The sequence below is a fragment of the Pinus tabuliformis genome, chromosome 8 (genome assembly GCF_031772625.1).
Source record: "Pinus tabuliformis cultivar Carrire ecotype Pingquan chromosome 8, CPIR1, whole genome shotgun sequence".
NCBI classification, from domain to species: Eukaryota; Viridiplantae; Streptophyta; class Pinopsida; order Pinales; family Pinaceae; genus Pinus; species Pinus tabuliformis.
Window position 1 is genome coordinate 106,582,739 of NC_142294.1, and position 72,089 is coordinate 106,654,827.

Here is a 72,089-nt window from a genome sequence, read left to right on the forward strand (position 1 = left end):
TCTCTTCATTTTGTTGGATAATATAAAAGGAAGGATTGACTGTTTCTCTGTGGACGTAGCCCAAATTGAGTGAACCACATATATATGTGTCTCTCTTGTTTTATGCATTTATGTATATCTGTTTCTGCAATATTTTATGTATTTCATTACTCCGTTAATTAATTTCTAACACCATCCGTATGTATATTAAGTATGATGACTAATGGATAATTAAAGAATGACTTCATAATAAATACAATAATTAATGATTAAAGATCCAATTCTTTGCCCTATAACTTTATTTGCTCTCAACGGAGGTATTATTGCCTCTTAAAATGTGGAATCAATGTAACATTTCAAAATGCCTTTTAAATTTGTGAACTTGCTATAAGATCAAATTCAAGCGATTATATCTCAAATCAATGGTTTTAATTATATATTGTAGGATAACATTACAATTCCCAAGGATAATGAGATGGGAATTGCCATTCTTTTGTGCATAGACGGGTTCTAAGAAGAGCTTGGGCTTTAGCATAATCGTTCTTATGTCCAATGCTCTAACTAAAATTGTATTCTAGAATTCTTCCATTTGTCAAATAAGGTCTCACTGCTTTATGTATAAATGGATATATCATACTATTAAAAAAAATCAAAATTTTTTTTATTGACACTTTTAGTCATTGAGTTTCTACAGCCCAATGTGATGTGTTCTCATTCTACAGCCGAGTGTGATGTGTAACCTTGTCCGCCCGTCATCAAAGTTGAAATTTTGCTCATGCCGTCCTAAATATAAATTTTAAAAAATAAAAAATAAAAAAATTAAATAACTATACAAAATATTTAAATAATGTCGATTCATAAAAAAAAATTGCACATGAAGAAATTGGATCCCTCTGGACTCATCCATATTTACGATGGATCCATGCTAGTTAAAAAAAATGACAAACCCTTGATATGATAATTGTTAATAATATTAATTCATATTTGTTTTAGATGTAATCATATACTTGTGATTATTATTATATTTTTGGTCATTGTGAGGTAAGGTTGTTCCGCTTATTTTATTTTTAAGGAAATTGTTGAATATAACAGATTTTTTTAATTAAATGACTCCTAATTTAGTGTGTAGTTGAGATTTTTTCTCGCTAAATTGTTAATTGGTTAAAATTATATTTAAATATAAAATTATTTATATAACCATTTAATAATTTTTTTGGTTTAAAGAAATAATGTGTATTCTCCTCAGCGGAACTAAATTGTTCTCCAGAATGGAGAGGCCCCATAAATGAAAGAGAATCGACAATGGCTAAATTGTCTTCAGAGTTATTGTACATCATTTAGTTATTGTGTCTCATTTGTTGAGAAAAGCTTCAAAGATCATAGTTTAAAGTGTGACACAGTGAAGGCAATGATGACAGTGAGTTATCGGACGATAGAGACCGGCGCGATCATGGGGGATTAGGGTAAAACTTTGGTGACATTGAGTTCTGGGAAGATAGAGACAGACGCGATCATAGGGACGAGGTTAAGTCTTTTATGCTGTTTGCTGACGCTGTAATTTAGTTTGGAATCGCTGGATCAGCGCTGTTGAAGATCCTGAGAGATTAGCTTCTGATCTGCAAGTAATTTTTAGAAATCCTTTAATTTCGACTCCTCTACTTACTCTCATACTCTTTCCAGCGCATTGCAGAATCATAGAGGGACGCATAAAGACCTATTAATGGTTGATCACATCACATTTTGGGGTGGAAACCGGTTGAACCTACAAATTCAACAAATCACTGGCTAAATAAAGTATTTCAAGAACGAGTGGCCAGAACATCAGCTTGCTTAACTTTCTCTGTTGTCTTTAAAAACCTCAAAGTCAGAAACCCCGATAAAGTCTAAGTCAGAGATCCCGATCAGAACACAATGATCCGGATCCTGGTCAAACTATCAGAGAACTAGTGTTTGGGTCCGATAATACCTCTGCGGATCTCCCTCCCATGAATGTATTCCTGCAACAGGCAGCGAACTATGACTTCCAGCATGTCAGAGTTGTTAATGAAGGGATTCGTACTGGAGTCAGTTCCCGTTTACATCGCTCTTTTTGCCACGTTGTCAGGCCGCACGCATCCGAACGGGATCTTCGTTTATTCTGTAACATCACATTGAGGCAGGGATCGGGGCAAATAATAGCTGGAGTTGGGATATTCTTGCAGGACTCGTTGCTGGATTGACGGTGGACCCGAAGCCGAGGATTCACCAGTGATTTTCCGTGGCGGTTTACAGGTAACGGTTAGGTTATTTTCCGTTTTTCTGAGATTGACAATGATGGTGTGAGTGCCACAGAATGGCAGTGTGCATGATTTTGGTTAGGGTTTTGTGAAGAATTGAGGGCTGTATTGGGACTGCGATGGGGACCAGGTAATGAGATGCTGGTGCTTCTTTGTTTCGTCTCCCAGGGCTGTTTTGTCTCTATCATCTTGCAGGGCTGAAGTAGAATGAATGGTTTTGTTGTGATTGCGAAAGGATTGGGAGAACCAAAAACCGGAGCATGCAAACAAGGAAGAGGACTCTGCCAGCTGTATCACCTCACCTGTACCGTGTGGGTCAAGAAACAAATATTATACGATTTTCAGAATATGGTTGACTAAAAGAATTTCTCACTTTTATAAATTTTATAATAATAAATATGCAATTTTTAAAATCTAAATGACGCGGTTAAAGAAAATTTGATATTTTTATTATAAATAACTCCAAAAATTAAAATATCATATTTTTATAAGACGATTCTTCTTAACTTTTTAAATAATGAAAATTATAACATAATGAATTTAAAATTATGGTGGCTAAAAGAATGGCTCACTTTTATAATTTTTATAATGAATATATTATTATTAAAATGTAAATGACGTGGGTAAAGAAAATTTGCTATTATTTTTATAATAATATTTTATATATAATTAAAAAATTAAAATCAAAATATTTTAAGTAAAGTTCGCTGAACAATACTTGTTGATTGAAAACGCGTTGACTAAAAATTCTCTTATGTGACTGAAAGATTTTGCTTAATCAAGATATCTATTATAATATGATTTTTTTAACTTGTTAATTAATCATGTATTATTATTAAATTTTATTTTTTATAATAGTTAATCATCTCCACCATTATCATTATAATAACATAAACTAATAATTTAATTTATAAAATAATAATAATCATCTAATAAAATATTTATTATATAAAGATGGATTGTATATGGCTCATCCTGTTCTTCTCTCAGTCCTTTTCTGATATAACTATGTGTTTCTTGTTCTAGGTGCTTTTATGCACATCTGTTCCTTCATGTTTCCCTCAAGTAATGCTTTTGACTCGTGACTTCACAAGCTGCTCTTTTTTTGTATCTGTATCCTATAATGGTTTTTATATTGACTTAATATAATTTATGAAGCTTTTTTCTCTGAAAAAAAAGTATTAAGATGGATTGTAAAAAATAATTTATCCAAATAAATTTTTATTATGCAATATAAGTTTTTAAAATATAAAAATAATTTTAAAATTAATAAATAATTCTAAATAAAATTTATAAATTTTTAATTTTTAAAAATATTAGTATTGAGGTAGATTAGTTAGTGATAAAGTACATGGTTAAAGTATTTTTTTTTTGTGAAGTCACTGATTCAAATTCTAGACTAACTTTCTGTACCATGTTGATACCTATAAGTAGTGCTTGGAACCAACTTGGTGTTTTAGAAATATGTTTATATATATAATCTTTTTTATAATCTTGAAATACAACTTAAAATTACTTTTGATGGGTTAAAAAACTCACCTTATAAGGAAATAAACAACCCAAAACTAAGAGTCATGTGGCTAAAAACTATCCTCTTACAAACCACAAATAAGCTAATACAAGGGACACAATTTAATAATAATGACAAACCAATAAACATTAACAAATAACAACCACTAATAATTATCTAACCATAAATTTAATAATTAAATTATAATAAATTTTCTTACTATTTAAAAAAATATAAATATTTTAAAATTTACTATATTTATAAAAATTGAAAGCAAAATCTTCACAAATTTAATTAATTCACATTATAAGAAATATTGAGGTACTTATGAGTTATATTATTCACAAAACAATCTTACAATTTAAGAGCCCCATATACACATGTTAATATGATTTAGAAATGCATGGAGAGAATTACCTTGTTGGATCATATATTAAACAATATAGGGAGAAATAATTACCTTGTTGAATCATATATTAAGCATGTTTATCATGTATATTATTCACAAACAATTTTATAATTTAAGATACCCTATACATATGCATACTCAATCACATGTAGAAATATAAGAGGAAAGAATTACCTCTTTGAATTATATTAGACTACATTTTGGTTATCAATATTATTTTCAAGTATTAAAAAAAATAAATTCATTTTCATATTTTTTTAATATATAATACATTTTTTTTTTCATTAATTAAAAAATATTATTATATAATTTATTTTATATATATATATATATATATATATTTATTTAAATTCATAAAATTTAATTAAATTTATATTATTATAAAAATTATAAAAGCAAATTAATATTTTTTTAAACTCTATTTTATTAAAATTAATAATTTTAATTTTTAATTTTTAATTAATATATTAATAATATTAAAATATAATTAAATTTGATCATGTAAATTTTTTTTTTTTTTTTTAAATAATAAGTCCCACACCAATCAACTAATTTCCATAATCTTTACTTCCTCACACACTCAAACCCCATCAGTGGAACCCAAAAATAAATAAATCAATACACACTTTAATACCGGACTAAACCAAAAATCAATATATGCCCTTTAATAAACATCTAATGTCAAGATGTACACAGTCTACTTTAGAGTCGTAGGTGTTAAGTAGGTAGAAACACATGAGTTGAGGCAGTGATTGCGGTGGTTACCACTGATCCAGCTTCACCAGTTACATGATGATGATGCAGCTTCACCAGATACATGATGATGATAAAAACATAATGCCAAACAATGAAATGTAATGTAATTAAAATCATCGTGAAGAGAAGCAATCACGCCTTTCTTTCATAGCTAACATTTTCCAATGAATTAATTGACTTTGTTGACAAGGGGCCGATTAATTAAAAAATGCACGCACGCCAATGAAATTATAAAGCTGGCTAACCTGGCTTTCATGATATGAAATGTGTGAACCAACCATGGAATGAGTGGCGCGTCACGGGACTTTTGTTGGCATTGATATTATTTTCTCACAAAAAAAAGTCCGGGTTATGTCAAGAAGATCTGCTGTTTATTCCTACCATGCAGATCCCCTGAGTCAACTATCTAGAATTGTCATTTGGGTATTTATTGAGGCATGCTACTCTTTAGATTTTTGAAGTTTTTGGGCTAATACAGAGCGATAGTGAACATGGAGAGCCAAGGAAAGAACATTCTGGTCACCGGAGGAGCTGGTTATGTTGGCAGTCACACTACTTTGCAGCTGCTGCTGGGTGGTTACAGGGTTGTTGTAATTGATAATCTGGATAACTCTTCGGAAGAAGCTATTAGAAGAGTTGCTAAGCTCGCTGGCGAATATGGGGGCAATCTCACCTTCCATAAGGTTTTTCTTTTTAATAATTTTCATTAGCTTATCTGATGGTAAAATTTGAATCTTTCAGATCGATTTGCTGCTATATGTTTGATTCCATAGCTATCTAATCCATTGTGAGTCTGCATGTATCCTCTCCCGACATCACTGTTGATTATTGGGCTAACCCCAACCTGGCCTTTCTATTTAGGGGCGAATTAGTGAGGTTTATAATTTGCTCTTCTCCCCACCTCTAGAGAGTGCCATGGGTCATGAGATAGCTGTGAACACAAAATCATGAACCTGTAAACTGTTCGTAACATGGGAAGAACATGGCCGCCTAACACGTTCTGAGCCCTAAACTTTACTAACTCAAAATCAAAACAAAAAATCGTGGCCTAACTCGTTTCCATAATTGGTGAAATGGATTTTTAGTATCTGCTGGTTTATTTGTAATTGAAATTTCATATCATAGTAATTATCATCAGTTGTGATCTCTGTTTTAGAAACAGGTTTCAATTTTGTGGCAAGAGTGCCATGGGTCATGAGATAGCTGTGAACACAAAATCATGAACTTGTAAACTGTTCGTAACATGGGAAGAACATGACCTCCTAACACGTTCTGAGCCCTAAACTTTAGTAACTCAAAATCAAAACAAAAAATCGTGGCCTAACTCGTTTCCATAATTGGTGAAATGTATTTTTAGTATCTGCTAGTTTATTTGTAATTGAAATTTCACATCATAGTATTTATCATCAGTTGTGATCTCTGTTTTAGAAACAGGTTTCAATTTTGTGGCAAGAGTGCCATGGGTCATGAGATAGTTGTGGACACAAAATCATGAACTTGTAAACTGTTCGTAACATGGGAAGAACATGGCCGCCTAACACGTTCTGAGCCCTAAACTTTACTAACTCAAAATCAAAACAAAAAATCGTGGCCTAACTCGTTTCCATAATTGGTGAAATGGATTTTTAGTATCTGCTAGTTTATTTCTAATTGAAATTTCATATCATAGTATTTATCATCAGTTGTGATCTCTGTTTTAGAAACAGGTTTCAATTTTGTGGCTTTGTTGGTAATAGGATGGAGATGTAGTCACAGTTACTATGATGTTGTTTCCTAATGGCGGAAAAACTATTGTCTGACCAATATCCATTAGTCAGACATGCTCATGAAGATGTAAAGTGTGGTAACAAGTTCTGGTTTAATTGTTATGATCATCAATGGATACAGTGGTCATGGCAAAACCTTTTTTAAGCCCAGAAACTTGCAGAAAGCATCACTTTAGACAAACTGAATTCAGAAGCTTATTCTTCAATGGACTTTATTTTCCTGCATGGTCTGTGCCTGTGTATGACTACCTGCATAAATATCAGGTTACTGTATTTTAATCTTTGGTTGATGTCCATCCTCTGCCTCCGGAACGTCAATAATGTGTGTTCTACTTATGGTGCTGTAGGGTGTTGTTCTCTGCAGTCTGCTTGATCTGTATTGGTGTATGGTTTTGAACCTTTTACCTGATCTTTGTCCTATGCTTCAGAGCCTCTGATGATTTACTTTACACTGATGTCTGTGTAGATCCTTGCCCTCTTTCATCTGCTTGTCCTTGAAGGTTATTGTTTCTGAGCCTTTAACTGAGATCCATCCTTTTGCTTCAGGGACAATGATGATGTACATTCATATGTAGATTGTTGCCCTCTGCAATCTTCTTATCCTTATCAGGTTATAGCTTCTGAGCCTTTTTTGATATCCTTATCCTTTTGATGTACAGTCCAATCACAAGTTTGTAACTTTGTGGAACGTTGCCCTCTGCAAGATGCTTATCCTTGGCTGAAGAACTGCCGAGATTTAGAGTGGGAGCACAGTTCTATCCTTTTTCCTTGGCCTGTTATCAAGCTCAGGGGGCCACATTTGTTTCCTCTTTATAGGCCCTTTTTGCAACTTTCTGACATGAGGATATCAATGATCATTCATATAGATAGTTCATTACCTCCTTTTATGTTTAAGATTAAATCAGAATGCAAAATTCACAGTGACTGTAAAGTGTGCCTTGTTAGTGAAAGGGATTCAGACACAAACTATTTTCTAGTTTTCTAGAGCAGGAAGAAACTTAATATGCAAAATAGCACTTGGAAACTTGCATGTGATAGACCATAAAAGCTAAATAAAGAACCTCAGTACAGCCAAAGCTACATACAAATTGGATGGATATGTAGAGATTCATTGCCAAGCATTTTACTCCAGGCAACATTATTAGCTGATATATTGTTTGGCCTCCCTAGTTAACGGATGGGACTTCATTCTGTTTCTGCTGTCAGGTCTATGTTGCTAGTAATAGTCCAGACTCCATTCTAGTTGTCTAGTAATAGTCAATTCTAGTTGTCTAGTAATAGTCCATTCTAGTAATTTATTATCTGTCATTCAGTTGGTAGTAATAGTCCATGACAGGTAATAAATTGTTTCTTTGGGTCCAATTGTGCTTTCCAGACTCTAGAGTCTCTCGGTTCTTCTTTCTCTAAGGAAACTGGAGCTAAAGTACTTCAATTTCTACTTGAACTCTGTTAAGTGTTACTATCTATAGGAGCTTGCTTGCATTCTTGCAATTTTGAATATTATTGATTTTTATTGATTGTTTTTGACAAATTCTAGTTCAAATCTCCATCACCATGGGAGCAGTTGTCTTCCAGTTAATTTATCTCATCATTGGACAGTTCTTGCATGGTGACAATATCCTTACAAGATTATATTTATCTTCAAGTTGTTCTCCAAACAACCATCTTCAAGTGATTAACTGTCTTCATGTCATGAAAATAATTTGGTCTTTTGTTGGCTAGACTGAGATGACTACAGTTAGGGGATATCACCTAGGCTTGGACACATCTTCGGATCCAAGGAGTCTCCTGTATATGGTATGTTATATTGACCCAACCGTCTAAGGCCAATCTTCAAAGAAGTTAGGAAGCCTTTTGTAGTTTTTCCAGCTTCTTTACATTTAAAGGTTCCCATATATAGCATGACTTGTTGACCGAACGCGCTTAGGCTCATCTCCAAAGAAGCTAGGAGTCCTTTGTGATTATCCCAGCGTCATTACATTTGAAGATTGTTTCCCTCATACCTTCATTGCTTCAAAAGTGAGAAAGAGGCTTTATATTAAAACAGATCTTCAACATAGTTTTACTGCAAATTGGTTCTATGTTGATGTTATGCATGTGTCAAATACATTTTACTAACAGAGCTAGAGTCTCCCTTTGAATAATAATAATAATAATAATAATCTAATTTTAATGTCACAGCCAAGCCATATACCAAATTGGTGTATGAGATCCCCTTGTTTGTGGGACAAGGGACCCACTTCTGTGCAGCGATTTGACTGCCAAAGTCTATGGAGGTGTACATACTCTACCCCCCTTTGGATTTGAGCTTGTGACCTCTTATAAGGAAACACATATTATTAACCATTATGCCCACTCAAGCTATACTAATAATCTAATTTTTAGGTCATGGCCAAGCCTGACATCAAATTGGTTTATGAGACCCCTTGTTTCTGGGACAAGGGATCTGCCTCCTTGCAGTGATTTGACTACTAAAGTCTGTGGAGGTTTACATTCTCTACTCCCCTCTAGATTTGAATCTATGACCTCTTACAAGGAAAGACATGTTCTTAACCATTAGACCCACCAAGACCATTATAAGCTTTATCTTTGTACAATTTTTAATCTTAACATTGCATGCTTTCTGTAGATGGATGATTATAGAAATAAGCAGATGAGGTTGTTAAGCTTCTTGGAACCTATAAATGGAGACACCAGATTTCCAATATATTGAGGATGTCACAACGAAGACCTAATTATAGAAATTTAGTCTATGGTTGTAATGCTCATGACTTCCGTTGACTAGCATGTGTCATTTAAATACCCTATACTTTAAACATAGGGATATAGTATAGAGTGGTTTGAGTTACTACGAAGCCCAAAACATGCCAAGAGTTTTCCCTAAGTGATCTAGTACTATCCTTACCATTTGATAGTTTTTTAAAGGCATGGTTAATTGGTTAAGGTGTTCTTAATTGAATTGAGCTTCTCCAAAGATCGATTTTCGCTAGAATGCATCAATCTAGCATGGTGAGATTCAATGTAAGGGTTGCTTCTAATCCATACATATTAAGCCTAGTCTTGTCACTAAGTATGCTTTGTCATGTTGTTTGTTTGTTTGTTTATTAAGTAAGTAATGAAGAAATCTAGAAAGTAATGAAGAAATTAGTTAAAAATGAAGAGGTACAGGCACCAAGGCAAAATGCCAAGACAGAAGAAGAAACAACCCTCAAAAGAAGTGCAAACACGTCACCTAATGCTGAGGAAAAGAGGATGCCAACCAAATTATTGCATGAAGCGTTTCAGATAGAGACATAACAAAAACAGCCTAGGGGGTGGATGATTAGAGTGGTCGTAGGAACTTGAATGTGAGAGCCATTTTGTGTTAGGTTTGACCCAACATAGCTCTGCAGTAGGTACTTGACATGGCTCTAGTTGACACCTGAAGTCTGATGACTGATCCCTATAGCAGTGGCTTGGTGAGCACTAGACAATTGGCCTTCTCAGAGTTAGACGTTTGAGCAGGGAGACGAATCAACAGTCACTACCACTCAACCTGCAAGGGACACCTGCCAGTAATGGACTGGAACTATTTGTAATTGCCTTGCCCTGTATAAATTATTATCTTTTGAAATATTCTGTACAGTTTTGACTGGCCGGAACTTTCACTAGTTTACTTATCTGTTTACTGGGTATTCAGGTTGGAGCTGCCTTCTTAAGTTGAATTAAGATAATTTGACATTGTATGCACATACAAACTGCATATTCTCAAACTGGAATCTGGTCTACAGAGTATCTTTACTTTTGATGTTAGCCCTAGTTTTGTTGCTAAGTGTGCTTTGTTGTGTAGTCTATTTTTTTACTTTTTTTGTGAAGACAAAGGAACCTAGAAAATAATCAAGGAATTTTTGAAAAAATGAATAGGTACAGGTAACAAGGAAAAACAATAAAACCAGCAAGCAAACAATCCACAGAAAAATGGGCTGACATGATGTAACCTAAGGTGGAGGAAAAGAGGATGCCAACAATTATTCCATGGTGCATTACGGATGGAGGCCTGACAAAGATGGTCTATTGGGGTAGATGATGAGACCAATAATTTAAACCTGGATTTCAGAGCCATTGGGAGTCAGATTTGAGTCTTGACCCAACTGAGCTCTGCACTAGATACTTGACACAGCACTAATTGACAACTAACCTTTGATGACTGACCCTGAGGGCAGTGCCTTTGTGAACACCAGACAATTGACCTGCCTCATAGTTCAACGCTTGAGCAGGGACACAAATCAACAGTTGTTACCACTTGACCTGCATGTGACACATCCCGGGAATGGACTGTAAGCTGTCTGTAATTTTCTTGATCTTTATAAATAAATGCTTCTTGTAACATTGTGTTCAGTCTTAACCAGCTTGGAATTTCACTAGTTTACTTAGTTGTTCACTGGGTATTCAGCTCATAGATGCCTTCCGAAGTTGAATTAAGATAACATGACATTCTATGGACGTACAGACTGCATAGTTCGCGGCTGGACTTTGGTCTACAGAGTATCTTTATTCCTATGCTGTATAGCTTACTGCAGTTGATATTGTACTCATTCTTTAATTTAATGCTATCCCTCTATAAATGCAAAAGAAAAAACTCAACAACAGTGTTCGCAATTAGTTTGTCTATATTTTATAATGTTTTGCAATTAAATTGTTTGTATTTTATAATTCAACAGGTTAATTATTGTGTGAGATATGCACATGTGGCTATGTCACCTACATTTCTTAAGGCATTCCAATTTCTTTTATCTATTTAGTTCAAAGTCAATTGATCACCACAAAAAGTAGACGAAAATATTTCTGAATACTTGAAAGTGAAAACCCTTTATATTTAATTTACTTTCAAAACTACCTGCATGGGATATTTACTTGATTGATGACATTGTGATATTTACTTCCTCCCTTGTATGCTTAGATGAAATAGCAATGCAATTTTGGTTGCTTTGTCTCAACCAGTTATTATGCCCATGCAGCTACATCAGCTTCAACAACTTCAACCCCAATCTTAAACACTCGAGCTTCAACAATACAATGTAGTTTATGAGAGGAAAAGACAATGGGTTATGGGTATATAAAGAGTTTGCTCGTGGAGTTTAGACCAAGTCTGGGTTTAGGGTTTTGGTCTTGATTAACATCTATCTATCTATCTATACATGTGTAGAAACATAGTGAGCATTAAATCAGATCCATTCCAATGGGTTATGGGTTTGTAAAGAATTTGCTTGTGGACCAAATCTAGTTTTAGGGTTTTGTGTCAATTATATATATATAGAAAAACTTGCTGAGATATACAAGTTTTGTTGAAAAACTTGGTAATGGAAACAGTCTCTCTAAGGAATACTCAGGCTTCACTGAAAATGGAAGAGGTTTCTTGAGAAACGTGTTACTTACCAAGAAATGAGAAACATGTGCCAAAAATGGGCTTTTTGACAAGTTTTTTGGTATGTAATGGGTGTTTGTGAGTAATACCTCTTAAAGCCTAAAGGTGATGTTACTGGTAAGTTAAGTAGGTGGGACAAGTTTCTCCTCGTACCATTCTAGTGTGTATGTTTGTCATTTTATTGTCTCCTTTAATCACTAGTATCTTCCTTTCATAAACCTAAAATTTCCTTGGTAGTCCTAGGTTGTCAATCTGCCAAACATCATGGGCATTACCATGGATCATTTGTCCTCTTTGTTATTTTAATGGAAAGTTCAGTAAAGTGGAACAGTTTGAGTTGCATCCATTCATGGAGGCATGCCTTGCTCTTTAGTGTTAATAGATTTTTAATATGAGTGTAGGGATGAAAATGTTCAAGAGTTTGGTCTGACAGCCACATGCGCAGGAGTAACTTTTTATGTACTGTTAATTCATTAACTAGATTGAGTAAAGTTAATTAATTGGCCTATTAAATCGTGTGTATACAAACTTCTAAAAACATTCCTTTTGTTTCCAGTTTTTTTTTTTCTAATGAAAATAAACATGTAGCCACAGACTAATGTGAAATGAATTTGTAGGATCTTAGCAAGTTAAATACACGCAAACATGCATTAAACCTGTTTGAGTTCAAATCAGAAAGAGATAAACAATATGCTTTTATGCCAGGTTCTTGCATAGTAATCGAGTTCAAAATAATTGTCTTATTATGTTTGTGATGTTACAAAGGGTAAGCTGATTTATCTGCTTTTCTATGTAGCCACATACTAATGTGAAAAGAATTTGTAGGATTTAGCAAGGTAAATATATTCGAACTTTCATTAGACTTTTTTGAATTCAAAAGACAAGGAAATAAACAATATGGTTATATGATAGGTACTCTTTCAGTAGTAATTGAATTTGAAATAATTGTCTCATTATGTTTGTGATGTTACAAAGAAGATGCCATATCTGCTTTTCTTGGTACACTTTCTTGAGCTAAATTGCTGGCTAGATGAGGAGTGCGTTATAATATTTATATAAAAGTCAATCTTTCATAAGTTTGAAAATCAAGGACATTCATTGAGTATCATTAACTATATACTATGCTGAGGGTTTTGCTAAACTTTTAGTCATTTCAGGAGCTGATTGTATACTTTTTCGGTCTTTCATTTTTAGATTGATCTTCTGGATAAAGAAGCTATGGAGAAATTGTTCTTATCAACAGAGTGAGTTTTCTCTTATTTTACACTTTTTACTTATGCTTAATTTTGTGATTATCTTTCAATGTGTGGCAGTCTCTTGTTGTTACTTTGGCACTTATTTCCATTGAAACATGCCCTTGAATGTAGAAGGACCAAAGATCTCTGAAATTTTACCGTCTCTGCTATAGATTGAAAGAATTGTATATTGGCTGTTCATAATGTAGAATTCTTCTATTTCACCCAACATTTGCTCTTTTCAGCTTGTAATTTTTTTCATTCATGATCAGGAAATAAAAAATCATTACTGCTTCCGTGAATTATTCAAAAGTTTCAAAGCAACAACAGATGTAGAAAGGAACAAACACCATAAATATTTCAAAGCTGAAATTTAAGTCTTTGTGATATTTACTATCAGATAGATCACATGCACCCGCATGCATACACACACACATAGATATAAAATTTTGACAAAATTAAAGACTGAAGATAAAGATAACAGACTAGCTTATTGAAAATAACTTTTCTCATATGAAGAACACTAAAAATAACTTCACCCCTAAAACGTCTGCTAAAGTACAGAACAGTATCTGTACTGCTCATCATAAACTTACTTATTCTTAGCTAATCCTATCTAGAAGGGAATGGTCCCTTGTATGTTTCCCAGCTGCACAACCTTGACAAACTCCTTCATGGTTCATATGAAACTCGGGCATTTCCTTGGGCATTTTGATCTCAAGTGGGGTGAAAAGTCACGTCTCTTCATTACTGGGCCGACTTGAAGAGGGGCAGACCTGAGCCGACTTGAAATAAGGCATTTGCAGGTGAGCAAAAATTCTAATTTTTGAGGTGAAGAAAAGTGCCATCAAGGGTGATCCAATGGAGGGATGAGCCATCAAAGGAGGGGCTTCTAGGATGGGGAATTAGCCCTAGTTGCACTCTTTAACCCTTCAGCACTTAGATTCCCTCCTATATTTATAGTTCTTTTGCTTTTATCTAAGAAACTTCTTTTTCACTTCCACATTGTTCTTTTCTTTGTTGGATGTACTTTTCAGTTTGATTGACATACTCTTGAGGTCATTTGTCGAATAATTCTAACTTATATTATCTCATTGATATTACTGTTACAATTTATTACTCCACACTTGCTAATTATATAAATATCATAAAACCACATAGGTCACAATAGATCAATTCCAATTTCATACATGCTTGAAGGCATCTCTTTTGTCAAATTTATCTCTATTTTGCTTGCCTAAAATGCAAACTTCATAGACACATCTCTGTTACTGAATTGGACACAAACCATAAACCATTTTAAATTTCTTGAAACATGCAAGACTTTGGTAACTTAAGATGTCTATGCCTATGGTGGCTAAGATGTCTATAAGTTGTGACGATTCAAAGTTGTCGGATGCAACTTTATTAAGTCATTTGGCAAGAAAGTTGATCTACCTCAGGTCTATGTGGTCATATTTGAGTTACATAGTTGGGATTGCGCTAATATATATGGCAAGTCGAAACAATGTTCAGTGAAAAGTAACAAGGGGTCTCCTTAGGTATGTGAAAAGCCTTACGAGCTTGAGTATGTGCAGAGTGATGATTTCAAACTGGGTAGATAGACTAGGAGTGAGCAACTTGTATTGGAAAGAGATAAGACACCACAGGTTACTCGTTTAACATCGGATCAGGAGTAATTTTGTGGATTGGTGAGGAGTAATCAACCTTTGCAATGTCTTTAAAGAGGCAAAGTACAAGGCAGCAGTTGGTGCAACATGTGAAATGATATGGTGAAAGAGGGCTCTCCATGATATGAACCTTTTACAAACTCAACCCATGCTTCTCTATTGTGACAAGCAGAGCATGATTAAGCTCATGAAAAATCCATCTTTTCATGTGAGGACTAAGCACACTGAGATCTGCCACCACTTCATTAGGGATTATGTGCAAAACAAAGAAGTTGAAGTTGTGTGTTGTAGTACTAAAGATCAACTTGTGGATGTCTTGATCTCCATGGAATCTAGCAAGGAGAAGTTACATAATTTTTGGGAGATGATTGGTCATTAAGGGAGGAGAGGGTGAGTGATGTTAATGATACAATGGCCATTTTAGTTGGGCTTCCTACTTTTGTTAAATTTAAAAGTATGATTAACTTTAGAAGTGAGCAGCAATTTTAAAGGTGGCAAACCAATTTTTGATTAGAGGATAATCATTGTCATATTTTGTAACAAATATTCTACTGCAAATATGTGTTCCTATTGAAGAAATAGGATACATCCAATTGAGGACATTGATTGGATTCGTGTCCTAAAGGCTAAAATAGGATATGTGTTAAGCACGTTTGATTCAAAAAAATGTTTTTCTATTGGCATTTTCTCTCTTCTAGCTATAGGGAAAGAGCTTTCATAGTTTTTCATCCTGCAGGTGAAGGGTAAAATCAAGATTTGAATGGATTCCAAGTGTTTTGTTGATGTTCTAATTTTTAAAACATTTGGATATTTATGTCTATATTTCACGTTTGTATGTCATTTGTAATTTCTTTAGGATGGGTATCCAATATGGGACACCTTGACCCTGGAAACAGGACAGGGGGGCATGCTCTCTGTCTATCTGTCTACACGCGCACACACTCATATATACGGAGAGAGTGTTCAGATACTTATATTTCTGTGCCCTCTGTCCTCATGTCATGTGACTTAGGCTCCTATGCAACAGAAATCGACATAGTTAAGATGTGAAAACTCTTATTCTCATGCATTTGTGCTCTGAAAGACTAAAACTTATGATCTCTTTAATGGTCATGTAATCTTTGTGAATGAGTCAAATTCTGCATCTATTTCATGTTCTTTTGATTTTAGTTATACTATGATGTATGACCTTGTAATTAATTAACATATTCTTGGAGAAGGCCTTTGGTTATTGTCTCATCAACATGCAAAAAAGAGTACTGAATGTTAAAGGATCTACTTCCTCGTAACCACACACTTCATCCTATTCCTTCTATCTAATAGAACTGTTCAAGGGGTGCTCATTTTCTTGTTGGTAGGGAAATAGCTGTGTTCTGACATTATATATGCTTCTTTGTTGAAGGTGGATTGAACTGAAACCTGTTTGTTTTGTAGTTTCTACCATAAGGTATTCGGTTTAGAGGGAAAACAGAGTGCACATCTGATCTGATATTCTCCCAGAGCTCATTTATAAAGTTCTTCCTGGATTCTTCATCGTTGCAATCCTATTTATTGACTAACATCTTTTCTTTCTTTATCACTATTTTCCTTTTGAGCATCTAGTGCACATCTTTATTATTCTTTAGTGAGTTTGTTCTTTTCTTCCATGAATGCTTCTGTAGATCTAGTTGGTGTTTTCTTGTGTGGATAGAGCCAAAGGTTGCATACTTCATTTGATGATCAAGTATTTTTCTGGCTATGCTTGAAATTGTTGACTATGGCTAAGGTAAACTTTGGGAAGAACAAGGGTTTTCTTGCTCTTAATTTCTTTTGGACACATCACAACTCTGCTTTTAATGTCTTCATGGAGGACGGCTTTATGTATCTATTGAGGTCTTTCAAAATTCCTGTAACATGCAATGATTGTTGTGGAGTCACTGAGATCATAGTATCCAAATTTAAGGCAATTGTTTGCCAGAGCTGATTTTCATGTCTTCATGAAGGATGACTTTATGTGTCTGTTGAGGTCTTTCAAAATTCTTGCAACATGCGATGATTGTTGTGGAGTCACTGAGATGATAATATCCAAATTTAAGGCAATTGTTTGCCAGAGCTGATTTTCTTTTAAGAAATAATAGATAGGTAATTTGGGACTACCCTTGAAGTTGAGAAGTCTGTTTTGGACTTAAAATTCATTCCTAATGTCTTCAGAGGATTGTACCTATACAAATCTAAACCTGCCAAAAATATATCAAATTTCATGATTCTGGTTAAACAGATTTGGTGGTTCTTCTCAAGGAATTACCTCTTTTATTTAATAATACTTGTACAATCCAGTAAACAGCGTTGTAGAAATAAATTTAACTACACTAGCATCTGTGACATTGATTAATTAAAGGAGGCAAATCCTTTGAAGAGGATCTCCATAATTCAAGGGATTTGGATTAACTGCTTATTATATTAACTTTTAAAAGTTGCATTCCTACACAAAACTTGTAAAAGTATCTACAATTGATTGGAAATTGCAAATTGTGGTCATGATTGACATATATATTATAAACACATTCTCAAGAACATTGGATTTTAAAGTACACTTTGACACCACATCTTTTTCAATGCTTTTTTTTTTTAAATCTTCTTTATAATTAAAGTGTTGATTGTACTTTTTTTTTACAATGGATAAGTAGTGGTTTCATTTTGCTTAGATATAAAATGAATTTCTCCCTTTTATATTGTAGATTTGATGCTGTCATTCATTTTGCTGGGTTGAAAGCTGTCGGAGAGAGTGTAGCAAAGCCACTGCTTTACTACAAAAACAACATAGTTGGCACCTTAAACTTATTGGAAATGATGATTTCCCAAGGTTGCAAGAAGGTAAGACGGAAATGATCGTTTTTTTAGAGATGGATATATATACTCAATTGTTTATAATAACTATTTTACTTTCATAGACTGTTAATGAAATGTTGTTGAATTCCTCTATATTGCTTTCTCAAAAGAATATTCATTAATGCTAACATCATTTTCATGTAATTCATTGCATCAAGTCATGAGCTACCATGTATAAGTTTTTCCTTGAATGACTAGTGGATTACAAGAATTTATAATTCTTCAACAATGCAATACATAAAGAAATGATAAGAAACCTTTGTATGTATAATGTCCTTGGTGATCCTCAAATACCTGCTCAAATTAGTTTGTAGTACCAACGTGGCAGAAATTACACAAGTCATGGAGTTCAAGGGTTAAGGATTGTTAGTGCAAAATTTAGTAACTTAGCGCAAAGCCTCGCTAATTACCATTGTTAGCGCAAAATTTAGTAATTACCATTGTCACCTTAACAACTGCTCCTCTGCTGCTTTGTGGTCGGATACTATCCTCACAAGGGAGGCTTCCCCCATAGATCTTGTAGATTAGATAATCCAAGCACTCCTAGGATAAATACCCTCCAATGGTTGGGCTAAATAAAACACCTAGGGATAATGTTCAATAAAGGAGGGCTCCGGGCGAGATGAGATGTAATTCCAAGGTAATGAGTTCAAATGATCCTATGGTTAAATGATAAATCTAGGGGGCCTAATTAGCTCTAGAGAGGCTTAACTAGGTTCCCATACATATGCTACCTTTAAATTACCAATTTCTGATATAAATTAGGGTTTTTAAGCAGCGCTATTTACAACATGCAAAATTTATGACAATAATAACAAAATAACTTAAATTGATGATAAGAAAGAAAGAAACAAAGGCTTTATAATGTGTAAACTTGTAAATAGGTTGCAAAAAATTTTCAATGGCTGAAAAAACATAAAACAACTCTAAAACCCTAGATGTCAACCCCAAAAATGATTTTTTTTGTTTTTCCAATTTAGTATATGCAAATCCTAACCCCAGGACTATGAGATTCAAGGAATTTTATGCTATTAAATGCATATTTTGCTGTAATCTAACCCTAATTTACCCTAGTAAACATAAAAAAATAAAACTTTAGCGTTTTAATTATTATTATTATTATTTTTTTCTTTTAATAGGATTGACACACTAATAGACTAGTGTTCTCAATCTTGGTCTAATGGAGTCAAAGGCGAGGTCCATGGTTGAGGACTTGTTAATATATTATCAAAAAATCTAGCAGGCCTAGTTCAAAACCTCACTAGGTTGGTGGCAATCAAGTGCAGATGAGGCCAAAGTCATGGGAATTCATTGTTGTTGAGAATAGCCACTGACACAACCACAAACAACAGGGGTTTGCAGTTGATAGAGTCAGGGCCAATGTTGCACGAAGCGGGGACATTTTTTGGAAGTGAAGCATAAGAAGTGCCATTTTCCAAAAATCTAGGAAGCGAAGCGTCTACTATATACATATTTTTTTATATATATTTTTTGCATTTATATTAAAAAAACATCAAAAATACCAAATTAGTTGTAGAAGATATGAAAACATGCATATTTGTAAATAATTCAAGGTAGGTACAACATCCATTGTACATCAATGATTAATCATTCAAGCATCAACCATACAGATGCATCAACCATCTCGAATCTAGATTCTTCTTGTCTTGTCTAGCCTCTGCCTCTACCTCGGTTGTCTAGGGATATTTGGCAGCGTTGCCCAATTTTCATCAAACTACCTAATCCAAGCCTTAAAACATGGTAGAGAAAGCTTAACATGCTTTATCAATGATTTTGACTTGATTGAAAAGTATTTTTTTGCGAAGGCAATGACAAAGGAGTTCAATAATTAACACCACCAACACTAGTGTACATATAGATTTTGTTGCTCTTGATTAAATGCCAATCACATACCTGTTGAGAAATCTAGGGCATTCAATAAATAACGATTTCTCTTCTTGATAATTGCTTGTGATGCTATTTTTATTCTTAATCTTATATTCAATTCTTTGTTAGCTTATTAATGTGTTCTTTCATCAAGACAATTACCAATATGCAATAATAAAACAGACAAGTGACATAGTATATAGGCTTCTCTAGCCAGGGCCAAAACCTCTCACCTCTTGAGAGGAAAACCCGATCAAAATTCTTCTTCTTAGTTCTTCAATTGATAAGTACCAAGACCATGACACAGACCTTTGACTCTAGTATCCTTCCAAGAATCTTGTCACTAACCTTGATACTCTGCCTCTTTGTTCTGCATTTCTCACACTGCTTTCCTTGGCTTCCCTAGAGAATCTTGGTCTCTAGGTCTTTACTTCGACCTCCCAGAAAGGTCTTTTTCTAGCTGCCCAGACTTCGCACTTCCCAAAAGATTTTGCTACCTAGACTTTGCACTGCCCCAGAAGAATTTTTGCTGTCCTAGAAGATTTTGCTGCCTAGAAGAAATCATGTTGTCCTAGAAGAAAGTCTTTTCGCTGGCCCATAAGACACCCTAATTTCGTATTACCCAAAAGAATCCTCTTTCTTTCTTCGCCCTTCTCCTTCTCTTCCTTCTTCGTACTGCTACTTCTCTTCCTTCTTTCACACTTATTCTTGTCTCAAGTGAGTCGAGTTCTTGTCTTCAAATGGAGGACTAGTTAGGCTATATATACCCCTCCTTCGTTGCCCTTTAGGCCGACTTGACAGCTAGAGTTAGGCCGACTTGATCTAATAGCTTTCTCATCGTTTGTAGGCCGACTCAAAGAGGTTTGGTGACAATTTCTTGGAGGATATTTTACATAGATAATATTGACCTTTTACAAAGTGTAACATGACTTCATTTACATGATAATGACTCTTACATTTTATGACTAGATGACAAATAAATCCTAAAGACTCTCAATTGGAGTCTTGACTCAAAAACAAAATCCTTGCTCATGAAACCCATGAAGCAAGTCAATAAAATAATTTCATTTTTCCTTTATTTACATCTTATTACATAAAATCATATTTACATGTCATTATGAAGACCGAACCTAGTTACACTTTTCAACACTCCCTCTTAACTAGGGAGGTATTCATAATGGTACCTTGGACTTTCTCAATTTGAAGAATTTCTTAAGAAGAATTCGGATTTGTAACTCATTTGTTATAGCATCATACCAACCAACATTGTCATATAGCAAGGCCTTGACTAACAACTCTATCTCTCCACAAGATCAAAGCACAATGTTGGCGAGACCAATGATTTATAGACATACTCATCATTGTCTCTCCCAGAACATACCCCACCCAGGTTCTCTCAGGGTATGCTCCATGAGGACTATTCTTATCTTGGACTCCCCAGTCCTCAAAGAATATCAGTCCTCCACGACTACTCTTACTGTTGGATGCCCTATCTCATCCTCAAAGAGTATCGGATGCCAAATGATTACACAATCCTCCATTCTGCCTTCCCAGGTGAAGAACAGAACAACATGTCTATTTCTCTCCTTTTCAAACCAGGAGGATATATTCCATTAAAGGAATGTACTCATTCCATCACAAAGGAATGTACCTAAGCTTCTTGCTTAGGAATTTCCAAGTTTCTTCCAAGTAAGAAACTTCTTTATCATGCTCCCTCTTAACTAGGGACTTTCCGCAGCTTCTCTTGTGGAGATCTTGGAACAACCAGCTGCTTGAAGAGCTCCTTCCTTTAATGTCATGAATTTCTTCTTCGTTAAGGAGTCTTCAACTTTGGGGACTTCTACATAGGGCACAGTTCATTCATCACTTTTATTCATGAGTTAGTCATGTCTTCAACTCATCAGAAAGTGATCCATCATATCTTTCATCTGTCTTTGCTTCATGTTATTTTGTTTTCATGCCATATTTTTTGGAAGGACATTACATCCTTCTATATGGTCCACCTACATAAGCTCATCCAGATATTAGTTCAAAAATAATCAACGAACATATCAAATCAAGGTTACCTTTACCATGACATCTTCCTTTAAGTATCAGCATCCTGCATGCAGATTGACACATCTCCCATTGATATTCATTGTCAAGGGTCTCTATCTTTTTCCGACTTTCATCAGAATCTTCACATCTTTCTGGGAGATCTTCTAGTCAAATCTTCTTGGACTTCGGATGTTGAATGCCTTCTATCTTCGTTGCATATCATCACGATCTCTTCCTATCTCTTCACACTTTATTCCTAGGAGCTTCCAATCTTAGTTCCTGATTGTAGTCAGTTTCCTCATGATTCATATGAGAACATATTATGTTGATTTCATCTGGTGTGACTTATGCTTTGTTGCAAACTTTCGGAGGAGGAGATCCTTTTCTTTTATTTGACCATAGTGATCTATATTATGTGCAACCATATGACTTCTACCATAATCTGTGTAAGCATACATACCTCATCTTCCTTTCGGTCATTCAGACTTCCTATAGCAACTTCATTTGAATGAGGGAACTTCATCTTGCTATTCTTGTGATGTCATCATACCTTCATTCCTTGAATCCCACGAGATGGAATTCCTGTTGAAAACCTTTTGCTTCCTTTCTTGATTAGTGAATCCTCTAATGAGAATTCCATTAGAGAGACCCGAGGATGTTTCATATCCTCACCCGACAAATGTTTTTCTTTATAGATTCTGTACGATGACTCTAGTCTATGATGACCTTCATTTCTTTTTATACATATCACTGAGGTTTCCTAAGAGCTTCCTATTCTATTGTAAATTATAAGATTTATCCCAGACATACTTTCTTCCTCCCATGTCACGAGCTCTTACTTCCAATGCTTCCATCATGATGCTATGTTGATGTATTCTATCCTATCTATAATTTACAAGTGAAAAGTACCTTCTTGTGAGGAAGATCATCTCAGTCATAATAGAGATCTTTTACTTCTTCATTCTTCGGCTTCTTAGACTCAGGTTCTTTCACTTCTTCGGTGATGTGGGCTTCTTCCCTATTTCTCTTATCCTTACCACGTTTAGGACAATCTCTTTTATAGTGCCCTAGTTCTTGACATCCATAGCATCTTACTTTATCCATGTTCCTCCTTTCTTTTGAGGACCAAACCTTCCAAATTTTCCTTTCCTTCTTGTTGTAGCAGCATATGCTTGATTTTGCTCACTTGGTCCAACATCAAGCTTTGCCTTCAGTCTCGTTTCTTCGATCTTACAGAGTGACCATAGATCTTGAAATGGAGTAGTGTCTTTCTTCCCATATAAACTTGAAGTGAAGTTACCCCATTCTTTCGGTAGTGCATTCAACACCACTGTGGTCATCTCACTATCAGACATTACTTCTCCTAATTCTTGTAGTTGATCCCGAATTTCTGATATCCTCATAAAGTATGAGGCTATTCCATCTTCCTTTGATATCTTTAGTTTGTAGAGTTCTTGCCTTAGAGAAATTACTTCTCTCGCAGTACTTACTGAAAACAACTCTACCAATTTGTCATATATAGCTTTTGTTGTTTCCAACTTTGATACATATGGGATTAGAGAGTCTTTTATAGATTCTATAAGAATCCTCTGGGCTCTCACTTCTCCCTTCATGTATTTAGCATGTGCTTGAGTATCTTCCTTCGCAGGTTTTGTTACCGATCCTTTGATGTGATTCATGACCTCATTTTCAATAAGATTCAGGTCTGTCCTTTTCTTCCATGCAAGGTAATTTGCATCCCCAACCAATTTATTTCTTTCCTTGCAAACAAACATTTTAATATTATCGGATGTAGTCATAGACTTACCCGAGAGGTTGTTGTTTGCTTCCTCCTTGATGTTAAGAAAGGATCTGCTTCTTGTTGATGAGAGAGAGCTTGATTCACGATCTTTCTTAAGTTTTCTATTCTTCCTTTAATTTGAAGAGCTTCGACTTCTTCGAGTGATGATCTCAGAAGGGATTCTAGGGTTTTTTCTTTCTTCTTGTTTTCCTTCTTGAAGACGACTTCAACATAGTAGATGTAGATCTAGGGTTTCAAATTAATGAAGATCTAGATTTCTTGCTTGGAGTACTTTGACTTGCTTCGATCTTTCTTTGAAGTTTGTCTCTTATGTGTTCACTTACCTTCACTGCCCTTTCTTGTCTTCAAAACCTAAGCTCTGATACCATGTTGAGAAATCTAGGGCATTCAATAAATAACAATTTCTCTTCTTGATAATTGCTTGTGATGCTCTTTTTCCTCTTAATCTTATATTCAATTCTTTGTTAGCTTATTAATGTGTTCTTTCATCAAGACAATTACCAATATGCAATAATAAAAGAGACAAGTGACACAGTATATAGGCTTCTCCAGCCAGGGCCAAAACCTGTCACCTCTTGAGAGGAAAACCCGTTCAAAATTCTTCTTCTTAGATCTTCAATTGATAAGTACCAAGACCATGAGACAGACCCTTGACTCTAGTATCCTTCCAAGAATCTTGTCACCAACCTTGATACTCTGCCTCTTCGTTATGCTTTTCTCACATTGTTTTCCTCAGCTTTTCTAGAGAATCTCGCTCTCTAGGTCTTTACTTCGACCTCTTAGAATAGGTCTTTTTATAGCTGCCCTAACTTCTTACTTCCCAGAAGATTCTGCTGCCCAGACTTTGCATTGCCCCAGAAGATTCTGTTGCCCATAAGAATTTTCGCTGTCCCAGAAGAAATTTTGCTGTCCTAGAAGAAAGTCTTTTCGTTGGCCCAAAAGACACCCTAATTTTGTATTACCCAGAAGAATCCTCTTTCTTTCTTCGCGCTTCTCCTTCTCTTCCTTCTTCGTACTGTTGCTTCTCTTCCTTCTTTCACACTTATTCTTGTATCAAGTGAGTCGAGTTCTTGTCTTCAAATGGAGGACAAGTTAGGCTATATATACCCCTCCTTTGTTGCCCTTTAGGCCGACTTGACAACTAGAGTTAGGCCGACTTGATCTAGCAACTTTCTCATTGTTTGTAGGCTCGACTTGAAGAGGTTTAGTGACAAGTTCTTGGAGGATATTTTACATAGATAATATTGACCTTTTACAAAGTGTAACATGACTTCATTTACATGATAATGACTCTTACATTTTATGACTAGATGACAAATAAATCCTAAAGACTCTTAATTGGAGCCTTGACTCAAAAACAAAATCCTTGCTCGTGAAACCCATGAAGCAAGTCAATAAAATAATTTCATTTTTCCTTTATTTACATCTTTTTACATAAAATCATATTTACATGTCATTATGAAGACTAAACCTAGTTACACTTTTCAACAATACCCTCATACATGATATAATCTAATGGAATGCCACAATCCCATTGATCTTGAATTCATGAAAACTCTCAAGTCTTCTGAATTTTGAATAGGATATGAAATTCTATTTTCTCCATATGAAGTTTGATGAGGCTGGAAACACTCTCAAACATCCAAGTCATTTCATGGTAATGTTAAAAATTTAAGTTAAAGGATGAAAATGAAAGATAAAGGAGAATGTCACTTTTACTTAAAGAATTTAACACTACCATGAGGGAGCATCTAGGAAGCATCGTGGGAGCAACTTGGGAGCGTCCAACAAGCCCCAACCCAACTTAAGTCGTAGAAAAAATTTAAAAAGAAAAATTTAGAAATTGGGCCCTTATGGAACCGCCCCTCTTCCTCTGGACCCGCTCGTGATATGCATGCATCTGTGCCCGAACCTTCATGGGTCCGCAACGGATCCTTTTTTGGATTCGCAGGTCGGGAATCCGGAACTGCAGATTGGGTCGACGTGGTTTTGGATTTCTAGGAATCGCCTCAAAATGGTGGAACTGTAGATCCGATTTTCGAATCTGCGGTTTCGTTGGAGGATTGCCCAAGGATCTGTATGGGACACGATTTCGACCTTGGATCGTTGGGCGTTGGAGGAAGGATTGTGCAACACTGGTGAGGGTTGTGTGAGGTAATGGTCAATGGTGTTGATAAAGTCAGCATCAACAAAAAATCGGTGAGAGCCCTGAAAGCATCATTTCGGAAAAATAAAAAACATCTTCCTCTACCTTGCCTCCAAATTTCTCAAAGATTCAAAGAGGCTCAAGAAGAGAAAGAAAAACAAACACAAAAAAAATAATGTTATGTTACCTAGGGCCTCAATAAACAAAAACCCTGGTCTTTCTAGGATAGAAACTTAAACACCATTATCATTTGGTTGATGGATTCTGCACTTGTCTGTTTTGATTCTTAATGAAGGTGAACATTGAAGCTATTGTGCATGAGAAAATAATCCAATTTCCTCTAGTTTCTCCAACAAACTGTAGCTCAAGGGATATGTTTGAGTGCAAGGTCTTCTTGGTAGAGTTTAGAAAAGTATAGGACTTAGGGTGCTTCCAAACCTCACTCTCTTGGAAAATTCATTGAATTCCAATTTTATCACAAGGGGGCTGCTCTTGCTATTTCGAAACCGTATTAGAAAATAATTGTTTTTATCAAAGTAGGATTTGTTACACGCCAAAAGTGGGTGACCCAATATGAGGATATTTCTCCTAGATTTGTCTTCAGCCAACAACGATCAACCCTTGACAACCACCAATGTAGATGATATATTGTGCCATTTGATTTCTACTCCCTAAGCTAGTCATATGTTCCCTCACCCATCTGTCGAGTGCGTATGTTTGAAGGTGGGCCATCCAATCCTAAAGGTATGTTTTTCATTGTGTAATCACGTGCTTATGCTTGTTTTTCCTTGGGCACTTTGTGCATGGATTATTGGGTGACTTGGAAGGAGGAGGGGTTTTGGCCATACTTTTGTTCCGTCAGCTTAAATGGGCGTGTTAATCCTCAATCCTAGTCCTGTTGGATCTCCCCTATTGGCTTATAGCTTCAGGAAGGGCACTACTTGGGAAACCTCGATTTTACTAGAGTGGTTTCGTTTTCCCATTTCACATTTTTCACTCCCCTGTGCACATTACAAACCCTATTTCATCATCTTCCCTCTCTAGGTCCACATGTCCACTGGGTCCACAAGGCAAAGGTACGCCCCCTCCCCTGGTCCACATGTTTGGGTCGGGCTTGGAAATGTTGCCCCGAAGGTTAATGCAACTAAAAAAAAGGTTAAAAGCATATCATGGCCACAAGCAAGAAACAAGAAGAAAATATTATAAAATGCAAAAGATGGCTGGGACATTATATTAGCACGTGGGAAAAAGCCAGTCATGAGCTCCATCACCTTGGTTCCTAGGGCCCCATGAGTGCCCCGACATCATTAAGGAACCCATGCACGTCCCAACTCCTAGTGGGAAATGAATTGCCCCACCTTAAGGGGGTAATAATTGCTTCTATCATACATAGCATGCTCTCATCTCTTGGAACCCCGAGCAGTAATACAAAGAAAAGTCAAGCAAAGGCAAAAAGAAAATGAAGAAGGGTGGAAAAACAAAGGCTAGGGTAATTCATGTATCCACAGTTTCTCCCTCCTACGTCTGTACACCTAAATATGTGGACATCCCTCACCATCACCATCCTTGAACCCATGGCATTTGGCTTTGAGACCCTTTGTCCCTATCCATTCCATCATTATTCACATGGCCCCTATCAATTGAAGGATGTACCTTGGACCTGTCTTACCCCTTAGGGGCTGGGAACACCTAATAGGGTTGTTTATTAGCTACACCTACTTAGGGAGGTAACACTATTATAAGCTTAAAGCCCCAAATTTGGAATGAAAGCCTATTGTGAAATCTCATTTGTGCTCTTGACCAACAATCTTGGTTCACTTAGATGCACTAATGAATTATTGTCCTTGATGGTGAGGAAGTGCACCGGCTCTTATATGTAATTGGTAGGTGGTTCTGTCATGGGTTGGGCAAGTTAACTGGCGCCCAAGCCCACTAGAGGATCATATTTACGCTTATTGGGGATGTGTTGAGAGCCATGGGATTCCATCATGTGTTTGAGCATCATTTCATGCCATGGGCACCCTCAACACTTTCAATAATTTGTTCATTGGCCCATATTATTCATGAGATGATGCACTTGAACCAGTGTGACCCAACCGACTTAGCATGATCATGGAAGCTAATCCAAGGCCCAAAAGAGGTTTGTCTCAACCTTGAGACATGGGAGGGCAAGCACCATCATCAGAGCCCTCATTTGGAGCATGGTACACACTTTTCTTTCATTTGGAGACCCATGGGACCAACAAATGTGCCCCAAACCCACTTTGGGGCCCCACATGATGACTTGCATGGAAAATTAGGGGCCATCTCCTAATTCATCTTTATTTGAGCCCTCTCTCTTGTCATGGCACTTAGAGGAATCAATGTGGCCCTCCAACAACCCTACATCATCATGACATCATCAACTCGGCGTGCATATGGATGGCTAAATCAAAATTTATGAAAACTACCTGGTTAGCTTGTGACCAAGGCTTGTTTCTTGCACATTATTTTATAATTTTGGGTGCTCATTAGGCTAATTTGATTTAGAGAGACCCACTTAAATAGAAGAGCCTCATTTGTGAGAACTCATCATCATCACTTGGGATTTTCGGCCCTCTTAGGCAATTCACACTTTTTCTCTTGGAATCTTTGGAGTATCTTGGATGCACTATGATATTTGGAGCTGATTTTTGATCTTGTCTTGGAGCTACTTCTTGAATATGGATGGATATATTGCATGACTATTTTGTAAGTTCTCTTGTTGATGAAATCTTTCTTTGCAAATTGTCTAATGTATGTAATTGCTGCAACTAGAGTAAATGTTATTGTACCCTAATTTTGTTGAAGATCATTTTGAAAGTTATTTGGTTGGCTCTTGCATATGTTATTCATGGTATAGCATGCAATTGATGCTCCTAGTGATGAAATGTTATTTTTCTTCATGAAACTCGATATTCTAATAGTAGGTAATCATTGAAAGGTGGTAGCTAGGGCATCATATTTTAGCCTCATTGAAGACAAATTTGGCTTATCTAATGCATCTAGGACTCCATAAACCTAAGGGAGAAGGCACTGACCTAAGTCGTTTGGTGATCAACTTCTCTTTCTTCATCTTTTCTCTTCTTTAAATTTTCGGCCCTGTTGCTACTGTGCTTACACACCTAAGTTAATGTGGGAAAAATCCTCAACCCCACTAGGTGTGGCCTTGGTGGCAAAGCTCAGAGAAGGGGCTGTCACCTAATCCCAACTTTCTCTGTCTAGGCTCTATCCTAGCTAAAGCCAAGGGGGGTGGACCCTAAGAAAGATTTCTAAAGAAAAGCTTGTTAAACTAACAAGTTCTAGGAGATAGTTAATAGATGAGTTAAAACATCAACCATTCAACACATTAGGATGCAACTTGAAACAAATAAATGAAGGATTTACAAGTACAAGTAAACATGAGCATTAACATCAAAATATGATTAAACCAATATAGATATCCTGCATGGAAATGTGAGCAGACCAATGCCAAATAAAATCTTTCAAGGAAACAAATATATGCTAAATGAAGTACTTGCAATTAATGGAGGATAACATCAAGCTACAACAAGACCAGTGAAATGGACGCTGCAAAACAAACGTAAGTGAATCAAACCAAAACCATAAAATGATGATACAATTTTGAAAGGGAAAGCACTAAAACGAAATTGAGAACTTGCAAATTAAAATTACTTGTTCTTTAATAATGGAATATTGCTCAGAGACAACAATGATGTAAAGCTTTAAACTTGATCAAATGAGCATGAGTAAAGTACAAGAGTGTGTCTAAAGTGCTTGCAAGTAAAAATGATGTAAATGCTTTCTAAATCTATTGCATGTACTTGAGAAAGATTTCTAATAATTCAATAAGATGCTAACTTTCAAATGCATGCAAATAAGAAACTTCCAAAATGTGTTGTGGTGCTTGTGTGCCAAATGTGTTCTTGGTTGATTTTAGTTAATGCCTATTCTAGGGTGATTTCTTCCCCTCAACTCCTTTAACTTGCTAAGTACTAGAGGTGAGTTGCAATAAGGCTAAGACGAGGAGGCACTAGTCCATCGTTAACGATACCCGCCTAGTTCTTCATGCAATCTGCATGCCTTCGTTCCTACAAGGGGACTAAGCCACAAAAGAGAACTGCGAGGTCATGCGTTTTAATCCTTCATCCAAACTCAAATCAAGGAAGTTGAATGAAAGTTAGCGGAAGATTGTCCTAAAGTTCTATAAACCAAGCTTATGCTGGGAAGATAATTTTAGAAGTGCAAATAGTGATGCAAAGATGTGACTTGCAAGTAAAATGATGTCTAAAGTGTGAAATGCTTCCAAATTGTTTCAAGTAAATATTTTCATTCACAATTAAAGCAATGAGATACTTGGATAAAAAATGGAAGTAGAACTTAAAAGATGCCAAGAAATAGCTGCAAATTAGGTGTTAAAATCAGCAAATTAACATGAGATATGGAACAACATTAGCATGTGAACATGATCATGAATAAAAACTATGAAATAAGGAATGAGAGGAGACATATATCAACAAGAAAATAAGTTATATCAGCTGCAAAATCAGATCTAAAATTGCTCCAAAAGGACAATGTAAAGGAAGGAATTGAGTTACCAAAGTAGCACAATTAAGATGGTGAAATTGTTAGATCTATGGCATGAAAAAAAATGAGAATAAAATGCAGAAAATTGAACCAACTTAAACAAAATTCAGATTGCACACATGCAAAGGATCGTCTCCTAAAGAGAGAGGGGTGGGATGCCAAGAGGATAATCCTCAAGCTCCCTCAAAGAAACTTTTTATTTTATTAAAATGAAGAAGCCCTCTAATGGAATGAGGACTTTGATCTTTGAGGGAGTTTACAAAGAGCTCAAAGAGCACTACTCCTACTCAAATAAACTAAATGAAAATGGAAGAACAATTACAAATGCTTGTAGCAAGATACAAAAGAAGCCCCAAATGGGATACTTCGCTTTCTTCAAAGCGTATAATTTCTCAACTCATGGATCTTCAAGAGGAAACTCCTTGCAATGGAAGATGAGAGACGAGGAAAGGCTTATAAGAAAAGGAATTGGTGGACAAGAAGGCTCCAACAATGTGTTTTTGATCTTCAAGCAATATTCTCCTTCATATGAAACCCTACAATTCTCCTAGAAGTTTGCACAAGGCGAGAGAGAATGACAAGTCAGATTAATGGTTATTCACAAATGGTAGTATACAAGTATGTAACAAATGCATGCAACAAGAGAAGGAAGAAACTTCTTCTATTGCACAAGCTAGGGAAGGCTAGACCTTTCCACAAGTTCTCAAAAGCTAGATAAATTCAACTAAAGCGCACATGTTAGATCAAAAGAGAGATTTGAATTTCAATTTATGATCTTAGCAAGCTAAAGTAAAGAAAACCCCCTTCTTTGATTTCGTTTGATAAGGTCTTTGAGATAAATTGATATGGGTCCTTCTACTCTTGTCTTTGAAAGTGGGTTCTTATATATGAAGAGTTACCCACACACTCAAACTCCTTCAGTGAATCGTTAGATTTCTACACACTTTGAAAAGATGTTAGGACTAACAAGGGATTAGATTGTACAATGGAGGAGAAGGCTAGAGATTCAACTGAGAATCTTCTAGTGTCCTTCTTCTTAGAGTATTTCTCTAATCCAAAAATTATGCAAGGTAACTTACATACATTAATCCAAAAAAAGGGCAATGTGGATTCTAACACAATCTAGAATCCATGTAGAAAATAAAGTATAGAGTTTGAAGTAATATCACCTTCCAATCATAGAAGGAGAACACCAACACAAGATTGAACCCCAAAGTATTTTATTATAGCATGAAAGAAGTGAATACAAATTGCAGTAGAGTCTCCCCAAGCACAATAGCTCGTTCCAAGATGATACAATAGGAGCCCATGGCTCATTTAAATAAGAGAATGGGACAAAATCCCAATGTAAAATGCAAGTGACAAGTGGATAAGTTGACAATCCCAAAAGCCAAAACGAATTTGCAAGTAGCACCAAAAATGTCCAAGTGTAAACACTGCTGGCCATGTGTGAAATTGACTTGCTGTAGGTGGCACCCAAAAGACCAGCGTTGTTCCTCCTCTAGTTGGTGCATATTCCCTTTGAGACAAGTGTGTAATTTTGTTGAGATAAGTGGGAGCAATATCCCACTAAATTAGCAACCAACCAAATGCAATGAAACTCTGCAAAACGTGTATCAAAACAGACCTGTGTGTAGTTGTAGGAGACTCTTGTACTATTGGAGTAGACTATGCGTGGAAGAGCTATGCGTATTTGCCAAGAATCACGTGTAGCCAAATGGGGATTTGGTAGAGACAAACCCATGGAATTTTCTGCTTAATTTGAACTTTGGACCATTCCCAAATCTGTATGTATAAAGGCAATTTTTTTTTATGCTGCATGGAGCCTCATAACTGCGACTGCATGTTCTTCAAATTTGGCGTGTGCATTTTATCCTTTGTTGGCTATATGTAGAGCATGGCGGGGTGAGGTGCGTTGATTCAGGAGGATCTCGTCAGATCAGTTACACAGGTTCAGTGTCGTCGTTAGCAATTCAGTCTAGTGTTGTTCAGTTTCGACAGTGTTGTTTATGGTTCAACTTGTTCAGGTGATGTTAATGGTTTTCATGGTGATATGGTTTTGTACTTGGCTGTCGACATGTGGTTGTCGTCAATCTCGCCAGGATTTGGTCGTCGACATGTGTTTGTTGTCTGCCTTGCAGGATTTGGGTTTCGACATGTGGTTGTCTTCCGCCTTCGCAGGATTTGGGTGTCGACAAAGGTTTGTCATCGCAAATGTAGCTTGTGTCGATGATTTGTATGTGGGTGAATGTCACTTTGTGACAAATGGTTGTAAACAGGTTTTGATGAACAAACTATGTATTAAAACCTTAAAACTACGTCTAGTCCATCAAAGCCAAATCCATACATTAAATTGTTAAAACCTAAAGTCTAAGCCCTAATCCTAACCAAAACCTAAACCCTAACCTAATCCTAAGTCTACACCAGACATTACCCCAAGTCCTAACCTAGCGGACCATATTGCAATACCAACATAAACCCTAAATCTATGCTCATTACCCTCTCGACTTATTCAAACTACATTACAAAAACATTGCAAATAACATATATCAGTCCTAAACTGCCAGATCTGACCGTGTGGAGTCTCTAACCGCAGCGGGTTCATGTGACTGGATGGGTACCAGACGTCGGGTTATGTTAACCACCGACTTGGAAACCGTGCGGGGAGTCAACCTTGACATAGGCAACAGAGTTAACCGTAGCGGAATAAGCCATCGGGCTTGGTAATTGCATCGGAAACTGTGGTAATGTGAACAGTCAGATAAGCCGTCAGGGTTAGCAACGGAGTAGACTGCGGCATGTGAGCGGAGTTGATAACCGTCGGAGCGCTATTAGCTGAGAGCGCTGGGGATCAATGCGGAGGTGGCAACTTGCGGTTAGACCGCAGGTGTCACATGCGGTCGGTCAACCTCCTCCACCCGGTCAGCAAGCCGCTAGCGGTTTTTGTTTTAAATATGGTTTTATTTGGGTTTTATTGCAGTTTTGGTGCAACAACTAATGCGATGACCAAACAACCCTATCCTAGGTGTCATTTCATGACTAGACCAAGACCCAAACAACCCCAGATTGCAGCTCGTTCATCCCAAATTCAGCCTGAGGAGGTTTGAGTGTACTTGCAGGGTTTTAAAAAGGCAGTTTGCTCATTGAAGTGCATTAGAGTGGTTTTGAGTTTCATGTGCAAGTTCTGGAGGGATAGAGGCTGTTTTGTTTTCAATGTAACAGGAGCATCAAGAGTTGGAATTGGGAACCGTGATAGGCGTTGGAAAGCTGGTTCAGAGAGCTTCCTTATGACAGTGACCAGAAGTGCCTGTGTGCACATTTAGTTTGGTCAATTCTCTGTGTAATCGACCTCCTTGGTTTCAATCCTAATAAAGCGGTCGCCCATCTTGAAAGCGGACCCGGAGACGTAGTCCATCAGGGACGAACTCCGTAATCAATATTGTTGTCTGGTATCGTTGTGTATTTGCTGTTTTCATTATTGTTTTGCATCTTACTTATGTTTTATCAGCTGTCGTAAAGTCTTTCTTCTCAAGCAGTTCTCTCGGTTTCCGCACTTTCAGTTAACATTCAATTCATTAATGGCATAATCAATTCTACTTCAATTTTAACATATGATCATTTCAGATCATATAATTTGGTATCAGAGCATGTTGCGTTTGTAGAATTTTCCATTGAATGTTAACCAGGTCAAAGTCGCAACGTGGAGAAGGAATCCTTGAGCAGATTGATCCAGAGATTGGAAAGCGACGAGTCGTTCATAAGTTGACCATGACAGGATCTGATGCAGGTGAAAATACTGAAACTAAGATGAGTGATGAACAATTTTAGCAAGCATTCTTGACTATGCAACAGATGTTGGGAGAACTTTACGAAGACAAGAAGGCGAGAGATGCAACTTCTTCTTCAAAGACATCGAAGAAGGACAAAGGTAAAGGCAAGGCTGATAAACCACCTTCACCTCCATCATCATCATCATCATCATCTTCTTCTTCCAGTGCAGAATCTGAAACAGAAAAGAAACCTAAGAAAACATCTCTTTTAAAACTTGATGTAAAATTTGAGTTACCTATTTATGATGGCGAAATGAATCCTGAAAAGTTAGATAACTGGATTAAGCAGTTAGAAGTGTATTGTCGAATTCAGAACATTTTTGACGATAAAACAAAAATTTAGCTAGCTACACTTAGAATGGGGGGAAGAACTTTAATCTAGTGGGAAAGTAAAACTCAAATAGATGTAAAGTGAAAAGGAAAAGTCATCTCTTCATGGTCTAAGTTTTTAAAAGCTCTTAGGAAACAATTCTATCCTTTAGGATACATGCAACAAGCTGTTATTGATTGACAACATTTGAGGCAAGGTAAAGGGTAGAGTGTTCAGGAGTTTCTTAGGAGTTCAGAAAGAAAGCATTGTCGCTTGGTATTTCATTGGATACGCATGAAACTTTGTGAAATACATCGGCAATTTACATTCATATTTGCAGCACACATTATTGATGTTTAATCCTGATGATTTTGATGAAGTGTGTGTTCAGGCCATACATATAGAATCAGGTGGCAGACCATTCAAGTTTTCACCGCAATCATCCAAAGAGTTGGAAATCAAAGATTCCAATGACAGTAAGGGGAAGAACAATTCGAAGAGAAAGAAATCAGCGATACCTCAGAAGGAAAGACCTACTTGTCCTCATTGCCAGAGAATTGGTCATGATGAATCTAAGTGTTGGAAACTTCATCTAGAACTTAAGCCAAAAAAGTTCCTTAAGGAGAAGGATGAAAAGAAGGCAATTGCAGCAGTCCAGCAAGATCTAGGTTCAGATTCAGGTGATGAAAAGAGGATAACTACTATGGTTACGATAGGTAAAACTTTTGAAACTGGTTCAAGTTCGAATACTATTGCATCTTCATCAAACATAAATCCTTCAAAGGAGGATAAAAGAGTTGAATTGTTTAACATAAGGATAACTTCTAAGCACACAAAGATAGATACAATGTTTGATAGTGGATCACATGCCAATCTAATATCTAAATATTTAGTTAAAGTTTGGGTTTGGAAACACGGAATCATCCAAGGCCTTACCCATTAGGATGGCTAAATAAATCAACTCAGATAAAAGTCATAAAATAGTGTCAATTAAGATTTGCCATTACAGCCAATTACATTGATGAAGTGGAATTAGATGTGGTTCCAGTAGACATATGTGGAGTTGTCTTAGGAAGTCCTTATCTTTATGACCGTGATGCAGTATTTTACAGGAGAGAGCATAAATATCACCTTAAGAAAGATGGAGTTGAATTTATTGTCAGGGCACATCAAAACAAAAATCACTTGAATTTAGTTGTTCCTAATCAGATGAAATTATTAATAAGTTCAAATAAAAGATTTGTAATCATGTGTGTAAAGGAACAACATAAGAATCAACATGATGTTTGTTTAAGTTATGAGTCTCAGCTTAAAGATAGTTTGATCAAAGAGGCAAAAACTTTTCCAGTTCTATTTAATGAAACCAAACATCTTACTCACAAGCAGGGAATACAACATGAATTACATTTTGTGCCTAAAATTCCTCTTCCTAATGTCAGAATGAATCAATTCAGTTCAAGTTTGGAAATTAACAATTACAGGGATGCAGGTTAGTATTGGGGAAAGTCAGTGTTACATTCCTCTTGTATTGTGTCACCATTTCATGTTTCAAACAATTTGGAAGCCTCTTTTCAAGTGGAGAGGAAGCCCATTTGTTTTCATATCAAAGCCTTTTCTAAAGCAGTGTCAAAGTATCTAAGGGAAACTTATGCATCAGGGGAAAGTGCTAATCAATGGAAACATCATTTAATGAATAAGGAAAAAGTGATTCAAACAAATCAACAACTAATTCAATACTTTCAAAATCAAACTAAGTTGCAACAGTTTTCACCTTACAGTTTGATGGGTTTATGGCAACAAGTTCACTTAGTAATCAGGAAGCAGGAAAGTATGTTAAATCAAGTAGCTGGTTTGATGTCAAGAATATCTTTGATTGTCTCTGTCATTCCGCAAAATAGATTGTTAATACATGTCAATGGTATTGAACAATATCCTGTAGAGACTGTTTTCAAAGATGATTATGAATCACTAACTCATGGTATTTCGTGGAAAGAAATCAATTGCCATGTTCATAATAGGTTGTTTAACCATCGTCGCAAGTTGTACATATTGCAGATGGAGGGAACAGGTCACCGATTCAAAATGTGCCATGGTCAGCATCATCAGGGTCATCACTTGCAGGTGATTGATTGAATGTATTGGTACATCATCAGGACAAGGTGGAAAGTGAGGGAGCTCTACCCTCATTTACTATCTGTTTAGTCAAACTTTTGTGGTCCAAAAGATTTCAAGTGGAGAGGATTGATCCAGGAGGATCTCGTCAGATCAGTTACACAAGTTCAGTGTCGTCGTCAGCAATTCAGTCTGGTGTCGTTCAGTTTCGACAGTGTTGTTTATGGTTCAGGTTGTTCAGGTGATGTCAATGGTTTTCATGGTGATATGGTTTTGTACCTGGTTGTCGACATGTGGTTGTCGTCAGTTCCGCCAGGATTTGGTCATCGACATGTGTTTGTCGTCTGCCTCGCAGGATTTGGGTTTTGACATGTGGTTGTCTTCCGCCTTCGCAGGATTTGGGTGTCAACAAAGGTTTGTCATCGCAAATGTAGCTTGTGTCGACGATATGTATGTGGGTGAATGTCACTTTGTGACAAATGGTTGTAAACGGGTTTTGATGAACAAACTATGTATTAAAACCCTAAAACTACATCTAATCCATCAAACCTAAATCCATACATTAAATTGTCAAAACCTAAAGTCTAAACCCTAATTCTAACCAAAACCTAAACCCTAACCTAATCCTAAGTCTACACCATACATTACCCTAAGTCCTAAACTAGCGGACCATATTGCAATACCAACATAAACCCTAAACCTATGTTCATTACCCTCTCGGCCTATTCAAACTACATTACAAAAACATTGCAAATAACATATATCAGTCCTAAGCTGCTAGATCTAACTACGCAGAGTCTCTAACCGCAACGGGTTCATGTGACTGGATGGGTATCAAACTGTCGGGTTATATTAACCGTCGGCTTGGAAACTGCGCGAGGAGTCAACCTTGACAATGGTAATGTGAACAGGCAACATAGTTAACCGTAGCGGAATAAGCCGTCGAGCTTGGTAACCGCATTGGAAACTGTGGTAATGTGAACATTCAGATAAGCCGTCAGGGTTAGCAACAGAGTAGACTGCGGCATGTGAGCGGAGTTGATAACCGTCAGAGCGCTGCCAATGGAGACCGTCGGGGATCAACGCGAAGGTGGTAGCCTGCGGTTAGACTGCGACAGTCACATGCCGGTGGTCAACCTCCTCTGCCCGGTCAGCAAGCCGCCTGTGGTTTCTGTTTTAATATATGGTTTTATTTGGGTTTTATTGCAGTTTTGGTGTAACAACTAATGTGATGACCAAACAACCCTATCCTAGGTGTCATTTCATGACTAGAACGAGACCCAAACAACCCCAGATTGTAGCTCGTTCATCCCAAATTCAGCCTGAGTAGGTTTGAGTGTACTTGCAGGCTTTTAAAAAGGCAATTTGTTCATTGAAGTGCATTAGAGTTGTTTTGAGTTTCATGTGCAGGTTCTGGAGGGATAGAGGTTGTTTTGTTTTCAGTGTAACGGGAGCACCGGGAGTCAGAATTGGGAACCGTGATAGGCGTTGAAAAAATGGTTCAGAGAGCTTCCTTATAATAGTGATTAGAAGTGCCTGCGTGCACATTTAGTTTGGTCAATTCTCTGTGTAACTGACCTCCTCGGTTTCAATCCTAATAAAGTGGTCGCCCATCTTGAAAGCGGACTTGGAGACGTAGTCCATCAGAGACGAACTCCGTAATCAATCTTGCTGTCTGGTATTGCTGTGTATTTGCTGTTTTCGTTACTGTTTTGCATCTTACTTATGTTTTATCAGCTTTCGTAAAGTGTTTCTTCTCAAGCAATTCTCTTGGTTTCCGCACTTTCAGTTAACATTCAATTCATAAATGGCATAATCAATTCTACTTCAGTTTTAACATATGATCATTTCAGATCATGCGTCCATTTCCAACTCACTTTACTTTATACTTTAGGTTCTTCACCTTTGAAGTAATTAAAAGTTGAAATTTTTTGCCATACATGATGTCTCATGAATTTGACGTTGAACCATTTGACTTGCTTATTTGGCATTTGGAACTTTTACTTGAGTTGTATTTCATGTGGTGGGCCCCACATGGTTGCCATATCACTATTGATTCTCCACTTAATTGCAATGCCAAATTTTGACTTATTTTGACCTTGGAAAAATTAATAATTTTTTCCATTTTTTAAATTTATTTTTTCCTCATTTTTGCCACTAACATTAGGAAAATTGACTTTTGAGGGACTATAAGTCATTTTTGGTCATTTGACCTTCAAAGCGGGTCTTAGGATAATGCTGGGGTTTCGAGGATGAATTTCGAGTAGTCACACGCTCCAGACATTTCCCAAGACCACTTATTTACATCATTACATAGAAATTAGTTAAAAAATCCCGTTTTGCGGGAGTTTTTTAATTATTAAAAAATCCTACTTAAGCCTAGTCACATTCCACGAAATTTCAGAGATGACCTAGCATGGTAATGTATATTGACTCTAGACACTAAGATGGACTTGAGGCATGATCTTCAAGCCGTCACCCCGACTTTGGGGTATGTAGTGAGTGAAAAAACCTAGAAAGTTATTTGCTACCAAAGAGTGGGAATAATTAACAAAGTAAAAAAAAACATTCCAAGGTGTACTTGCTTGCTGATAGAGTTTCAACATCCTAGGTCTGTTACATGGCTTTATTCATCATGCTAGTGTCATGTTTACAATATCCTCGCAGGGCTACGAAATTTGAGTACAATGAAGAAAAAGAGAGAGGAGGCTTAGAAACTTTGATGAAATTTGGAACATCTGTAAGTGCAAGAATGCTCTAAAATATCCTTGGGCATGGAGTCTTCAAGTGCAACTATAGTGGTCAACAGGGCCCTCTTTCCTTACTAGCTAGGGCATTGAGTGAAATCTTTTGGAGGAAGAATTTTTGAATTTTGTTCGGACATAACTCTTCATTGAGGTCCTGTCTTGAGGATCTCTAATTTTGGTTGATTTCTCTCAATTATTCATCCATAAATTCTTGTGCCCTAGAAGGGGAACCTAGCTTGTATTTCCTTGGATAGGTGGCTTTCTTTAGGGTTGTATGAACATTGTATTTAGTAGAATAAATTATAAGAGACCCTTTCTCCTCCCTTGCCTTGACCTAGTGAGTACCTTAGAAATATTTCTTCTCACACTTATTCATAAAACCCTAGGTATAGCACAAGCCTTTCTTAGGTCTTTCAAAGATATCGAGGAATCTTTTGGAAGTGTCAAAGACTCAAATCATCATATAGCGCTCCTTTGAGAGATCCTACCTCATCTTTTAAGAATCTTGACCTTAGGGACACATATTACCATTGCATATTTCAAACCCTAGGTCTAGATCTTCTCACTCCAAGGTCTTTCTTGGAGAGTGTGTTAACTTCTTTGAAGCATTGAGCCTTTATTGTGTCTCTCCTGGATTGGGCTTTTTGAAATCACTTCATGCGTAGTTATTTATATATCCATTTTAAGTGATTTCCTTCCTACTGGGACTCCTCCCATCGGTGAAAGTCCGTAAAGAGCAAGGGACCTTGGCTGAGGTGATAGTGGTTCGTTGTCCCATTGTTGTAACTTAGTCTAGTAGTTGTCCCTTAGGTTTCCCTTCCTTGGACCTTGCTAGATTGTGTGGTAACAAGTTTGAAATTTTTGACATTAAAATTTTAAATTTTCAAATTTTAAATTCTAAGGAAAATGATTCAATATTTTAAGTTTTAAGAATGAATAACTTCTGAAATGTGAAGAACAAATGAAAAGAGAAGCAAAGGAGAATACTCATAATGAGCCAAAATGTAGCCGATGGGTGTGTGGTCTCTCAACAAGATGTGAGGTGATTGAACTTGTATTAATGCGGAGGCTCGGGTTAATATTAACGTTGAAGCTTAAGTTCAAACTGGCTGAGTGGGTGCCGAGGAGGCTAGGTGCAACTACTGGGTGATTTTGATGTCATAGAAACACCCTTACTAGTGTGGCAGCTTAGTTGAAGGACAATTATTAGTTACAATAAACAACATTTCCAAAAAAAGAAAAGAAAAATAATGAACCGAGATTTGAAATATTACTTACTGCCCCCCATTCCCCACAACAGAAAAAACTCCTTTTTGCAATTTGATCAGCATCTAGATCAGGTGCATTGTTTATTAGCTCATTCATGGGCTCAGAAGTTAAAACCTTGAAACTTCAAAAAAAGGAAAAGTTGAAATTTTCAAAATTTCCTTATTTATTCTACATTTGCTTTTCCGGCATGCATTAGATAACTTTGCTCATTTGTTTTCTGAAAATTCCCCTTTTATGATAAGACAAAACTAATATGCGTTTCTTAAATGCCCTCAAACTTAAAGGGAAGATTTAAGCTTGCTTATCTTTTTCTTTTCTGCACTTTCACAAGTCTGCAAGTTGATTTCTATTGGAGTATTTAAGACATTGATTTTATATAATAATCCATTTTTGACATTAAAATTATTGACCTGTGTAACTTGTGCAGCTAGTATTCTCATCATCTGCTACAGTTTATGGTCAGCCAAAGGAGGTCCCATGCACAGAGGACTTTCCTATATGTGCAATGAACCCATATGGACGTACTAAGGTGGGGTAATTTTAGATTGGTTGTGCTAATAACTACTTGTCTTACATGTGATATGTCATTTCAGACAGTGATCATGAATACTCGATTTTGTGTCATAATGTCAAACCCATGGTTCTACCTCATTTATGATTTGACTATCATGTTGTTTTGCAGCTTTTTATTGAAGAAATATGCCGTGATGTCCACCGGGCAGATCCTGACTGGAAAATAATTTTGCTAAGGTATTTCAATCCTGTTGGAGCTCATCCTAGTGGATTTATTGGTGAAGATCCTCGGGGAATTCCAAACAATCTCATGCCATTTGTTCAACAAGTCGCAGTTGAGAGGAGACCTGAACTTACTGTATTTGGGAATGACTATCAAACAAAAGATGGCACTGGGGTATGATTCTATCTGATTTTTCAGTCCCTCCGAATTTAATCTGCTCAATAAATACTTCTGGATTCTTCTATTTTCTCAAACCTTTTTAGATGCTGGAAAGTAAACTGTAGTTTATGCAGGTAGTCTAGATTCAACTCTTTCTAGATCTGATTGACATATATTAGTTCATATTGCACTTTTAGGTCTTAAGTTTGTTACTATTATATATGACTTAGGAATCCAGATTTATTTGGTAAGTAAAATTGTTTAAAAAACAACCAGTTTATAGAAAAGAAAATTGTAGGGGATAAAAAACTTGAAAGCATGCCCATCAGACTGTGGTCTAGTGGTTGAGAATCGATGGGGCATCACCATGATGATGACCAAGGTTCAAACCCCAGTAAGTATAGAGCCCTGGAAATTTAGTTCTTGACTGAGTTTGACAGTCTTCTATATGAAGCATTCACTCAGAAGAAAGAACATAAAACCATGTACTCGACTTGGACGTAATTAGATGAGGAAGCTGCATGAAGTTGAATGTGTTTATTTGCTCATTGAAGAAGATGCTGATATCCTAAGAATTTCTATTTATCTTTGATCAGGCTATCAATAGAAGATGTAAAGTCTCTTATACCATGTTTTATAGTAACATATATGTTTTGAGGAGTGCTTTCTTTTTCAGTGTGGAGCATGTAGAAATTTCTTCATTTTTTGACTTCTAATGCAAAACAGAAATGTCACATCACACAAGGTTTCATGGATCTACTCCCGAACTTCAGCCTTGTGGCTGGTCTGAAATATTGATTTACGGCAGCGAACAGTAGAGAATATTTCATAACACTTCAATCCAACACACTAGGCAACTCTAGAGAAAAGATACCAAGCATATGCCAATAAGTTTTGGCCCTTTCAGTGCACTTTTTAAAGCATAAACCAGATCTGAAATCCACTTTGTCACAGCAGAATTTACAGTAGTAAATCTACCCCATTATTTTCAAGATGTCTCTTAAATCACTTAATGATTTCAGCCAATGAGAACTGGAAATCAAATCTGCAATTACACAAGTATTGGACAGCTGGAAACTTCATATATATATATATATGAAGTACATGTACGTACCACAGCTTTATGACAGCTGGTATAATCTTTAAATTTTCCAAAAGTCTTAGGTGGGGAAAGCAATGAAAATCCAAGTCACCACCACAGATCTCCAACAAGTAACCATTGACACTGGCAAGTCCTTGACTTCAACATGAAGCTATCACATAGGCTCTCCCTAACCATTTACATAACACAAGTACATGGCAAGACAACTCGATTGCTTGCCTCCAAATCTACATGTCTATCCTAGGGTTTGAGTCTCAAACCCTAGGTCTTCCACTATTGCATCATCACAAGCACCAAGACCTCCATGGAACTTCAAAAATACAAGAACTTCATGATCTTGCTCTAGCCTCACCTCCCAAAAGAACAAGGCTCCAAAACCATGTGAGGTGTTGGCTCCACTCTTCATGTCCTTTACTAGCATGGAAACCCTTCTGCAGTGACTAGAGTCATAACAACCATCATCATCTTCAATATTATGTTCTTCTCTAGGTTTTACATGTATAGCACAAACCCTAGTTATCACAAGAGAAAACTTGAGCATCACATGAGAGCAATCTCTCCAAGAACATCCAAGACATCTCTCTTTCCCCTTATGTTGTCTTTGGGTTTCCTCATGAACCCTAGCTCATAAGGTTTCTTCATGAAACCTAATGTCTCAAACACAAGTACAAAGAAGAGTAGAATGATAATGGATACAAGAACTTTCTCCCCCCTTATATATACAAATAGGTGAAGGAGGCTAACATAAATAAGGACATGTGTCTACACAAGTAACTAGCATGATAACCCACATGGAGTTCTATACAATACAAGGAGGCATATGTGTCAAACAAGGGTTTATCTAACCCCTAAAGTGAAATATCCTCTAAGTTATGATCTTGGGGTCAATGTTCCTCCTCCAAGATGGCGTGCTCTACAATAAGGTGTTAATCTAATGCTTTCTTTTCCATTGTGGTCTGCTATCCAAGTGTCCTCATGCAAGGTGCTCCTCTTCTAACTATGTGCTACATGCCCTCTCATGTGCCCAATGCTACTCTCATGTATGCCAATTTGGTCACAAAGCTCCAATGCTCCTCCTCAACATATGTCTAGGTCCTGTTACCCATCACTTGTGGGTGATATCTATAGGAGAAATTTTTTCTCCTAGATGGTCCTCAACTGGCAACCAACAACCCCTTATAGCCACTAGATAGCTCGATGTGTGCCATTATCTCCACCACCTGAGCCAACCATATGCTACCCGCCCATCTATTATGATTGTATCTTTGAAGGCGGGCCTTCCAACTCCAAAGGTATGGATTTTCATTGTGTACTTGGGTATTTTTGTTTACTTATCATGGAAACTTTTGGGCATGAATTAGTAGGGGGATTCGGCGTAAAGTGTGGGCTTGGTTTGTACTCTTGTCTCCTCTGTCCAATTTCATGGTTAACCTTGTATCCTAGTCCTGTGGAATCTCCTTTATTGGCTACTAGCTTTAGGGGTGGCAATACATGGGAAACCCTGATTTTGGTTGCGTGGTCCCGCTTCTTGACACTATATATATCACTCCCTTTTGCTCATTATAACCCCTTTCACCATATTTCCCATCCAGTTCCACATTTGTCTACTGGGTCCACAAGGAGTTAGCTTTTCCCTCCCTTTGTCCACACTTTGGGTTGGGCTTGGAATAATGCCTTGGAGGTTGATGTAGCTAAAAAGAAAGGAAAAACCATAATTTGGCCACTTTCAACAGGAAATGTACCAAAAAATGCAAGAGATAGTTGGGACATACAAATTTAGCATGCGGGCAAAAACCAAACATGACCTCTAACCCCTTTCACCATATTTCCCATCTAGTGCCACATTTGTGTATTGGGTCCACAAGGAGTTAGCTTCTCCCTCCCTTTGTCCACACTTTGGGTTGGGCTTGGAATGATGCCTCGGAGGTTGATGTAGCTAAAAAGAAAGGAAAAACCATAATTTGGCCACTTTCAACAGGAAATGTACCACAAAATGCAAAAGATGGTCGGGACATACAAATTTAGCATGTGGGCAAAAACCAAACATGACCTTTAACCCCTTTCACCATATTTCCCATCCAGTTCCACATTTGTCTATTGGGTCCACAAGGAGTTAGCTTCTCCCTCCCTTTGTCCACACTTTGGGTTGGGCTTGGAACAATGCCTTGAAGGTTGATGTAGCTAAAAAGAAAGGAAAAACCATAATTTGGCCATTTTCAACAGGAAATGTACCACAAAATGCAAAAGATAGTCAGGACATACAAATTTAGCATGTGGGAAAAAACCAAACATGACCTCTACCCCTATCATTATGGCCATCACCCTGGTTCCTAGGGCCCCTTATATCGACCCTTTACATCATTAAGGAATCCATTGTGAAAATTCCAAAATTGGAATCCTTACTGTAGCAACTGATGATATTCCTCCTATTTGTTAAATTCCTTTAAACAAATTACTTGCAGTTTCCTACAACTATCGTAGTACATACACTACAGCCTTCACTTAATTAAATATTATGCAGAAACAAGACATTGAGCAAGAAAGAAAATACAACACAATAGACATCGTTATTTTTGGGCAAAAGTCCCTGGAAAAACCTAATGCGGGAAAATCGGTGCAACAATTCTGAAGGTTTTATATTATTAAGCTATAGTTTCTGAATACAACTCTGGATGCCCTCTCGGCAATCCAGTTACAGAGAAATACAACTGGCAGAGAAGAATTGTGAGATTACCTCACTCTACCTGGCAAATCCCGACTGTTTCGGTAGCTGAATCAACTGTCCTCGGCTACAACTACGTTGCCCCTGCGCAGTAATTGCGTGAGCCTTTTTGAGGCTCCGCATCAGCTCAAGTGGGAAATGTCTTGCCTTCTGGAGTAGTTTCCAGCCCTTCGGGCTCAGAAATGTCAGCTCCTTTGCAAAACTCGGACTTCTGCGTGGGTGACTGAGCTGCCTCTGCATGAGCCCTTCTGGTTCAATGTCAAGCATTGCATGGGCCCTTCTGGCTCAGCGTCAAACCCTCTGGTGTCTCTCTGCCTCTCATTGTGTGGGCCCTTCTGGCTCAGTGTCAAGCATTGTGTGGCCCTTCTGGCTCAACGTCAACCCCTTTGGTGTCTCTCTGCCTCTCTTTGCTGCATATCCTGGGCTCTGGAGAAGATACTCCAACCCAACTATCCCTGCCCCTCAACTGCAAGAAATCTACTCGATCATAATTTCCTCCTGAGAGCTTCTCACTTCAGAAATTCAAACTCTTGATCTCTCAGTTTTTTTTCCAGATGACCCTCAAGCTCCCTTAAATAATCTTCTCATTGACATTCAATGATCCAGATTAAGAGCTAGTCAATGGCTAAGATCATTTTAGGTTGATCCTCGTCTTCTTGTGGAAGTTACACCCACAATTAGATTAATACCCATTAATATTTTTAATTTCCTAAGTTTAGACTTAGGGTCCCATTAAAAATTACTAATTATTTTAATAAAATCATTTCTGGGTGGAATTTCCCAAAACGCTTTCTGGGTTCTTTGGAATACATGTGCCCAAGCCTCCTTGCAAAATTTGAGGCTTAGAGCACATCCGATGCTACCCTAAATCAACACTCCCTCTTAGTGAGGAATGTGCTCTAGCAATATATGTTGCACGCTGCTCTGACTCTAAAGCATCGTCCTCTACGCTGCTGATGTCAGACATGCTATCCACCAGCTACTACTCTGCTGTTGTAACTGTACAGCTGCTGAAACTGCCACTGTCAACACTGCATCCGTACTACAACTCCCTTTCAAGTGTTGCATCTCTGTTGCTGCTAGCACTGCCACTGCACTGCAAACTGTTGCTGCTACTCCATCAACGACGGAAAAAAATCCAAAATTACTGAACTAACTGTGTTCAGTATGATACCACATGAATGCTGAAGCCTGACTGTTGCTAGTCTCTGCACCGATCCTCTGAATATACTGCGCTGCTGTTGACCTCTGCTCTGTGCCATCTGCACTGCTGCCAACTCTGCTCTGCGCTGCTCAAACTCTGGCGCTCCTAGCCACTGCAACTCTCTCTCCGACACACCTCAGCACCATCTGACACTAGTCCATCCTGTTACTACTAATCTGGGCTCTCATAGCAAGGTATTGATCGAGAGGTGGATTCCTCAAGGATCTTGCCCATCTGTAGCTCTTTCGACTACAACTCCAAATCAGCCCACCTTCTTCCTGGAGGTATCTCGGTTATCATGGGGAACTCCTCCTTTTCGATCTTCGCGGGCGCAACCTTCAGATCGTGTTTCTCATCCTTGTCCTTCTTCTTGGGAGGACACTGAGTAGTGTAGTGACCCATCTCACCACACTTGAAACACTTGATCTTCGATACGTCCTTCTTACGTCTCCGCTGCTCCTGTTGTCCCTTCGGTGCAAGCGCTGCATCATCCTCCTCCTCCTTGGGCTTCAACCCATTGCTACTGCTGCTTCCGTCAAGTTTGACCTTGACTAAGTCTCTCCTCAGCTCCTCTTGTTTTAGAGCTGCCCATATCTCATCCCAATTTGACAATGCTGCTTTGCCCAGGATACTCTTGACAAAGACTTGCCACTCATCTGAGACAAAATTGAGGGCTAGTCTAACCAACTCTGAATCCTGAAGTGTATGATCACGGGTTTCTTTCAACGTTCTGATCCTTGATATAACGTGGCCAAGGCATCCCACATCTCCTTAGCAGTCCCTCTGCTAGCAACGTGACACACCACGTGATCGTTGATTGCATCAAGGATCATCCTCTTGGCCTTCACCATCTCTACCTTGTACTTCTTTAACGGATCTGGATCTGTTGGTTCAGCCACCACACTATCGACGTATGTGTTGAGGGCATGCTCATCTAGAAGGAATGACATTCTAGCCTTCCAGATGACATAGTTGGACGCTTCGTCAAACCTGTCCTGATCCCTCAAGCCATTGGTTGCCATTTCTGCCAAAAATGTCGAAAATTTCCTCTCTCTTCTGCGTTGCTGTTGGGCTAGCCTACGCACTCCCTTGCTGGAGCTAGTAAAACTATTGCCTCTTGCTGCTGCTCAGCTATAGAGAATTCAAATTCCTTGACTAGGAATTCTTTGAGGAAGAAATTCCCTTAGCTATGCTTCTCCTCTTTCTCTGACGATTTTCTACCCAACAAACTACCTATAGAAAAAATCTGTGTCCCACCAACTCACCTCATGCCGAGGCTTCAGCGTTGCTCCCTTTGCCCCAACGAAAATTCAATCTGTAAGCCCCATCGACTCACTCGGAGAGAGACTGCCTCGTAATTTCAGCCCTCTGGCCAGAACTGCGCAAACCCTCTGGGGTTTCGAATTGCTGCCTCCTACAACTTTTCGATTTCCTTTTTTTGCTCAGCGCTAGATCTACCAACTCTGCTCTTCTTGCTTCACCTGTAGCTCTAATACCATGTGAAAATTCCAAAACTGGAACCCCTATTGCAACAACTGATGATATTACTCCTATTTGTTAAATTCCTTTAAACAAATTACTTGCAGTTTCCTACGACAAATATCGTAATACAGACACTGCAGCCTTCACTTAATTAAATATTATGCGGAAAAAAGAGACTGAGTAAGAAAGAAAATACAACACAATATTCTCAGAAAAACCCAATGTGGGAAAACCGATGCAACAACTCTGAGGGTTTTATATTATTAAGCAGTAGTTTCTGAATACAACTCTGGATGCCCTCCCGATGATCCAATTACAGAGAAATACAACTGACAGAGAAGAATTGTGAAATTACCTCACTCTACCCAGCAAATCTCGGTTCTTTCGGCAGGTGAATCAATTGTCCTCGACTACAACTACGCTGCCCTTGCGCAGTAACTGCGTGGGCCTACGTGGAGCTCTCTGAGGCTCTGTGTTAGCTCAACTGGGAAATGTCTTGCCTTTTGGAGTAGTTTCCATCCCTCTGGGTTTAGATCATGTGGATAGTAATGTTATTTTGCACATTATTTTATTAGTTGGGGCATCATTAGGCCTAATTAGGCAAATGAAAATCGAACCCCTTAGAGGAGGACATATATTTATTATTGATGTGATGATCATTTCATTTGATCATCATTTGGATTTGGATCATTATCTCTTCTTGAGAATTTCGCTATAGTTATTAGAGGATGAATTGGATATCTTTAATGCATTTTGATGTTTTCCTCATCCACCAAAGATGGGAAGTGGGCTTGGGTCAATGCCAAACAATATCAAGGCATTTTAAAACGAAGACTAACCCGTCTAAAATGGGAGCAGACAAGGAAAAATGGTCTCAAAGGGAAAGTACTTGGGCCCTTCGCAATAAGCACTCAAACAAGTCCCCTCTACAAGCATGTGGCAACAAGAAGTCTAGGGGAAAAGTCATTGATGATTCTACCTTCTATAGTCCCACATCCACAGCTCTCACTTGGTCATCTGATCTTTATGTGAAAGAATTGTTGAATGCAAAACAAAGGTTGGAGGTTTTAGAAGCCAAAGAGCAGGAAAGAGATCATAAGATTCATATAATAACAATTGAGAACAAGGATTTAGCAAAAAGAAATAAAGTTTTGAAAGAACAAGTGGCATTGCTACAGGGAGCTCTCATGATAGGGAAGACATAATGACAACGCATGAATGCAGATGTCCAAAACATAAAGAAATTTGTAGTGAAAAGTACAGAGGTGGTGAATGCGAAAACATCCCAGGATAAAGGGACAACAATTGCCCAAATAGACAACCATGAAGAGAAAGCAAGAGAAGAAAGGAAAGGAGATTCCACCAAAGTTTCCAAAACTTGGGCTCAAGTTATTAGCAATTCTGCTAACAAGGAAGGAGCAACAAACATTCGGGTTGACAACATGTAAGATAGAGAAGGCAAGGAAAGACAAATAGAGCATCAAACATAATTATTCAAGGGGTGAAAGACTATGGGAAAAATGAATGTACTCACCTTGCAAGAGACTTCTTGAAAGACAAGTTCCTATGGCAAGGAAAATATACTAAGCATGGAGGGTGGGTAAGTTTAATGGTGAGGGATCCAGGGCCATAAAAGTCATCATGCCTAGCTTGCATGATAAATATATCATTCTAAGCAAGAAGCATCTCTTGAGGGGTTCTCGCTTTTTTCTAGAAGAAGATTTAACTGTAAGACAACAGGAGGAAAGGAGGGAGGAAATGTTAAAGGTTAGGGCAGCAAGAGATGAAGGCAAGAGAGCATGGATTTATAAAGGTAAAGCTGTGATAGCACGATTTGGACCTCCTTCCAAAACAGAGCAACAAGATGGTAATAAAGAAGAGGCAACAAAATCTTCAATAGGAAATCAGGAAGCAAGGTCAGTATGGGAAAGGAAGGACAAAGACTCCAATGTGAGTCTTGTGTGTCAAAATAAATAATAATCAAGTCATACCCAGGTTTCCTTAAGATTAGTTTGTTGGAACTGTAGAGGTTACCCATGGAGACGAGGACCTAGGTTAGGGCCTATTGCAGAACATAGAGACATAATTTGCCTCATAGAAACACATGAGCATGAAGGGTGCAAGACACCTCTGTTTGAAGGATACTGGAAGATGGCAGTGTGGAACAAGGCAGCAGGGAATGGCAAAGGGCACAGGGGGTATCATGGTTTTAGTGAGGGAGAAAGAAGGTCGTCTCATTCAGTTAGAAAAAGAAGACTCAAATAAACAATTCATTTGGTTTAAAATATCAAAAAATGGAAACCACATCAGAATTGCAACATGTTGTTTTGCGCCACAAGTTTAAAAAATCTACAAAGATAGAGGGCTTGACCACAAAGATCCCTTTGCAGCGTTAAAAGCAGATATTGCAACATATTCTCAGCTAAGTGAAGTCCTTATAGTGGGCGATTTCAATGCTAGGACTGTAAGTGAGCAAGCTAGCATTCTTTGCTATAAAGAAGACTGCGACCCTATTTGGCTTACAGAAGAGAGTAATCATCAGTGGGAAAGAATTTCAGAGGACAAGGGCTGCAATATCTTTGGTGAACAATTGCTTACTCTATGTGGGGCCTTTGATTTAGTCATTTGTAATGGCTTGACTAGATGGGCAAAGTCTGGTGATTTCACTTGCAATGATTACAATGGAGCAAGTGTAGTAGATTATGTAATTTGTTCGCATGGTTTGTGTGAGAAAATGGAGGAAGTTTTGATTGGAGATCAACTTTGGGACTTAAAATCAGATCACAAGCCAATTTATTTAAGTTTCTCTTGGACTAGAAAGAAACTATTAGAGTAAAAAATCTAGCATGTCCAACAAAATCTCCCAAAGGGTAGAATTCTTTTGACTCCAAAAAATTGTAATACCTTCAAAATGACGCTAGAGAGGCTTTTCAAGAAGGAGAAAATCACAATTCACGACCTTCATAGTCATGAATTAACACATTTAATTGAATGTGAACTTGCAGAGTGCAAAAGAGAAAAAGTTAAGAAGTCTAAAACAAATTGCGTTCTGGTTAATGCTTGGTTTGACGAGGAATGCAAAAAGGCAAGGAGAATGTGGAAAGATTCAAACAAGGATAACATAAAGCTCAAAGCTTACAAGCAGTTATTAAGCAAGAAAAAGGCCGATTTCATGGTTTCAAGGAGGGAAGAACTAATCTTCCTTGGGGAAAATAATCCCAAATTATTTTGGAAGGAGCTTCAACTGAGAAAGATACAAACTGGAAATAGTGTTACAGCTTCTAAATGGTTTGACTAGGCAAGACAACTCTATGAAATTGATCCCAAGGTTGACCCTCCCCCCTTAGTCAAAATTGATACTGAACTCTTCACGGTGCAAGAGGTAGAGATGGGTATCAAGAAGTTGGGTGTTGGAAAAGCAAAAGACTTAGCTGAACTCCAAGCAGAGTATCTAAAGTGGGGCTCAAAGATTCTTGCACCTCACATTACAAAAATTTTCAACAACATCTTACAACAGGGACTCCCCACAGATTGGACAACTAGTCTGGCAATACCTCTTTTCAAGAGCGGTGACGTCAATAATCGCTCCATTTATAGGACCATAATGATGAACCCTTTGTTTGCAAAGCTATTTGGGAGCATGCTATAAAATAAAAATAGCAAGTGGGCAGAAGAAAGAGATAAGCGCGCTAAAGGGCAAGCAGGTTTTAGACCTAAATATTCCACAGTTGATCATTGTATAACTTTAAGGCACATCATTGAAAAAGTTTGGGAGAAAAATGAATAAATCTTTTGTTGCTTTGTTGATTTCAGAAAAGCGTTTGACACGGTTCCTCGGGATAAGCTTTGGCACAGAATGGAGGAACTTGGGTTCTTAAACATTTGAGAGCAGCTGTGTATAGGTTGTATGAAGAGTTGAAAGCCAAAATTAGAACTTTAGCAGACATTTCTGAAAGTTTTAGAAGAGATATCGGGGTCAAGCAAGGTTGCCGATTGTCGCCTACCCTTTTCGGTTTATATATCAACAAGCTTGAGGAGTGGTTAAATTCGCAAGGGGTGATGGTATCTATGTGGGCAAGTTTATTATAAGGCTTCTTTTGTATGTAGATAGCCTTATTCAGATTTCTAAATCGACTCTTGGTTTGCAAGAGAACTTACTATCCCTTGAGCATTTTTGTAGAAGTGTGGGGATGCAAGTCAATATCAGCAAAACGAAAGTAGTGGGTTGCTCTAAAAAATGAAAACATAACCAGCATAAGTTCTACTTTGAAGGCAGCATTTTGGAAGAAATTGGGATTACAAATACCTCGGAATTGACTTCAACAAAAATCTAAGCTGGGATGGTTGTAGAAAGAAAAGAACTTTGGGGGGTTGGAAAGCATTTTATGCTTTTCAAAATAGGTGTAGAGAGGCAGAATTATGGGATTGGAAAACCACTCGAACCTTTTCTGGGCTTCTAGTGATTTCGGTGATTCTCTATAGTTGCCAACAGTACATCCGACATGTAGTGGAAACAAATTGAGAAAATTCAGAAGCATTTGATTACAAACAAATTCAAGATTAAAAGTGCAGTTCCTTATGCTATCTTGTTAAGTGAAACAGGGGCTGCTCCTATTGAAGCAATTGCTATGGTGCGAGTCATAAGGTATTTAAAAAAATGAGCAAATGGAAGAGGGTAGATGGCCTAAGGTTGTCTTTAATGACATATTGTGCAACAAAAAAAATACTTGGATGCAGCAAAATAACAAATGGTTTAGTAAATGGGGTATTTGCTTGAACACGTGTCCCATAAACAACAAAGAGATAAAAGCTTTTGTTATGGATAAGTTCCACAAGTGTACTTGGGATAAGGAGTTAGGAAGAAAGAAAAAGTACTATATTGAAGTGTTTAATCCCACTCATAGTCATCAATTAAAAGCATACATAGAGGCCAATATCTCTTGGAGAGCCAAAATTCTTATTGCTCAATTAAGGACTAATTCTCATCAACTCTGTTGTGAAACAGGGCACTGGAAAAGGCCAAAAGAATTTTGGGAGGAAAGAGTATGCTTTTTTTGTTCTTCCGGAAAAGTGGAAACAAAAAAGCATTTCATTTTAGAATGTGAGGCCTTTGAAGACAACAGGGAAAGTTATGCAGATATGCTAGCAACTAGCTCTTGGGATAATTTATTTAGCGAGGGGTTTGTCGAGAAGCTGAGAGCATTTATTGTGAGGCTTCACAAAAAAATGGCCGAATACATCAAGTAGATGAAGAAGCAATCTGTCCCATAGGCTATCTTTAGCCTCGTGGACGTTAAAAGAATTTTCTTTCTTTCTTTCTTTCTCACTTCTCGCACATCTCTCTCTCCTCACATGATTGGGTACGGATTTCAGGACAGCCTCTCTCCACATGTGCGAAGAAGAATAAAGTTTTCTGCGTTGACCAAATTTCAGGGAAGTTTGACCAGCGTTTTGATCAACAACATTGACCTGTTTGACTGCATTTTTGTGAGGGAAATTTCTGTTTGGGCAGACCGCATTTATGGGCACAGAAATTGAGGCAGATTGTACTGTTTGACCAGCATTGAGTGCAGAAGGGTTTGACTGCAACATTGACTTGCGTTGACCAAGTTTGATTAAGTATTTTTGGACTGTTTTTGGGCTGATTTGATTTTCTGTTGGAGGCCGAGTTGACTAAGTTTGACCGAGCTGTTTTGGAGGTCAAAATCTGCCCTGTTGAACAGCGTTGACTTTCTGGTTAGGGCTTTCTGTTACTGCTGTTCGAATGATCAGATTTCACTGTGATTGGGCAAGTGAATCTTGTATATTGTACTCTCTCTCTCCGCTGAACTTTTGAAGACTTATAAGAACTGATCAAGGGTTTCCCCACATTGGGGTTTGTCCCTGTTTGGTGCCATATCTTGTGTCCTCTTGTCTTGGCTAGTCTTCTACTGTTATTGTTTATGTTCTATCTGCATTTTACTATCATGTTGATGTGATTGCTAAACTGGATATTGATATTGGGCTAATAAGAAAATTGAAGTAAAATTGCTCTTAAGCATAGAACATACCATTGTTTGCTGAAATTAACAGGGTACCTTTGGGATTGGGTGGGAGAAACTATTGATGGAATGAATGACACTGATTTCTAATGGGAGGGCTTGCTCCAAAGGCCTTGCAGTGGATTTTAACACTTATCTATTGGAAGCAACATAGCAAAGGTAAGGGAAAGGAATGGAGTAAGGATGTGATCAATGCCAATATCCTGTTAAACAGGGTATAGGTAAAACTGATGATCTGAGTAATAGCCTCAACATAGATTTCATCCTTGGACTTCATATTCAGTTGAAAATGACAGCTAGAATCAATATTCAAAGCATCTAGTCCTGAAGTTAATAATATACCATGGACAAGAATATCTGACCAAGGGTAGCAGACTTTTGATCAGCATGAACAACTAGGGACTCCAAAATGCAAACATTTTAATATTTAGAATCCTCGTTACTAGGATATACCAATTAAAATCTTGACAAAAAGATGCAAGTTGCCAGTAGTGCGACTGTGATCTAAACAGACGACATATAAAACAATCTCAACTATTGATAGGGTTTTAATGGACACCATGTTTTTTTTGAATTGCTTCTGATACTCTTCTTTTATATGCCTAAGTTATCACAAACATACAGTCTGGAGGCTGCAGTGTGGACAGCAGCATTTTATATTACATGTTTTATAACCACTACTTTAATTCAAAACTGCTTTTGAACAGCTGCCTTTGCTTGATTTTCACATCAGTTTAGATGACTTAAGAAATTGACCAACCACTGCAATATCGTGGGTGTAATGCCTTTCAGCCCTCCACAGGACTTCTATCATCGTGATTCATTAACGTTTATTATTTGTTGGAATGCAATAATCAATTTCATGTGCTTTTAAAGTTTTATGGGAGTGCCTAGTATTTTACCAGTGTGATCCGTTAATTTTACTGTTTGTTAGAATGAAATTTCATGTGATCCTAAGGGCGTTCGAACTTCAAATCCAATCAAACATTTTTTAGTCAGGCTATCTTGATATTGTGATTATTCCTCGAAAAAGTAGATGTACAAATGTTAGACTTACATTTAGTTTTTTATAAACTAAATTAATTAGGTGTAACCAGATTGATATTGAGAATGTAGCTTTATGAGCTTAAGTATTGATAAATGCCATTTTGTCACAGTTCGGTAAGAGGATTATGTGGAAATCGTGTTTTGGAAAGACAATAAAAGCATTACATTAATATACACTACTAGTAAAGAGTAGCTAATGGGAAAGGCACAGTACACAAGACTACATCTCTGTAGGCAATGTAGCTTTATGAGCTTAAGTCTTGAAAAATGCCCTTATTTCTAATTCCCATTTACTTAGGTCTCTACTATGATTATGCCCCAGTCACACTTGATAAAGTCCAATGACTAACTTGTTAATAATTTCGTGCAGCCTCTCTGGTGTTGAATGGAAGATAACGTCATAGTTTTGTAAGAGGATTATGTAGAAATCCTGTTTTGGAAAGACAACAAAATCATCACATTAATATACACTAGTAGTCAAAAGTAGCTAATGGGAAAGCCATAGTACACAAGATTCCATCTCTGTAGGCATACATGAGACAAGGCGTCTATGCCCCACTGAACAGTTAAAACTGAGTTCTAAACATTTAAAGTAGTATGTGCATTGCTGACAAAAAGAATAAACTCAGAGTCATCCCTTCGAGTAGGAGCAAAGTCCCAAAGGACACTTAGTAAAATGAATATAAAGTGCAAGAGACGAAGAGAGGAGAGTTGAGATGCTGGATGAGAGACAACATACATAAATACAAATGGAATGCAGCTGGTGCAGTGTCATCAATTTAAATCTTCATTTGAGCTGAATGCTTTTTCGTTCTGTTTGTGTTCTTTGTTTAATTTTAAAATCATCTCTGGTTGTTACAAATTTGTGTGGAGAAGGAACTTGTATGATTAGGTAGTTCACTTTTCATTTATGTGAAGCTGGAGCTGATTTTTCATGTTTGTTGAATATTCTTTTGAACTTGATATTACAGGTTAGAGACTATATACATGTCATGGACTTGTCAGATGGTCATACTGCTGCCCTAGACAAGCTTTTCAAGACCAAAGATCTAGGTATATACTATACTCTGCTATCTTTACATTTCTTTAAGAATATCACTACTTGTCATTTTGCCTTAGTGGAGTACTGTTGAATGTGCACATTTTTTCATATTAAAATGGAAAAACATTTAAAAGAGATTGAATGCTTAAATGCATATTCAGAGTTTGATTGATAGTGGATGTTGGTTTTGATAATAAAAAGTTAAATCTTTGGTGAATGATTTTGACGTTATGCTCCCAAGAATTGTATTTTATCTGTGTTTTATTTGTTTTCATGGGATGGGTTTGAGTATGCAGCAAGTACTGTATCTTTTTTCATTTTTCAACACATGCAATTTCTGTTGCTATTAGTGAAATAGTTGATTTCCAATGAAGGCCCAAATGGAAATATATCATACCAATAGGCAAATAATGACTTCCATGAGGGTTTAGTTGTGTGTCTAATGATAGTCTACATCTCATTTCTCATTTCTTGCATTATGAAATACAAGGTAAACACTTTAAACCTAATATTTCTGATCTTCATACCCCTACTTATATCCAAAGATATCCATTAAATCTAGAATGATGTCATCTCTATAAGAACTTCCTTCCTCAGAGGTTTTAAAGTTTGTTTCTTTGGGGAGACAAATAGACATTGGAAAAAGAGAAAATAGTTCCAAAGGTGCTTGTCCAGGTAAGACAAGCTCGATAATCTTGCTTCTGGTTATCGAGTTTGTTGTTGAGCTTCTAATTTTCTAAAGAAGTGCATGAACTAGAGGTGTTCCAGTTTTAGTTACGTGCTGATTTTTAGGTAGCCATCTTATTATATATACCTGGGTGCACTTTTCTAGAGCACGAGTTGGGTTAGGTTTTGTCTTCCTATCCTAGGATGGTACTCATTCTAGTATACCCTAGCCATTTTCAGTCTATAAAAGAAGGGCAGGATGAGTCTGTGAAACATGGACTATGTGAGATTCGAGCTGTTACATTGTAGTTCCTATTTTCAGTTAATAAAACAGTGATGCGATTGAGAGTTCAGATCAGTACTTGGTGTCGATATTTCTAGATTTTTGTGTATGCAGAATAGTGTTCAGAGCCTACTGTTTTGAGAGTAATTTCAGTTTCAGCCCCTGGTAGTTTAGGGTTTCAGTTTTGAGTGCTAATCTATTTACTCTTATCTGAAAACTTAACATTATTGGAAATCAAATGTTTGAAAGACCTTGGAATTCTCATGGTGGACCTAAAATGACCTCCTGCCGTGTTTGTATCATTATAGTTTAGCTGCTGGGGATAGTCTCTCTAACCTACGCCTAGAGCCCATACAATGCTATCTTTGGTCCCAGTGGTCATCCAAAGACAATACACTCCGGGCTTGGATGCTATAATTTTCATCTTCTGCATCTATCTTTCTTTTCGATCAGGCATCTCTCTTACTTGGGGATGCTGAACCTTGGTGAACTATTTTAATCCATATTGGCAGGCCCTTACAATCAGTGATACAAAATGGATAATAGTACATAATTAACTGCAACACATCCTGAGATGCGTAGCTTTGCTTCATTCACTGAAAGAGGAACAATTTTGTTTAGTTCTCTTTTCCATTTTCTACTATACTGTTGTTGCTAACTATTTCACGTTGTTTGAGAAATGAGAGAAGGTCCAGATGGAGCTGGATCAACCTTATTGCGTTAGGAGATGTCTCCTAAAAGTAATTTAGGTCACACTTGGCAACTTCTACTTTAAACGACGCAGTTGTGGGAGCAAGCCTAGGAGGGGATACTGGGTCTTGCACAGTGCCAGTTCTTCTGCAAAATTTGATACATACCCTGTTGTTCTCCTGGCAATAAGTCTGATACATAACTCTATACCCTGTTTTTATCCTGGCAGTAAGTCTGATACATATCTCTATCGTTCTCTTGGCAATAGCCCGCATAGGGGGAAGATATTGTCATGACCAGAAAAATCATCAAGAGGGTCTGACAGTGGAAGGGCTTAGTAACACGGTCAATGATTATGAAACTCCTTCTTAGGTTCCCCTACTGGCTTAATTTCTTCTGTTTTATTCTTTGCATTTGAGGCTAAAATTATGATGTTTACTTGTTCTCCTTTTAGAGTGAAGCAGCGGACTTTGTTGATGATGTTTGAGTGTTACTTGATTTTTATTGTAATGTGTCCCTAATGCTCGTTCTCTATGAGCTGCATTTACCTAATGTTCATGTGGAATTATATTTAACCAAAAAGGTTTCATTGGCGAGGCATGGCTTTACCTTATATTTGATTTACATGTTTTCAGTGTTTATGTAGAGACAACATTAGAACAAATCGATAATATGAAAAGAAGAAACAAATTCTGCGTTAGGAAATGATTCTCAGTATTCAGTTACCGTCTGACTTTTCTTTTAGCTATGTTTAATATCTAGATTAAGCAAGTTCTATGTTTTTTCCCTAACTTTTTGATAATGGCTGTAACTGTTTGTTTATCAGAGTTTTGAAAGTAACTATTCTTGGTGTGGTGTAGGTTGTGAAGTCTATAATCTTGGGACCGGACGAGGTACATCTGTCCTTGAAATGGTGGCTGCATTTGAAAAGGCCTCAGGGAAGGTGAGTAGAAAGCAGTTATTAGGCACAGTTATCTTTCATATACTAAATTGCCTGTGGAGCTAATCTATTCTAAAACTGTTTATGGTTACCAGAAAATTCCTTTGAGAATAGCTGATCGCAGGCCTGGAGATGTTGAAACAGTCTATGCATCCACAGAGAAGGCGGAGCGTGAATTAAATTGGAAGTATGTATTCATCTTATTTTGTTGTTACTTCATATGTGGCTTGGATTGAATTTCCCAATTTACTTTACAAGCATAAAAATGAATTTCATGGTGGGGTAATGCAGAGCTAAATATGGAGTAGAGGAGATGTGTCGTGACCAGTGGAATTGGGTTAGCAAAAATCCTTGGGGATATGAACCCCCGGAGACAAGTGCTTAGTTCGTTCTACATAATGGAAAAATATGCTGTTACCAGACGTTGGTTATAATTTAGGGCAATTTAATACAGACCTTTAGTGAGATCCTTCAACCTTCTCATCCTAGACTGCCAGATCATGAAGACCCAGATCAGGGATGCAATTATTATCCCTTGAAAGAGTACATGCTAAGCCATCATTATATCAAAATAGCCAAAGAGATTTAGTTTGAAACTACTTGATGCTTGAATGTCGTGAACCAAATAACTTGTATTTATGTTAATGCTGGAAATTTTACTGCCCAAAACATTTGTATTTATGTTATCTTCTTTTGGGTAACTATACCTTTTCTTTTACCACGTGTATTCTGACGATAAAAATGAATATGCCTTTGGAGATTTATCGTTTTTGGACTGCCCTTACAGTTTTATTTTGAGGTTGGCTTCCACGAAAGCCACACAATGCAACTATGCTTGATTTTACTGTAGTTGTGCTTTGTCGTAGTTGTTGAGCTGTGGAAGCTGTGTAGCTTTCTTATGTTACTAACGTAGTAATTTGTGTGATTGATTGCTAGAGCCTTCTTTCAGTCCAAATGTATAATGGTGCCCTGTAAAAATAAACATTTAGACATTATTTGCGCTGTAAGATACCACCATGTGCAGAGTTTCCATCCATCCAAAGGGGATCATTTCCAGATCCATTTCCAACTGGTTTATTAGCAGACCCTAATCCCGAGGGCTGCCCTCGGAGAATTGACCCGGTGATCTCTATTAGCAAGGTGTTCTACCAAAACTTGACCAATTGAGGTAAACTTCAGGGCCAATGAAGCATATTATGGTTAAATATACAGATTAAAATTATAAAAGAGTACTAAGCTTTTAATTAAAAGGTACTAAGGCCAAATTAAGAGAGTGAACAGGACATTTATTCCTCATAGACACCTTCAAGAAATATATTATGTCTTTTATTTGATTAATATTTGGTTCGTGTTTGTTAGAAGTTCCAAGGGTCCATACCCTGTAGTTAAATTATAAATATCTACTGAGAAATCGAAAACATAAAATAAATTTAATTCTTTAAATAAAGAATAATCATATATATTATATCAATAATAATTGATAACAATAAATTAAATAATAATAAAAATAGAAAAACATCATAATTTATTGATAATTGCACTAAAAGCGCTCTTATGTTAGTATAGTAGAGATGTAATGTTCTGTTTAACTTTTTGAATAAAAATAGAAAAACATTATAATTTATTGATAATTGCACTAAAAGCGCTCTTATCTTAGTATAGTAGAGATATGTAATGTTCTGTTTAACTTGTGTAACTTTTTGAATGGATAAGATTATATCTAAATAGAAATAAAATAAAATTATAAAAATAAAATAAAATAAAATAATTATAATTATTAATAACACATTTTGACTTGGTTAAATTATATTAAAATAAAAATGCAATAAAATTAACAATTACAATTATAAATATAATTATTAAACTACTTTAGATTCATCTTAATTCTGGATCAAATCTCGTCAAATGCAAACGCTTTTTAGAGTGCAGAGGTTTGATCTGTGGATACTTGGTAGATCCTGAGTAATATAAATCTAGTTTGGTATTAAACATAGTTGCATGGATCCTGAGTTAATATGGATGTTTATGGGAGTTTAAAATTAATATAGCAACAATTTAATCTAGTTTGGTATTAAACATAGTTGCATGGATCCTGAGTTAATATGGATGTTTATGGGAGTTTAAAATTAAAATAGGAACAATTTTACTTGGAAGTTTTAAAATTAATATTTTTATAGTATAGTTAAATTAAATTGTAATTTTTTTTATGTTGATACGTTTGTCTATTTTAGTATAAGTTTTTCTTGATTTTAATTTAATTACCAGTAAAATATAAAAAATATGATCTATTCTAGAATTTATTATATAATTTAATATATTTAAATAAAAAAGAGAAATAAAAACAATTGTTCTCGTCAGCCAAGGATAAATCTGACCCCATGCTAGGATTGGGACGTCTCCAACTAACTATTGTGGTTCATCCTCGTGACAAATATAAAAAATCTGATCTATTCTAGAATTTATTATATAATATAATATATTTAAATTAAAAAGAGAAATAAAAACAATTATTTTGGTCAGCCAAAGACAAATCTGACCCATGCTAGGATCGAGGGTTTATCAGATTCACTGTTCATATGACAAATCATATATTGGCCAAACTATTCTCCCTTTCAAAGCTTGCCTCAAAGAACACATGACTCGCATCAAACAACACATAACTGATATCACTAAACACTCATTTAAGTCTAAACTCTTGGTTTGTTTTGATCAAGCAAAAATCCTAGCTTCTGTTCTATTCTATAATCGAATTATTCCAGAAGCCCTCAAAATCAAGAACCCTAATAACCTTAATAGGGACGATGGATTTAGGCTTAGCCATTCATGGCAGCCGGTTATCTACCAATTCACCCATTAAATTCCCCCCCATTGGTTGCCTTCTTTTCCGCCCTTGATTGTCTTCTTTGCCTTTGGTTACCCTCTTCCCCTTCGCTTTAAACTTCCTTCACTTTTTTTTTTTCTTTTAATTTCATCCTAACTTATATTCATGTTAATTTGACCCCGTCTTTGATCTAGCTTGGTTAAAGTTATATAAAATTATCTTGGTAATTCTAATTATTTCTTTTAAATTATTTATTTAATTCACAATTTAATTTAATTTTAAATTCCTAAATATCAATTTCACTGCTTTTAAATTTGTCAAATAATTGGATTAATCATTAATTACTTTAATCTAATTTAACAATTATTTCTAATTATTTCATTACTAGTTAACATTTGACTAAATTTAACTTTTGTCTAAATTTATTATAAATTCTTTAATACCAATTTGAAATTGTTAGAAAAGTCTCCAATAACAAGAGAAATGTGGATTTCAATATATAATATATTTAGATATTTTTTTTGTTAATAAATAATATTCATCTAGTATTTTGTTTCTTTTATTCACCCTCTTTACTGGTTTTTTTTTATATATTTTTATTGATTTTTATGAGTTTGATAATTTACTTGATCAATTTTTTTAAAATATTATTTTCATACTATAATGATTGCATTTCTTACTTAATTGAGCTGAGAGGTGCTTGATGTCAAGCGTAAATGTTTAACATTTAATATGTAACAAATTAAAAAAATAAAACATTAAAAGTAATCAACAAAAAGGTAAAGTAATTAATAATTAGTTAAAAGTAATATATATTTAACAAATTAAAAAAATAAAACATTGAAAGTAATAAACAAAAAGTTAAAGTAATAAATAAATAGTTAAAAGTAATATAAAGCCCATGCCTGTAAACTTTTCAATGTTGGCTCAATTAATAATAAAAAGTTAAAGTTGAAGTCAATTTGTTATATATTGATTTTGTTATTAACTTGTGAATAGTCCTTGTTACAATAGGTTAATACCATGACTTATCAATGCCACATGCTCAAAAACCATAACTTATTTCACAATCAAAATATTTTATATAAACCAAAAGATTCCCATAGAAATTAAATCAAGGTTATAATAAAATTAAAAAAGAGAATACTACTATATATAAAGATGTGGAATTTATATCATATAAATAATATTATTAAAAAATGACATAGATCCATCTTAACTAAGGATCCAACCGTTGAGAGCAAGCAAATTGAATAACAATAATAGAAGAAAGATAGTGCATGATTGTTTTAAGTTTTCATTATTGTATTTTTTTTAACACGATTGATTCAAAATATAGGTTTAATATTTTACAACCAATTGAGTTTTTTTTTTTTTAATTTAGATACTTTCTTAAACACAATATCATGGAATCAAATTTAACAGAGAGGAGGGACGGAGGGAGACTAAGGGAGAGAGGGAGGGAGATAGTGAAAAAGCTGGAGAGAGATAGAGAGATGTAGGGAGAGAGAGGGAGGTGGGAGAGAGGGGGAGAGAGAGAGGGAGGTGTGAGAGAGAGGGAGAGAGAGGAAGGGAGAGAGAGGAGAGAGGGAAAGAGAGAGAGAGATGGAGTTGGAGGGGGGGAGAGAGAGAGGAAAGAACAAAGACATAGAGATAAATAGGTGGAGAGAGAGAGGGAGTGACAAGGGAAAGATGGGGAGAGAGTGAGGGAGAGAGGAGAGGAGGGAGAGAGAGAGAGGAGAGAGATAGGGATAGAAGGGGAAGAGAGAGAGAGGGGGGACACATAGATGGAGGAGAAAGAGAGAGAGATTGATTGGGGGGAGAGAAAGAAGGAGGTGGGAGAGAATAAGAGAGAGGAAGAAAGAGAGAGAGGACTCAAGATAGAGGAGAGAGAGAGAGGGAGATGGAGAGAGAGCGTGTGTGTTTGGAGGTGAGACAAAGAGAAGGAATAAGAAAGAGATACATAGATACAAATATAGATATCATATAACCAATGTAGATCCATCTTAACCTCGGATCTATCAAGCATCGAGAGAGATCAAGTCTCTCGAGGTGCAAATATTTCCTCAAGTTTTGCACTCAAAAAAGAGGTTTGCGCTTCAAGAGATTTGTTCCCTCTCGGCGCTTGATAAATACGAGGTTAAGATGATTTTAGGCTGGTATTAAATATCAATAATTAACTATATGTTAATAAATATTAATATTAACTTGTAAAATATCATGTCCTTAATGTTTATAACATCTTATACAATTATTGTTTTTTATGTATTTAATATTTTTTAACCTAACCATCATATATTTTATTAATTTTTATTATATCTTATTAATTCTATTTGACTCTATCCAACATTTTTTTTGGATCATTATGCATTAATTATTATTATTATTATTATCTTTTAATGTTTATATTTTATTTTTTTTAATTATTATTTAGCCCCTTGGATATATTAGATTTTTTTATCTATATATCTTATTAAATCTTTTTGATGTTTATATTTTGTTTCTTTTTTATTATTTAGCCCCTTGGATAGATTAGATTTTTTTACCTTTGTTTGTTGGTTTGAAACATCTACCAAAAACTCATTAATTTGGAAGAGCAATTTCAAAACAAGATGAATCACAAAAGTTTTGTTGATAAATGGCAACAAGAAATTCCAGTTTAATTTGTCCTTAAATTAAACGGAGAATTTAAAATCGAATTCTATTCTCATAACAACTTGTAAATAGTTAATTAAGTTTAAATTAACTTAATTAGCGTGGGAATTCTGAGTTGGAAGTCTTTCTGTAGTCATGTATATGTTCTCCCTAAGTTTTAGAGGTCAGTATGAGTTTAAATTGAGTTGAAAATTAGATAACTAAGTTTATTGAGTTAAGTTAAGTTAAATTAGTTCCAAACTGTTTGAGGAACTAATAGAGAGTTAACTGTCAGTTGGTGCACTAGTGCATCCACAAGTGTCACTCTAGTTAACTAAAGATTCGCTCATCAAAAACTCATGCATGTCGATTATGAGAAAGACCGGGTTGAGACTAGAGTGCATGGACAATGTACTCTTAGTTGTATTATTTACTTGAGTGTAAATATCATGCATGCATAAGAGATTGTTACTATGTTTGGATTGCACAATTTTGGAAGCATTAATTCCCTTTAAATACAGGTGATTCATCTTAGGAATTATGCAAGAGATTAGGGGCTTGGAGAGTTGCAGAAATGGCTAAGTGTTGGCTAAGAGATTGCGTATGAGCTGAGAGAGTTGAGCATACTTGTGCGGAATCGTTCTAGTGAGAACAAGCTTTGTATCTTCACTCATATTTCTGATATATGCAATATAGATAGATGGGTTTTGGGCAGTGGCTCTCCCCATATACATCTTGTGTTATGTGCTATTGATTTATTTTCTTTTTGTTCATATTGTTTTCATTGATCTATTGGCTTCTGCTGGTTGAAAGTAGAGGTAGATTCTTGTCCTGTGCTTTAGTACATTGCATGAGCTTGTGAATCTACATGATTTTTCTACATGGTATCAGAGTTGAGAACAATATACTAGAGGAGATTTCGAAGTTTTGATTTTTGGGTTACTGGTGAAATTCGAATTTGCAATACATACTTCAGGATCAGTAAATGGTGTTCTACAGTTTGTAGCTTAAGTGTGCCTTGGAAGGGAGCTCAAATTTTATAGTTTGGAGGGATAGAATGGAGGTTGTGCTAGAGGATAATGGCTTGAAGGAATTCGTTGATCAAGAAATTCTAAAGCCAACAACATCAGATGCACATAATTTGGTCGAATGGAAGAAGTGTGTGGTGAAGGCAAGGCAGATAATTCTTGAGGGAGTTCGAGACCACATTATCTTAAGTCTCCATGGCAAGGAAACTCCGTATGTTATGTGGAAAACATTGACAAACTTGTATAAGAACAACAATGACCAATGGAAATTGACATTGAAGGACAAACTTCGAAAAATCAAAATGGAGAAAGGCGAGACTATTCCAAAATACATGACCAAGTTCACTCAATGTCGTGATGAACTTGGAAGTGTTGGAATCATGATTGCCGAGGATGATATGGTGAGTCTTGCTCTTCTAGGACTCCCAAAGAGTTGACATAGTTATTAGAACTCTGTCAATGGTCAGGAGAAGCTGCCAGATTAGGAACGACTGTGGTCGGATTTGATGAAGGAGGAGATCAGGAGGGACACTAGGGATGGCTCTTCATCAAAGATTGATGATGAAGAGAACTGTGCCTTAGCAATTAAAGCGAAGAAGGGGAAAGGGAAAGCTTCCCACTCCAAATTTGATTCTTATCATGGAGGTAAGAAGAAGGACATGATGAAAGTTAAGTTCTTTCATTGTCATGAGCTGGGCCATTTTGTTACAAATTGTCCACCCAGGAAGTCCAAGAAGAAGTCCTCAAGAGGAGCGGCGGGTGAGGCTTTGGCCTCTCAATTTGAATTGGACTTTTCCCTCGTTGCATGCGTGGTGTTGTAAATGGTGGGACATGTATGGCACTTAGACAGTGGAGCTTCATTCCACATGACTGGCGACAAAGAGTTATTCAGTAACCTGGAGGAGAAATATCTCTAGATGCATATCTATATGGGTGACAACGGGAAGTATAATGTTACTGGATTGGGCACAATTACTTTTCAGAGGGAGCATGGGGCTCCACTCACCTCGAAGAATGTTATGTATGTGCTCGGGATGAAGAAGAACTTGGTATCCGTTTCCATGCTTGGGGATAGAGGTTATGATGTGATCTTCTCGAAAGGAAAGGCATTCCTTCGACCCATAGCCATGGGTCAAGTAAAGAAGACAAGGATTCAGGTGAAGAATATCTATAAGTTGGAGGTAGAGGAGTGTGTTGCTTTGAGCACAAAAGAAGAAGGGTGCAGAGCTGAGACGTTGGCGAGTTGTGGCACAGGCGATTGGGCCACTTGCATCATGGGGCTTTGAAAATATTACAACAGAGCTTTACCGGTCTTCTCAAAGGTACGCTTGAGCAAGTTGATACATGCAAGGGGTGTACTTTGGGAAAATACACCAAGTCTTCCTTTCACGACAGAGACAACCGAGCAGAGGCTATTCTAGAGAGGGTCCATTCAGATGTGTGTGGACCATTCTCGACAACATCCACCACCAAACACATGTATTATGTTATATTTGTTGATGGCTTTTCTCGAAAATGTTGGATATTTTTCATGTAGAAAAATGATCAAACCTTCACAAAGTTTTGTGAGTTTAAAGCATCGGTGGAGAAAGATTCGGGCAAGAAGGTTAAAGCTCTACAAAGTGATAATGGTGGTGAGTATGTCTCAAACAAGTTTAATAACTTCTATGCAATGGAAGGGATTAAACGAGAGTTGATGACACCTCATAACCCTCAACAGAATGGGGTGGCCGAGAGGAAGAGTAGAAGCATACTAGGGGCAACAAGGGCGATGTTGCATGCTTAGAGCCTACCACTACACTTGTGGGCTAAGGCATGCAACACACTGGTTTATGTTCAAAACCGTAGCCCACATCGAATATTTGAGATGAAGGCACTAGAGGAGGCTCTCTGGTAAGAGGCTAGATGTTGGTCACTTTAGGATTTTTGGGTCATCGGTATATTGCCATGTGACCAAAGATGCACGGAAGAAGCTTGAGATGACAGTATAGTTGGGGATATTTGTGGGGTACACTGATACACCTCACAACTATCAGGTGTACTTGCCAACCAACAGGATGATAGTGGTTCACAGGGATGTCAGATTCAATGAGGAGAAGGCCATGCGTTTTTCCCTTGAGAGGGAGCTTGAGCTACATGCAAATGAGGATATTTTAGCTCCTAAGATTGAGGAGCCTCAGATTGATGTGGAGAAGCCACATGTAGAGGATCTAGGAGTGGAGACATCCACTAAGGCAGAGTCTTGCAGAGAGGGAAGAAAGCGCACTGGAGAGGTTGACAGATTGTTGGATGATGCATAGGAGAATGTGGGAACACCCACTTCTTAGCGCAGGCAGAGGAGGTCACTTGAGAGGTACACTGGATACATGGCTCTTATGGGCGAATGTGTTGTGACAGAGCCATCTTCCTTTAAGGAAGCAGTGCAACAGTTGGTTTGGGTTGATGCCATGGTGGAGGAGTATAACTCCATAGTTCGTAACAATGTTTGGGATGTGGTCCCGAGACCGGAGGACAAGTTAGTGGTGAGCTCCCGTTGGATTTACAAGGTAAAGCAAGTTGCAGATGGTAGTGTGGAGAAGCATAAGGCTAGATTTGTGGCCCGTGGATTTTCATAGGTATATGAGATTGAGTTGATGAGACCTTTGCCCTGTTGTAAGGTACTCGTCAATCAGGTCTGTATTGGCACCACCAACACATGGGTTGGGAGACACATCGGATGGATGTGAAGCACGGGGGCTTCACTCACTGAACCTCTGACATAGCACGTGCATTCGTGGCATACTAAACAATACCCTTAATTTGACTACAAATTGGAAAATACCTCTAAAAATCACATTATTTAACCCCCTATCAATATAAATCTAATACACCTTCCGAATTTAAAAAACCCCTATTTTCACTAAATATTGTATGTATCCATTTTTTTATTCACATTTTTTATACCCTTTTATTTTTATATCCCTGGTATAGTGACATGATGCCTCTCTTATGACACCACATGCATTACAATGCACCTTTCTTCTTTTGATACATTGTAAATGCAAATTAGTTGCACCCTTTTTTCTTTTGATAGACATTGTAAATGCATATTAGTTCTCCCACAATGGAATTACTTAACCCACACTCAAGCACATATCACTATGATTTGTGGCATTTAATGGTCTAAGGCACACAAAGATCAACCATATTTTGGGAAGATTGATTATGTGCATGTATATAAAATAACATATAAATTGATCTATATGATGATGAAAAATCAATTGATGAATATTTATGAATAGATTTGCACCAAATAAGGTGTTCAAGCACAAGTCTAGATCCCCTAGATGCAAGACCATTATCTACAACCAAGGTTGGGGCCCCAAATCTCAAATCAAGGGTGAAATCCCAACCTAGACATGCTTAGAAGAAGAGGATGGACAAGTCCCAACACATGCGCTCTTAAGGGAATAACACGAAAGCATGAAATCACCTTTTGATTCACTGTCATCTCACCAATGAGATATGGGATATCACTTATAGACTATGTAAAATGAAACAATGGATTGGAGATAACACAGAGGCATTAAATGAATGGACTACAACTAGAACATAAGACAAAATTTTGGTTGTAGAGGTGATCTGCTCCATTTGGCTAGCTCAAAACAATGATGTATTCCAAAATAAATCTCCAAACATCTACAAGATTTTCTACATGTTGAAGGAAAGCATTACCTTATCATGCACCTCACTAAAGACAAGGCTTCCTTGCATTCTCATACCTTTGAAATACAATTCTAAAATTTCTAGAGGATATTTTGATTATCCAATTTTAAGGCCACAACCAAGCCATACACCACATTGGTGTATGAGACCCCCTTGTTTGTGGGACAAGGGACCCACCTTCGCACAGTGATTTGACTGCTAAGTCAACGAAGGCATACATACTCTACCCCCTCTGGTTTTGAACCTGTGACCTCTTAGGAGGAAACACATGCTCTTAACCATTAGGCCCACTCAAGTTAGATATAGTGGATTTCTCCTTAAGGTCTCTTTCAGGAAGTTCATTATTTATCTTGGGATTTATTTTACATAATGAGCGATTATGTTGGAACTAACATCATATATGAAATAGAAACGACCCTGGCAACAATATTAAGAACTAATATCACTTCCTTGAAATAGGAATGGCCCTGGCATTTCTATAATCAGAGAATCACTTAAAAATTTAAGCTAAACAATATTAAAGTAATGTCTTGAACACCATGAACTAAGAGCCTTATCGTCCTATAACGAAGCAACCTATGCAAGATCAAATTTATAGAAAGGACCTGCCAGAGAACGTCCAAGTACACAATTCTGCTAGAGAAAACCTCTATAATGCCAAAATCAGTTGAAAAGCATGATATGGGACTTTCAAATTCGAAAACTAGTTGAGAAGCATGGGATCAAACTTCCAAGATTTTATATAACGATTATCTGAATGAAGGTGCTTGTAAGACAAACTTAAATGTCCAAGGAGGAAATGATAGGAGAAAATATTTACCAGAAATTGAAAATAATCCTTTCTTTGTTCTTTCCTACGAGATTAAGCCATTTGTTTATATAAACACTTCAATTAATATTGTTGTATAGCACTTTAGTTAATATTGTCTTCTCAGTGTCAAGATTAGAATAGAGAACAACCATTTTCGCTATATACAACCATGCTTGCAAATATCCCAAAGATTCTACGCAAAACCTGTAGACCAGAGGTTATAAAAGGCCAACGAGGTTTGAGCAATTATAAAAGCACAAGTGTAGGAATATGCTTATTACCTTGGAAGCTCAAGTTGTGCAGGACCAGTGGGACTCACATCACCTTCCACGACATATATTATAAAATCTTCAAAGCTAAACCAATTGTCCTTTATTTTGTTACATGAAACTGTTAAACCACTGATATGTCTAAAGATAATTTCACAGCAGCTAGCGATTCTAAAAACACAACTTATTTATCAAAATAATGGTCATTTTACCAATATGTCACAATAAATTGCAATAAATAGCTAAGGAAAAATCAGTTGAAGAGAAGGCACACAATTTTCTTTCAGTACCTCTGAACTTACTTTGAGACGATAGGAATATACGACATTTGATCAAACTTTGTTGCATCTAATAAAAACATAAGTTGGAAACATAATTCCATGCTAAAAATGTTTTGATCAACTCTAGTCTAACTTAGTTGCCTAGGATTTAGTCCAACTTAGTTTCCTCTAATTCAAACAGAAGTTGAAAACAAAATTCTGCGCTAATAGATTCTGATAACTCTAATTTAATTTCGTAATAAAACAATATACTATAGTTTAAAACTATGATATTCTTAGAGTTAATAGCAAATGCAAGTGGGTGACCTTCTAGTAGAATTCAAGCATTGTCGTAGCAACACAACGAACAATCATACAAGGATGTTTCATAAAAATTGCACCACCTACAATGTCTGCTCTAGGGTAAGAGCCTTGATAAGAATCAAGCTCTTGGACTAGCCAAGCAAAATTACTTTAAACACTAAGGTGTAAACAAACATCATGCTGTCAAGACTCAAAACACAAACTAGATACACAACAACATGAACTAATGTGAAAAAACATAGTCTCCACTAAAAGAACACTAAATTTGTATATCTACCCCATAATGAAGAAGAAAGTTTCTTTATTTGACCATACTGCACTTGAAAGTTCCCAACTATATAGCATAAAGTCAAAATATCTAGGCCGTGCACTATCAAAAACCAAATTCCAAATTGCCAACCATTCCACAGTTTAAATCTAAACAATGAATATATGCCAAGGCCTAAAAATATTATGATATAGCTTTTAAAAAAATATCTCCATCAAACAATTGTTTATGGGATGATGATACAACCAACAATAGATTTCTACATCCAACTCTAGAAATCTCCACTTATACAAACTCAAAGATTGCATGTTTAGGACCGTGCTCCATTCTAGAATAAATTGAATCCATGAAACAACTCCACAGACCTAGATCCAAGTCAGCTTGTTAAGCACTGGCCAGAAAAAGATTTGTAAAATCACTACAGAAAACCTATGACTACTGTGAAAAACCTATGACCATTGTTAAGATACATTACAGAGCATGGTGTTAGAATATTCATCTATTAATTGAAAAGTACATATCATACAATTCACAATCTACCATGCCCTCCTAAATTGAATCAATCTTTTTCTTATCAATGTGCATTTTGGTAGAAGCTAGATCCTTCTTCTTATGAAGCGTTGATGCACCAACTCCTATAGCTTCTGTTGAAGCAACATTTATGCTTGGATCTTGAATATTATTCTCATATTTGTTGGGCATGGTAGAAGTGGGGTAGGAGAGGTCACAAGGGTATTTTTTAGGCCTTCATTTAAAGCAGTAGACTCTGAAATTGCCACTTTACTCTTCAATTTGGGCTTCAAAGCATGAATGCTTGTATAGAGCCTACAAAATAAACCCATATCAATATATTTTGTTTGTAACATAAGCACATCGTACCTCTTGTAACATAAGCACATCGTACCCATAAATAAGCTAAATTGATAAGTGGATGAACACACAAGAAGAATGTGTCACAGTCCAAGGGTTGGATTCCAATCCTTCTTCAGAGTATTGACACATATCTCTCCATTTCTTGCAATATTAGGGTGGAATATTTTTGTGAAAAAATACCTTGAAATCCAAGCCAATCATTACTATTGAAAGACGACAAAGTTTATTTCTCAGTTTTTACAAGTCATGCATCCCCATTATATACTTGATGATTTAGATAAGCAGTAAGTAGAAAAACAAAAAGAATGTCTTATGGGTAACTAAACTTCTAAAAAAAACATAATATCCATTTAAGAGAATTTAAA

At 36.8% G+C, this 72,089-nt stretch overlaps 1 protein-coding gene and 1 pseudogene across 1 annotated transcript; one reads left to right on the forward strand and one right to left on the reverse strand.

Annotated features, from left to right (window-relative positions):
• Positions 1-5,172: 5,172 nt before the first annotated feature.
• Positions 5,173-59,495, forward strand: LOC149234353 (UDP-glucose 4-epimerase GEPI48-like). Its single transcript, XM_089371801.1, has 9 exons — positions 5,173-5,613; positions 13,295-13,344; positions 17,723-17,858; positions 41,045-41,146; positions 41,300-41,527; positions 56,082-56,163; positions 58,652-58,734; positions 58,827-58,918; positions 59,023-59,495. Exons 1-9 carry the CDS (start codon positions 5,422-5,424, stop codon positions 59,114-59,116), a joined length of 1,059 nt encoding a protein of 352 aa, XP_089227927.1. The 5' UTR covers positions 5,173-5,421; the 3' UTR covers positions 59,117-59,495.
• An 11,905-nt stretch (positions 59,496-71,400) lies between these two features.
• The window catches only part of LOC149234354 (ubiquitin-conjugating enzyme E2 22-like), an 8,029-nt pseudogene continuing 7,340 nt past the window's right edge, over positions 71,401-72,089 (reverse strand).

Bases quoted from the DNA above. Each gene is read 5' to 3' on its own strand.
- LOC149234353 (XM_089371801.1), top strand. From the start codon at position 5,422: ATGGAGAGCCAAGGAAAGAACATTCTGGTCACCGGAGGAGCTGGTTAT. The intron at 17,859-41,044 runs GTAAGACGGAAA...TAACTTGTGCAG, and splicing joins TTTCCCAAGGTTGCAAGAAG to CTAGTATTCTCATCATCTGC. The intron at 56,164-58,651 runs GTATATACTATA...GGTGTGGTGTAG, and splicing joins TTTCAAGACCAAAGATCTAG to GTTGTGAAGTCTATAATCTT.